Genomic DNA, 71,761 nt, shown 5'->3' with positions numbered 1-71,761 from the left:
ATTTGTACACAATGCTCTATGTGCAGTCTGATCACAATTGAAGCAACATTTCTTTTCTCTTATACTTAAACCGTCTTTCAATAAAGTCAAAAATCACATGACACCAGGTTATAGTGCAACATGTTAATTTGAAGGCACAAGCTCCAAATGTTGGAGATTGGGTTATATTGCCAAGCCAAACAGAGGACAGCCAGGAAAATCTTGGAAGCTTGGTATTCATCCACAGACTGCATCAACAAACAAATTGAATTATACCCGATATACCAACCATCACAATGCACAGCTGGAACTGGCAACTGACACAAGACAATAGTGCTTCACAGGACACTCCACAGCATTGAGGCTGTTACCTAGTAAGAGGACGAAACGTCTGCTATCAAACCTCCCAGCTTGGTGAACACACCAACATCTATTACACATGTCCCAATGTCCAAATCATTGATGAACCCCTGGAGTCCAAGTACTGATCATTAAGGTCCCCTCTGGTCTTAGCCTGTCAGCTGAGAATGATCCATTTACTTGTATTCTCTGTTTTCTTCCTGTTAGTCAACTCTATCTCCATGTTATTTTATAAACCCCAATCCATTGAACTTTAATATTATTTACTAAACATTGTATGGGTGTTTATTGAAAATCTTCTGAAAATGAAAATTAACCACATCCACTGGTTCCTCCAAATTAACTGTCAGTAATATCCTCAAACAACATTATCAGGTATGTTAATGTGACTTCCTTTTCATAAATCTATGCTGATTCTGTCCAACAAGACAACTATTTACTAAATAAACAGTAATCATGTGCTTTATAATAGATTCTAGTATTTTCCGTATCACTGGGGCGTCAGGCTAATGGGTCTGTAGTTTCAGAGATAGTGGGAACTGCAGGTGCTGGAAAATCTGAGATAACAAGGTGTGGAGCTGGATGAACACAGCAGCATCAGAGGAGCTGGAAAGCTGATGTTTCAGGCCTATCCTCCTTTCTTTAACAGTGGAGTTACACTTGAACCTTCTAACCTGCAAGCACTGTTGTAGAAATATTTAAAGTCTTCACAAGTCTTTTCCTTTTTACATACCCATAGAGGCTTGTGCAATGTGGTTTAATGTTTCCTGATATTTTATATTCATATTCTATTCTCTCTTGCATTATCAATTTCTTGGTTGTTAACCGTGAGTCATTATCTAACCAGTGCATTCTCTATCAGAATCCACTTTCTGATGAAGGGCCGAGGCCCGAAACGTCAGCTTTTGTGCTCTTAAGATACTGCTTGGCCTGCTGTGTTCATCCAGCTCCACACTTTGTTATCCCACTTTCTGGCCTGTCAGTTCTGTCTTCTCATACAGTATAAATATTGTTCCCCTTTACACTGGTGGCCTGATGAGTGTAAGTTGAAAAGCTTCAGCAAAATATGTTTTTTTTTTCATTGATGCAAGAGCAGGCAGGTGAAGTTTAATTTGTACTATATACTTGGTAGACCTCATCTGGACTATTGTGCCATATTATGGGTCACATAATCAATGCTTTAGAGAGAGAACAGAAGCAATTTACAGGAATGGTTCCAAGAATGAGATACTTGAATTATGAGGATAGATTGAAGAAGTTAACACTGTTGTCCCTAGAGAGAAGAAGACTGAGAGGAGATTTAATATAACTTTTCAAAACCATGAGCAGACTGGATGGAGTAATAGGGAGAAACTGTTTCCACTTGTAAAAGAATAAAGATTTAGTGATGTGCAAATGAAGCAAAGTTGGTGTGAGAAGAAAACATTTTCATCCAGAGAGTAGTTGGGGTCTGGAATACATTGCTTGGAAATGTGATGGAGGCAGTTCCATTGTCCACAATTCCACTGATCTTTGTGTCATCTACAAACTTATTAACCCACCCATCTACATTTGCACCCAACCCATCTCTTCCTCTGTTACGTTGATGACTATGTTGGTGCCACCTGGTGCTCCCATGAGGAGCTTGAACAGTTCATCCAATTCACCAATACCTTCCACTCCAACCTTAAGTTAACCTGGACCATATCTAATACCTATCTCTCCTTCCTGGACCTCTCTCTGTCTCCTTCTCTGGCAACCACATAGAAAGTGATATCCATTACAAGCCCACCAACTCCCACAGCTACCTGGAATGCACATCCTCCCACCCACCTTCCTGCAAAAATGCCATCTTCTATTCCCAATTCCTTTGCCTCTGCCACATCTGCTCCCAGGATGAGGCATTCCACTCCTAAACATCTCAGATGTCCTCATTTTTCAAGGACCACAACATCCCCCCACAGTGGTCGAAAACGCCCTCAACCATGTCTCCCGCATTTCCCGCAACTCATCCCTCATACCCCGTCCCCGCAATAACCGCCCCAAGAGGATCCCCCTCATTCTTACATACCACCTCGCCAACCACCAGATCCAACGCATCATCCTCCAACACTTCCACCATCTGCAATCCGACCCCACTGCCTAAGACATTTGTCCCTCCTCACCCTTGCCTGCTTTCCGGAGGCACCACTGTCTCCGTGACTCCCTTGTCTGCTACCGCCCCACCACACCCGGTACTTTCCCCTGCAATCGCAGGAAGTACTATACCTGTCCCTACACCTCACCCCTCACCCCCATCCCAGGCCCCAAGAAGACTTTCCAAATCAAGCAGATGTTCACCTGCACATCTGCCAATGTGGTATACTGCATCCACTGTACCCGTTGTGGCCTCCTCTACATTGGGGAAACCAAGTGGAGACTTGGGGACCGCTTTGCAGAACACCTACACTCGGTTCGCAATAAACAACTGCACCTCCCAGTTGCAAACCATTTTAACTCCCCCTCCCATTCCACAGACGACATGTCCATCATGGGCCTCTTGCAGTGCCACAATGATGCCACCCGAAGGTTGCAGGAACAGCAACTCATATTCCGCTTGGGAACCCTGCAGCCCAATGGTATCAATGTGGATTTCACAAGCTTCAAAATCTCTCCTCCCCCCACCGCATCCCAAAACCATCCCAGCTCGTCCCCGCCTCCCTAGCCTGTCCTTCCTCCCATTTATCGCCTCCTCCCACCTCAAGCCCCAACCCCATCTCCTACCAACCAACCTCATCCTGCCCCCCTTGACCTGCCCATCCTCCCTACACTGACCTATCTCCTCCCTACCTCCCCACCTACACTCACCTTTACTGGCTCCATCCCCGCTTCTTTGACCTGTCTGTGTCCTCTCCACCTATCTTCTCCTTTATCCATCTTCTATCTGCCTCCCCCTATCTCGCTGTTTATTTCAGAATCTCCTTCCCCTCCCACATTTCTGAAGAAGGGTCTAGGCCTGAAACATCAGCTTTCCTGCTCCTACGATTGTGCTTGGCCTGCTGTGTTCATCCAGCTCTACACCTTAAGACCATAAGACATACGAGTGGAAGTAAGGCCAATCAGCCCATCAAGTCCACTCCACCATTTAAATCATGGCTGATGGGCATTTCAACTCCACTTCCCTGCATTCTCCCCATAGCCCTTGATTCCTTGTGAGATCAAGAATTTGTCAATCTCTGGCTTGAAGGCATCCAACGTCCCGGCCTCCACTGCACTCTGCGGCAATGAATTCCACAAGCCCACCACTCTCTGGCTGAAGAAATGTCGTTTCATTTCAGTTTTAAATTTACCCCCTCTAATTTTAAGGCTGTGCCCACGGGTAATAGTGGATACTTCACTGAATATATTGAAGAAAAAAATCAATTTCTTGACACTAAAGATGTCCAGGGGATTGTGGGGAGAGGGTGGGTGTTTGAATCATAGAATCCCTAACAGTGTGAAAATAGGCTCTCTGGGCCAACAAATCCATACAGGCCCTCAGAGCATCCCACCCAGACCCATCCCTCTATAACCATAAGACAATAAGACATAGGAGTGGAAGTAAGGCCATTTGGCCCATAAACCTTGTTATCTCTATATCACAAAGGAGCCTTGGTAGCTCAGTGGGTAGAACATCAGATTTAAATCTAAATGTCCAGGGTTTGAGAAAAACTAAAAGAACTGTGGATGCTGTAAATCAGGAACAAAAACAAAAATTGCTGGAAAAGCTCAGCAGATCTGGCAGCATCTGTTAAGAAAAATTCAGAGTTAACGTTTCGGGTCTGGTGACCCTTCCTCAGAACTGATAACAGCTGGGAAAATACAAGATAACCAAGTGTGGAGCTGGATGAACACAGCAGGCCAAGCAGCATCTCAGGAGTGCATCCTGGAAGAGGCTTCGCAGTGAGGTTATCACAATATTTTAACCTCACTGCAAAGTCTCTTCCAGGATGCACTCCTGAGATACTGCTTGGCCTGCTGTGTTCATCCAGCTCCACACTTTGTTATCTTGGATTCTCCAGCATCTGCAGTTCCCATTATCTCTGGTAGTTGGGAAAACATTGGTTTATATGCAGAAAATAGAGAGGGGGATGGGAGATGGACTATTGTTCATCACTGACAGTACACATTAACAGCTACACACCCGCCCAGCCAGATCGTTATCAACACCTTTGTCTATTCAATTTCTCCTCTCTCTCTTTGAGCTCTATCCTTTATCCTATTGTTTACTCCCAAGCCCATCCCCATACCCCATCAGTTCTGAGGAAAGGTCACTGGACCTGAAACGTTATTTCTGATTTTCACTTCGCACTCGCTGCCAGACCTGCTAAGCTTTTCCAGTAATAATGGGAACTGCAGATGCTGGAGAATCCAAGATAATAAAATGTGAGGCTGGATGAACACAGCAGGCCAAGCAGCATCTCAGGAGCACAAAAGCTGACGTTTCGGGCCTAGACCCTTCATCAGAGAGGGGGACGGGGTGAGGGTTCTGGAATAAATAGGGAGAGAGGGGGAGGCGGACCGAAGATGGAGAGAACAGAAGATAGGTGGAGAGGAGAGTATAGGTGGGGAGGTAGGGAGGGGATAGGTCAGTCCAGGGAAGACGGACAGGTCAAGGAGGCGGGATGAGTTTAGAACATAGGAGATGGAGGTGCGGCTTGGGGTGGGAGGAAGGGATGGGTGAGAGGAAGAACAGGTTAGGGAGGCAGAGACAGGTTGGACTGGTTTTGGGATGCAGTGGGTGGAGGGGAAGAGCTGGGCTGGTTGTGTGTTGCAGTGGGGGGAGGGGACGAACTGGGCTGGTTTAGGGATGCGGTGGGGGAAGGGGAGATTTTGAAGCTGGGGAAGTCCACATTGATACCATTGGGCTGCAGGGCTCCCAAGCGGAATATGAGTTGCTGTTCCTGCAACCTTCGGGTGGCATCATTGTGGCACTGCAGGAGGACCATGATGGACGTGTCATCTAAAGAATAGGAGGGGGAGTGGAAATGGTTTGCGACTGGGAGGTGCAGTTGTTTGTTGCGAACCGAGCGGAGGTGTTCTGCAAAGCAGTCCCCAAGCCTCTGCTTGGTTTCCCCAATGTAGAGGAAGCCACACCGGGTACAGTGGATGCAGTATACCACATTGGCAGATGTGCAGGTGAACCTCTGCTTAATACGGAAAGTCATCTTGGGGCCTGGGATAGGGGTGAGGGAGGAGGTGTGGGGGAAAGCATAGCATTTCCTGCGGTTGCAGGGGAAGGTGCCGGGTGTGGTGGGGTTGGAGGGCAATGTGGAGTGAACAAGGGAGTCACGGAGAGAGTGGTCTCTCCGGCAAGCAGACAAGGGTGGGGATGGAAAAATGTCTTGGGTGGTGGGGTCGGATTGTAGATGGCGGAAGTGTCGGAAGATGATGTGTTGTATCCTATACTCTGATCTCCACCTATCTTCTTTTCTCTCCATCTTCGGTCCGCCTCCCCCTCTCTCCCTATTTATTCCAGAACCCTCACCCCATCCCCCTCTCTGATGAAGGGTCTAGGCCCGAAATGTCAGCTTTTGTGCTCCTGAGATGCTGCTGGGCCTGCTGTGTTCATCCAGCCTCACATTTTATTATCTTGGATTTTCCAGTAACTTCTGTTTTCATGCAGTGTTTGAATACTGTGTGTGGGAATATGGGGAAAAGGGAGGAGATTGGCACTGGGTGGCACCACTTGTGGTCACAAATGGCCTCCTACATTGCCATAACTATTCTCTGATTAGCTACAAAGCTGTTCCCTAAGACAGAAAGAGCCATGGTTCATTTCTTTCTTTGTAGTTACAGTCCTTGTTCAGTAAGCATGATGGTGAATATTTACAGTAAATATGTACAATCATCCTTGCCTATTGTGTTTGTTGTGACTGAAACCAGCAGGACTATAAACCTGGCAAACAGACTGGGACTGTAAATATTTATCCTGACAACATCTAAAGGGTGAATATTGTAAGAGACACCCTCTCCTGGTCAAAATTTTTATTGTTAATTTTGCTGGTGAAGCTTTTTTTTACACAGTATATAACACAGGACAGACACAGAGATAGTAGGAACTGCCGATGCTGGAGAATCTGAGATAACAAGGTGTAGAGCTGGATAAACACAGCAGGCCAAGCAGCATCAGAGGAGCAGGAAAGCTGACATTTCTGAAGAAGGGTCTCGGCCCGAAACGTCAGCCTTCCTGCTCCTCTGAAGCTGCTTGGCCTGCTGTGTTCATTGATCTCTGTCACTCTGTCTATAGTCTACATGACCCTCCCATTTCATCTCACATGTCAGCGTAACTTTTATTTCTTTCTCCTTCGTGGGTTTATCCACCTTCTCCTGAAATACATCCACACTAATCACCTCACCTATTCCCTGTGACAGACCATTCCACATTCACACAGCTCTCAGGATACAGAATGTTCTCCTGAATTCCGTCTAAGATTTGTAAGTGTGGTATTTATGATTCCAAATATTGGATGTCTCAATAATTTTAAATTCATTCATTGGGTGTGGGAGTTGGTTCTATTGCTCATCCCTGGTTGCCCTTGAGAAGATGGTCCTGAGCTGCTTTCTTGAGCCATTACAGCCCACATGCTGTAGGGTTTTTTTTTCCTTTACTCATAAACAGGATGGGGGTATCGCTGGCTGGGCAGCATTTGTTGCCCATTTCTAGTTGCCCAGAGGGCTGTTGAGAGTCAACCATGTTGCTATAGGTCTGGAGTCACATGTAGGCCAGACCAGGTAAGGATGGCAGTTTCCGTCCCTAAAGGGCATTAGTGAACCAGATGGGTTTTTTCCTACAATCGACGTTGAATTCATCGTCATCATTAGATTCTTAATTCCAGATGTAATTATTGAATTCAAATTCTACCATCTTACATGGCAGGATTCAAACAATATTCCCAGAACGTTTTTTTCTGAAGAAGGGTATAGGCCTGAAATGCCAGCTTTCCTGCTCCTATGGTGCTGCTTGGCCTGCTGTGTTCATCCAGCTCTACGCCTTGTTTTCCCAGAATGTTATCTGGGTCTCTGCAATAACAGTCTAACAATAATACTACCAGGCCATTGCCTAGTATTGACTCACAATGTCCTTAGGGAGGCAATTCCAGGATTTGAACTAGCAACACTGAAAGAATAGTGATATATTTCCAAGTTCGAATGATGAGAGGCTTGGGGAGGACTTGCAGGGAGTGGGGGAACTTGCATGGAGTGGTGTTCCCATGTATCTGTTGCCCCAGTCCTTCTAGATGGAGGTGGTGATTGGTTTATAAGGTACTTTCGGAGGATCTTTGGAGACTTTCTGCAGTGCATTTTGTTGATAGGACACACTGCAGCTGAGCATCACGGGTGGAGGGACAGCTTGTTTGCAGTTGTGATGTCAACTAAGTGGCTGCTTTGTCCTGGATGGTGTCAAGCTTCTTGAGTGATGTTGGGGCTGCAGTTATCCAGGCAAGTGGGGAGTATTCCATCACACTCCTGAGTTGTGCTTTGTAGATGGTGGACAGGCTTTGGGGAGTCATGAGGTGAGTCATGTGTTGCAGTATTCTTAGCCTCTGACCTGCTCTTGTAGCCGCTGTGCTTATGTGGGGAGTCCTATTGAGTTTCTGGTCAATGGTAACCTCCAGGACATTGATAGTAGGGGATTCAGTAATACTGTTGAATATCACGGGTTGATGGTGAGATTCCCTCCTGCCGGAGATGGTCATTGCCTGGCAATTGTGTGGTGCGAATGTCACTTGTCAGCCCCAGCCTAGATATTATCCAGATCTTGTTGCATGTGAACACAGACTACTTCAGTATCTGAGGAGTTGCAAATGGTGCTGAACATTGTGTAATCATTGGCGAACATCCCCACTTCCGACCTTATGATGGAGGGAAGGTCATGGATAAAGCAGCTGAGGATGGTTGGGCCTAGGACACTACCCTGAGGAACTCCTGCAGAGATGTCCTGGAGCTGAGATGACTGACCTCCCACAACCACAACCATCTTCCTATGCATCAGGTATGACCCCAACCACTGGACTGATTTTTGTCTGATTCCAGTTGTGCTAGGGTCCCTTGTTGCCACATTTGACTGATTGTGGCCCTGGTATCATGCTTACTGTTTTGTTTAGATTCTGCTGCATCATTTTTGGCAATCATTTTTTAAATTTGATGTTTTTCCCCAAACACCGTATGAGAGCTTAATAAAAGCATTTCTCAGTCATTTGTTTTGTAACCTTGTTTGCACATTAGTTACAGTGTCACTAGATGAGATGGTAGCTGTAAAGTTTTCTTCCAAGGTAATAATTAGAATCCCTACAGTGTGGAATCAGGCCATTCAGCCCATCAATTCGTATTCGATATTTTCCAATGGCTAACCCAGCCACCCTGCACATCCCTAAATGCAATGGATAATTTAACACAGCCAATCCACATAACCTGCACAAATTTGCACTGTGGGAGGAAACCCACGCAGACACAGGGAGATTGTGCAAACTCCACACAGATAAGTTCAGAAACACGACACCAGGTTATAGTACAACAGGTTTATTTGTAAACACAAGCTTTTGGAGGCTCACTCCTTCTTTGGGTCTTAGTAAGAGGGGTAGAATCAGATGGACAATATATGTAAAAGATCAAAGGGTTACACCACTGATGAGAATGTACTAAACAAACCTAAGATGCTATTAATTCTATAATCAGTTAGAAGGTTTGAATTGATTAATATGTATATGTAAATCCCTGAATTCGTTTGAAGTTACTATCCCAAGTGAGCTACAGATGTTATCAGTATAAAAAAGAGGTGACATTTTAGGTCGAAAAATGTATGTTAGGTCTGAGGCCTTGTTTTGAATCTGTTTGTGTTTTGGTTAGGAGTCAAACTGGTTTTATTTCTGAAGTAGGAATTTGTGAAACACCACATTGACTGTCTATAAACTGTGTGCTTTTTGAACAAAATAGAATGTAATACAAATTCATCCCATAGATTTACATGTGTGTGTGTGTGTGTGTGTGTGTGTGTGTGTGTGTGTGCGTGCGTGCGTGCGTGCGTGTGTGTGTGTGTGTGTGTGAGAGAGAGAAAGAGAGAGAGAGGGGCTTGAGCAGTATGCTGAAGCAGTCTACAGAATGCGTGAATGCTAGGTTCAACAGCCACGCCCACAAGGTAGCACAAAATGTTACCCAGGTACAATGTGACACTATGCATGCTCTCAAGACCAAGCGCAACAGGAGGAGCCATTGTTATACAGAATAGAACGGGCTACTGCAAGGAAGTGTCCCAACAGCTAAACAACCAGGAACACTACAGACAACTACCTGCTGATCCAACCAAAGAACACACCCATCAACTCAACAGACTGGTCAAGGCTTTTGATCTAGTCCTTCAGAGTGCCCCATGTACTCTCATCCCACATAGGGGACTTCAAATGCCTTCCAAAGCCAACACACCTGGACATCCTATCATATCAGGCAATGAGACCCTGTGTGAGGACCTCTCGGCAATGTCGAGGGCATCTTGAAACCCATTGTACAACGAATCCCCCAGTTTCTGTCGCAACGCTTACAGAAACTCAGCACCTATAGACCAGTCGAACCAGGAACATTCCCCGTCACAATGGATGTTCCAGCACCCTACACCAGCTTACTCCACGATGATGGCATCAATGTAACCGCCTCAGTACTCAATACCAATTGCTAATTTCCTTTGTCATCCTACAACTCATCTTCTTCATCCTTGACCACAATGTCTTCACCTTCAACAACCATTCCTTCATCCAGACACACGGGACAGCTATGGGGACCAGATTTGCTCCCCAGTATGCTAGCATTTTCATGCACAGAACCTCTGACCAATGCTATACATTAATGACATTTTCTTCCTTTGGACTCATGGCAAGGAATGACTGAAACAACTACACAGTGATAGCAGTGATAATGGGAACTGCAGATGCTGGAGAATCCAAGTGTGTTCATCCAGCTTCACACTTTGTTATCTTACATAATGATAGCAACAAGTTTCACCCCAACATCAGACTTACCATGGACTACTCCTTCGAATTAGTTTCATTCTTGGACACATGCGTCTTCCTCAGGAATGGACACCTCTGTACATCATTCTTCTTCTCCCCCCATAGAACCCCATACAGTGTGGAAACAGGCCCTTTAACCCAACAAATCCACAGTGACCCTCACAGCATCCTCCCAGACCTGTAACCTGTAACCCTGAACACTGCAGGCAATTTAGCATGGCCAATACACCCAACCTGCACACCTTTGGACGGTGGGAGGAAACCGGAGCACCCAGAGGAAACCCTCACAGACACGGAGAGAATGTGCAAACTCCACACAGTCAGTCGCCCGAGGCGGGAATCAAACCGAGGTCCCTGGTGCTGTGAGGCTGCAGTGCTAACCACTGAGCCACTGTGCCCCCACTACTCTACTGCAAGCCCACGGATAACCTGATGATGCTGCACTACTCTTGCTTCCACCCTAAATGTATTAAAATAGCCATTCCCTATGAACAAGCCCCATGCATACACAGAAGCAGTTTGGATGAGGAGGAACGAGACAGACACCTGAAAGTGTTGAAGGACACCCTCATAGGACCGGGATATGATGCTCAACCCATCGATCACCAGTTCCGACGTGTCACAGCGAAAAACCCTAATGATTTCCTCAGAAAACAGACACTGGATACATCCAATAGGGTACCCTTCATCATTCAGTACTTCCCGGGAGCAGAGAAACTACACCATGTTCTTCACAGCCTTCAACACACTATCAATGATAACGAGGACGTCACCATGGTTCTCCCCACACCCCTGCTCCTTGCCTTCAAACAACCACCAACCTTAACCAGACCATTGTTTGCAGCAAATTACCCAGCAGCCTTCAGGACAACATCAACCCCAACACTATACAACCCTGTCATGGTAACCTCTGTAAGACATGTCAGATCATCGACATGGACACTACCATCACACCTGGGAACACCACCCACCACGTACACGGCAGATAGTCATGTGACTCAGAAAACGTCGTGAGACCATGCAGACTCTATGACAACGGATGAATGGACCCTGCGCAATAATTGCCAAACAGGGATGTTCCCTCCCAGTTGGGAACCCTTCAGCGGTCAAGGACATTTGGCCTTGGCTCTTCGGGTAAACATCCTCCAAGGCGGACTTCGGGATACACAACAACAGAGTCACTGAGCAGAGGCTGATTGGCAAGTTTGGTCCTGACGAGGATGGCGTCAATTGGAATCTTGGGTTCCTATCGCACTACAGGTGACCTCCCACCACACTATACACTCTCACACTCATACACTTACACAAAGTACACACAGACCCTCTCTCATACACACAGATCCACACACACACACACACACACACACACACACACACACACACACACACACACACACACACACACACTCTGTCTCTTACCCCCCCCCAACACGTGTACACTCTCTCTTCCACATACACAAATGTGAATCTATGGGGTGAATTTGTATTTGCAGATACATTCTATTTTGCTCAACAAGTACACCATTTATAGACAACAGTGTGAAGCTGGATGAACACTGCAGGCCAAGCAGCATCAGAGGAGCAGGAAAGTTTGACATTTCGGGTTGAGGCCCTTCTTCAGAAGTGGGGAAGGGAAAGAAGGGTCTCGACCCGAAACATCAAACTTTCCTGGTCCTCTGATGCTGCTTGGCCTGCTGTGTTCATCCAGCTTCACAACTTGTTATCTCAGATTCTCCAGCATCTGCAGTTCCTACTATCTCTGTAACAATTTATAGACAGTCAGTTTTATAAATTCTTACTTTAGAAATAAAACTAGTCTGACTCCAAACCAAAAAACAAACAGATCCTAAACAAGGCCTCACACCTAACATACATTGTCTGACTGAAAATGTCACTTCTTTACACTGATAAAATCTTTAGTTCTCTCAGGACAGTGAGTTGAAAGAAATTTGGGGATTTACATAGAAATAATAATCAATTAAAACCTAACTTATTTAACAATTTAACAGCATCTTAGGTTTATTTCATACATCCTCATCAGTTGTGTGACCCTTCGATCATTTACGTACAAATTCTGTGGCTGACACCAGCCCTCTCACTAACACCTGAAAAACGCGGCGTTAGAAAGCTTGAGTGATAATGGGAACTGCAGATGCTGGAGAATCCAAGATAACAAAGTGTGGAGCTGGATGAACACAGCAGGCCAAGCAGCATTTTAGGAGCACAAAAGCTGATGTTTCGGGCCTAGACCCTTCATCAGAGAGGGAGATGGGGAGAGGGTTCTGGAATAAATAGGGAGCGAGGGGGACGCGGACCGAAGATGGAGAGAAAAGAAGATAGGTAGAGAATAGAGTATAGGTGAGGAGGTAGGGAGGGGATAGGTCAGTCCAGGGAAGACGGACAGGTTAAGGAGGTGGGATGAGGTGGTAGGTAGGAAATGGAGGTGCAGCTTGAGGTGGGAGGAAGGGATGGGTGAGAGGAAGAACAGGTTAAGGAAGCAGAGACAGGCTGGACTGGTTTTGGGATGCAGTGGGAGGAGGGGACGAGCTGGGCTGGTTTTGTGATGCAGTGGGGGGGAGAGGAAGAACTGGGCTGGTTTTGGGATGCGGTGGGGGAAGGGGAGATTTTGAAACTTGTGAAGTCCACATTGATACCATTGGGCTGCAGGGTTCCCAAGCGGAATATGAGTTGCTGTTCCTGCAACCTTCGGGTGGCATCATTGTGGCACTGCAGGAGGCCCATGATGGACATATCCTCTGAGGAATGGGAGGGGGAGTGGAAATGGTTCGCGACTGGGAGGTGCAGTTGTTTGTTGCGAACCGAGCAGAGGTGTTCTGCAAAGCGGTCCCCAAGCCTCCGCTTGGTTTCCCCAATGTAGAGGAAGCCACACCGGTTACAATGGATACAGTGTATCACATTGGCAGATGTGCAGGTGAACCTCTGCTTGATATGGAAGCTCATCTTGGGGCCTGGGATAGGGGTGAGGGAGGAGGTGTGGGGGCAAGTGTAGCATTTCCTGTGGTTGCAGAAGGTGCCGGGTGTGATGGGGTTGGAGGGCAGTGTGGAGCGAACAAGGCTGGCTTGAGGCGTCTGAAAAAAAGGTTCTGAAAGCTTATGTTTTCAAACAAACCTGTTGGACTACAGGCTGGGATCTGACCTTGTTCACCCCAGTCTAACACTAGCAGCTGCACGTCCCAAGAGGGGGACTGAAGCTGGGTCCTTATTACTGTAAGGCAGCAGTGCTAAGCACTGAACCACGGTATGGTTACGCCGCTGGTTGTCTTGTTGCGAATGAGTTTGAGCAGACTCTCAGCGAGCCTTCGCAATGCGTTAAAGGCCGGATGGTTTTTAAACTGTTTCCGAGTCAGAGGTGCCGGATCAGGTTCTTCCGTTGGGAACTGATGCTGTGCGTGTGTGTGTGTGTCGCTGCTGCTATGCGGCTGGTTGTACGGGGCTTTCTCCGTTTCTCTGCCCGCTGCTGTAGTCACTTTCAGCGGCTGCCGCCCAGGAGCCAGAGCAGGCGGGGATCCGCAGGTAGGAACCAGGCGCAGGAAGCCGCTACATTGTAACGCCCAGGGGATTCCCCATCAGCTACATTTACAATGCCCTGCCGTGAAGATGATGTAAGCACTCGGTAATCCCCCGCTGGAAATAATTTCAGACGCCTCATTTCGGTGCCCACATTTTGGAGTTTTTTAGGGTGAAATCGCACTGTCGATTAATTCATAACTTTTTTATTTCCTGTTTAAAATAGCGTGATACCCTCTACCATCCCATTACCCGACGCTGGGCACCTGGCTGTCCCGTTTTGTGCCCAATGCTGGGCCGTATTGCTGTATGTGTACTAACAAGGTGTAGAGCTGGATGAACACAGCGGGCCAAGCAGCATCAGAGGAACAGGGAAGCTGACGTTTCAGGCCGAGACCCTTCTTCAGAAATGGGGGAGGGGAAGGGGGTTCTGAAATAAATAGGGAGAGAGGGGAAGGTGGATCGAAGATGGATAGAGGAGAAGATAGGTGGAGAGGAGACAGACTGGTCAAAGAGGCGGGGATGGAGCCAGTAAAGGGGAGTGTAGGTGGAGAGTTAGGGAGGAGAAAGGTCAGTCCAGGGAGGACGAGCAGGTCAAGCGGGCGGGATGAGGTTCGTAGGTAGGAGATAGGGTTGGGGCTTGAGGTGGGAGGAGGGGATAGTTGAGAGGAAGAACAGGTTACGGAGGCAGGGACGAGCCAGGCTGGTTTTAGGATGCGGTGGGGAAAGGGAGATTTTGAAGCTGGTGAAATCCACATTGATATCATTGGGCTGCAGGGTTCCCAAGCGGAATATGAGTTGCTGTTCCTGCAACCTTCGGGTGGCATCATTGTGGCACTGCAGGAGGCCCAGGATGGACATGTCGTCTGAGGAATGGGAGGGGGAGTGGAAATGGTTTGCAACTGGGAGGTGCAGTTGTTTAGTGCAAGCCCAGCGGAGGTGTTCTGCAAAGCAGTCCCCAAGCCTCCGCTTGGCTTCCCCAATGTAGAGGAAGCCACAACGGGTAGAATGGATACAGTATACTACATTGGCAGATGTGCAGGTGAACATCTGCTTGATTTGGAAAGCCTTCTTGGGGCCTGGGATAGGGGTGAGGGAGGAGGTGTGGGGGCAAGTGTAGTACTTCCTGCGGTTGCAGGGGAAGGTGCCGGGTGTGGTGGGGTTGGAGGGCAGTGTGGAGCGAACAAGAGAGTCACGGAGAGAGTGGTCTCTCCGGGAGGCAGACAGGGGTGGGGATGGAAAAATGTCTTGGGTGGTGGGGTCGGATTGTAAATGGCGGAAGTGTCGGAGGATGATGCATTGTATCCGGAGGTTGGTGGGGTGGTTTGTGAGAATGAGGGGGATCCTCTTAGGGCCGTTATTGCGATTGCGGGGTGTGAGGGATGTGTTGCAGGAAATGCAGGAGACATAGTCGAGGGCGTTCTCGACCAGTGCGGGGGGAGGTTGCGGCCCTTGAAAAACGAGAACATCTGAGATGTACGGGAGTGGAATGCCTCATCCTGGGAGCAGAGGCAAAGGAATTGGGAATAGGGGATGGAATTTTTGCAGGAGGGTGGGTGGGAGGAGGTGTATTCGATGGTAGCTGTGGGAGTCGGTGGGCTTGAAATGGATATCGTTTTCTAGCTGGTTGCCTGAAATGGAGACGGAGAGCTCCAGGAAGGTGAGGAAGGTGTTAGAGATAGTCCAAGTGAACTTGAAGTTGGGGTGGAAGGTGTTGATGAAGTGGATGAACTTTTCGAGCTCCTCGTGGGAGCACGAGGCGGCGCCGATACAGTCATCAGTATAACGGAGGAAGAAGTGGGGTTTGGGGCCTGTGTAGGTACGGAAGAGGGATTGTTCCACGTAACCTACAAAGAGGCAGGCATAGCTTGGGCCCATGCTGGTGCCCATGGCCACCCCCTTTGACTGTAGGAAGTGGGAGGAATTGAAAGAGAAGTTGTTGAGGGTGAGGATGAGTTCAGCTAGGCAGATGAGGGTGTCACTGGAGGGGGACTGGTTGGGTCTGCGGGACAGGAAGAAGCGGAGGGCCTTTAGGCCATCTGTATGGGGAATGCAGGTGCATAGGGACTGGATGTCCATGGTAAAGATGAGGTGTTGGGAACCGGGGGAATTGGAAATTCTGGAGGAGGTGGAGGGTGTATGTGGTGTCACAGCCATAGTGGGGGAGTTGCTGGACCAAGGGGGAGAAAATGGAGTCAAGATAGGTGGAGGTGAGTTTGGTGGGGCAGGAGCAGGCCGAGACAATCGGCTGGACAGGACAGGCAGGTTTGTGGATTTTGGGAAGGAGATAGAAATGGATAGTGTGGGGTTGGGGAACAATGAGGGTGGAGACTGCAGGTGGAAGGTCACCTGAGGTGATGAGGTTGTGGATGGTCATGGGGGATGATGGTTTAGTCGTCGGGGATGGGGTCATGACCAAGGGGGCGGTAGGAGGAGGTTTCGGAGAGTTAGCGCCTGGCCTCAGCGATGTAGAGATCAGTGTGCCACACTACAGTTGTGCTTCCCTTGTCCAGGGGTTTTATGTTGAGGTTGGGATTGGAGCGGAAGGATTGGAGGTCTGCACGTTCTGTGGGGGAGAGGTTGGAGAGGGTGAGAGTTCTCTGATGAAGGGTCTAGGTCTGAAACGTCAGCTTTTGTGCTCCTAAGATGTTGCTTGGCCTGCTGTGTTTATCCAGCTTCTGTCTTTGTTGTCTCAGATTCTCCAGCATCTGCAGTTCCCATTATCTCTCTTCCTCTGTTGCGTTGGGTGTTTCGGTGCTGCCTTGTGCTCCCATGAGGAGCTTGAACAGTTCATCCACTTCAACACCTTCCACCCCAACTTTAAATTCACCTGGACCATCTCTAATACCTATCTCACCTTCCTGGACCTCTCTGTCTCCATCTCTGGCAGTCACCTAGAAACTGGTATCCATTTCAAGCCCACTGATTCCCACAGCTACCTGGAATACACCACCTCCCACCCACTTTACTGCAAAAATGCCATCCCCTATTCCCAATTCCTTTGCCTCTGCCACATCTGCTCCCAGGATAAGGCATTCTACTCCCGTACATCTCAGATGTCCTTGTTTTTCAAGAACTGCAACTTCCCCCCCAAAGTGGTCGAGAACACCCTCGACCGTGTCTCCCGCATTTCCCACAACTCATCCCTCACAACCCCACCCCGCAAATTCAAGCAAAACAGAATTCCCCTCATCCTCACGCAGCACCCCACCAACCTCCGGATCCAATGCATCATCCTCCGACAAAAATTCATGACTCTTAATTCCAGGTTTCTTTTTTATTGAATTCAAATTCCCTCATCTGCTATGGTGGGGTTACCCGAACATAGATTGGGTCTCAGGGTTAACAGTTCAATGATGATAACATTGGTCTGTCACTTCAACCTCATTGTTTTGTTTTTGCATTCTTTTCATAATGGCCTTCTTCGTTTTTCTAGCTCGACTGTACAGCAACAAATCCAAAGATGTTGGGAAGTTTGTGGTATGTATCACAGAATTGGCTGCCCCCTAGTGATGGATATATGTGTATTGCGTAGATGCTGACTTACTGCTCAGACGTTACATTGCAAAGTGTAATCTATTTCAGAAATCTATTTCAGACCAGCAGAAAAAAAAGCAAAATGGGCTCTGTCACAATTTTCCTGATTTGGGGTGGATGAGGGTGCATTTCAGTCGATAGAGATCATAAGAGCTGCCTATGAAAATTTCCCTTTAGCTGATCCCAATGAGTTTTACATCGTTTAAAAATCCCAAAATGGTCACGTTGATGCAAGCAATGTATTTTTCTCAAGCTATAGGACTGAATACTGTAAGACACTGTGATGTAATGTCAGAGTCCCAGAAAAACAAGATTGAGCAACAGCAAAAAATTAAGGAAAACTAAAATCCCCAACGAAGTTAATCTGAAAGCTAAGCTGAGCGAGGATTGAGTGTCACCTTGGCTCAGTTTCTCTCGCCTCTCTGCAGACAGCTGTTCTAAGTTGTACTCAAGTAAAAACTGAAAGAGCTGTAAATGGTGTAAATCAGGAGCTAAAACAGAAGTTGCTGGAAAAGCTCAGCAGGCCTGGCAGCATCTGTGAAGGAGAAAACAGAGTTAACATTTTGAGTCCGGTGACCCTTCCTCAGAACTGATGGTGGCTGGGAAAACGTCAATTTATATACAGCAGATAGGGAGGTGGGTGGTGGGTTAGGGAGTAAACGATAGGATAGAGCTCAAAGAGAGAGTGAGAGACGGTTGGATAGCCAAAGGAGTTGCTATCGATCAGGCTGGGAGGGTGAATAGTTGCTTGTGGGGACTGTTAGTGACTAACAACAGGGGGTGTGTAGAGGCAGGCTATATGGTGATAAGACCTGGTATGTGGGGTAGGAGGCTGGGACATGGGAGAGCCTAATAAGGGTGTTTCTTCTGTCCTGTTTAAAAATATAATCTTTAGAGGTCCTTCTATTTTGTGTTGTGAGTGTGTTTGTGTTGGGATTAAAATTGCGCTGACCTTTAAAGTTTTAGCAAAGATTTACAGTTGGGTTGTGGGTGTGGTTGTTGACTTGCTCACTGAGCTGGCTCGTTCTTGCTCAGATTCACCATGCGAGGTAACGTCATCATGAAACGATGTTATTTTACTCCGCTTGAAATTTAGGTCTGTTATGGTGAGTAGTGTCATTTCCAGTTTTGTTCTGTGTGGGCTTGTATATGGGGTCCAATTCCATATGTGTGTTGATTGCCTTATGGATTGAGAACCATGCCTCTGGGAATTTCTGGATGTTAGAGTTGAACGTATAACCCATGGAGAGTTCTAAACCTCAGTAAACAGGAAAGCAACCCTCGCTGACCAAATCCTCAACCCCCACAGCAACCAGCCCAATGCCCACAAACAAAGCTGTGTTAGGACACTATTTAATTGGGCCACCAAAAACTGCAACAACGCCAGAACTACGCAGGAAAGAGGAAGAGCACCTATATAAAATTTTCACTATGAATGGATATCCCCGTAACTTCATCCACAGGTGCATACTAAACAGACAACAGGAAGACACAGTACACCCTAACACACTGGCCACACTATCCTACATCAAGAACGCATCAGAACTGCCAACAAGACTCCCAAGACCTCCAGGAATCACAGTGGCACACAAGCTCACAGCCATGCGCCAACAAACACTCACAAGGTTTAAAGACGCCATCCCCACAGAATGCAGAACCAACATGGTTTACAAAATGCCATGCAACAGCGGCCACAAACATTACATCGGACAGACAGGAAGGAAACTAGCCGTCAGAATACATGAACAACAGCTAGCAGCAAAACGGCGCGACAAACTCTCCTTAATATCAGTACGCTCAGGCAATGAAGGCCATCAGTTTAACTGGGATAAGGTAACCATAGTAGCCTGAGCCAACCATTGACATGCACGGGACTTCCTAGAGGCATGGTTCTTAACTCATAAGGCAATTAACAAACATATACAAATGGACTCCCTGTACAAACCTATACAGAACAAAACCAGAAATGACACGACTCACTGTAATAGACCATATAAATACCAAGCAGAGCAGAACAATGTTGCTTCATCAGAGTCCTCACTGATGATAGCATGGTGACAAAACATCTGAACGAGAACAAGTCAGCTAGGCGAGCAAGTCAACAACCTCATTGCTCAGACCATCAAGCGTAGAAGTTGGGACATAATGTTGAAGTTGTGTAGGACATTGGTGATGCCGCTTTTGGAGTACTGTGTACGGTTCTAATTACCCTGTTAGAAGGAGGGGTATTATTAAATTGGAAAGGGTTCAGGAAAGAATTACCAGAAGTCATTTTTATTCTGCGTGCCATTACACAAGAGAAACAATTATCCGTTTAACTGATTGATTCAAAGCATTTATACCAAGGGTGGTGGGTGTGCGTTGCCAGCAGTGGTGGTAGAGGTGGGCACGATAGTGTCATTTAAGATGTATCTGGACAGATACATGAATGGGCAGGGAGCAGAGGGATACAGATTCATGGAAAATAGGTGACAGGTTTAGATAGAGGATCTGGATCGGTGCAGGCTTGGAGGGCCGAAGGGCCTGTTCCTGAGCTGTAATATTCTTTGTTCTTTTCTCGATGGTACAGTAAAACAAAGTTTCAATCTGTTTCCTGACACTAACATTTTACAGATACTCAACAGTTTCATAATTCCTTTCAAAGGCTGTTGGCATGAAGCCTACACAGTTCTGATGGCTAAAGCCTTTCATTTCTAACAACATGCTCTTCTGGCTTAGAAGCTCCACAAACTCAAACGCTTTGTCTGTGGTAACTAGTTTCCTGAACTAAAAGCTTGATTCTTCTGCTGGAAGAATCTTTTCTCACTTCTGAACTGAACTGAAATCTAAATGTATTGGCATTATGGTGTGTTGTGAACTCAACAGTATAAACATTCCATCCACTAACACTTAAGGGGTATTGCCAGGCACTTGAATGAAGTCACATATTTTTTTGGATTTGATACACTCAGGTCACTGTTCTAAACAACTTTCTGACCTTTTACTTTTAATACCTTCACAGAACTGACCTACATCCATCTGCCTCTATTTTGAAATTGAAATCTCACAAGATAATATATATTCTACTCTTTGCATCAGAACTCCTCCAAAGAGAAAAGGAAACACATCATTAAAATCCATTTTCAGTTTCTCTTGTTTTTTTTATTATTATTTTTATGTTGTGTAAACAGCAATACAGTTACACAAAAACACTGATTTCTATAACAGCCGTATTTTCTCTGCAAATCCAGTTTGATCCCTGGTTTGGTTTCATTCGGTTTCAGTTGTTGTTGACAAAGCAGCTGTTGTAATGTTGTCCTTGCCAGTTACAAGAATGATTCCATATTGTATGATTGTAACATTAACCCCCAATGAAACAGGCTTAAATTCTTGCTGCAAAATCACTACAAAAACGCTTAGCAGATTGTGATTTGTATACATCACAACCTTTTAACTTTGGTCTGTGTGCAAATTAATGTAGAGCCTCAGTGCCTCTTCTCTATCATTCAATATTTCTGGTGGCAAACATTTAGTATTTGTGAAAAATATAACTGGCTGTTTGATGCCTTATATTTTATTATATATTTTACTCACAGGTAGTTCTCCTATAATGTGATAGTTGTGTTCTTGTGTGACCTCGTGCTACAGAAAATCGCCGTACAAAACCATGGGGAAATTGCTGTATCTGTACAGCAGAAAGTTTGCGTTATCTAAACAGTGCCCACTAATCATCAATTATGTTACAGCCAATTTGCGTTAATGAAACACACCTACTAGCAGAACTGCCTGTCTAGTAAAACAGCATGCTTACCGATGTCTCCAGCATCAATAGCCAGTTTGAATGGCTTCCCATTATTCAGTGTGACTAAACCCAGTGCAGTTGTTAGCATAGCTTTGAAGTTGTCAAAGCCTCATTGCCCTTCTTTTGTCCATTCAATTCCTTTGACAAATTTGTCAGAGGAACCAGTTCAGCACTAAAATCCAGAATGGACTCCCTGATAAAATCCACTCATGACATTCACATTTTGTCTTGGGCAGGGGCAATTCACCATAGCCCTTAATTCCACTCCTCTGTGCACTCAGTGACCTTATCTTAGAGGGTGGCCAAAATAAATTGCTTTGCTTTGACAAATTCACTTTTCGTCAGATTTGTGATCAACTCGGTTCTTCATAGTCAGTCAAATAGTGCGTTCAAATGGTGTAGCTGTTTTTGCCAGGTTTGGCTGAACACAGCCAAGTTATCAAAGTAAACAATGCTGTTACATCATCTCCTGATAAATTTGGTTAATTGCGGAAATTTGCTGGTCATTTTTCATTCCAAATTGCATGACTTTACATTGGTAAGGCTCATATCTTTTGTTACAAAAGCTGATATTTCTTTGATTTATCAGTAATTGTAACAGGCCAATATCACTTTAACAAATCAATTCGACCTGTTGTGCACATGTGCATGTCTGATTCTTTCAATACACTCGTCTAGTCATGGAATCTGATATGAATTTGCATTTGTTAACATGTTGGCTTTGTGAATATAAGTACAAAATCTCTGTGGCCCATCCAAATTCAACACCATCACAATAGGTGAGCTGTAGTTACTGTGAATGTTCAGCAATATCAATATCCATAGTTAATTTAATCTCTTCCCACACTTGAGCTAACTTCTCTGGATTGGGTCACTAAGGATGTTATTTTATGGATAACACAAACATTAACCTGACGTGCTTCAAAGATTTTTTTAATGGCCTTTTCATTGATTCATGAGTCTATAATAGCTTTGTGAGTCACTTTGATTAGTTTTCTGACTGTTTGAGCACCTCCAAATTATTCAGTCTGATTATGGGAGGATCAATTTTTTGAATTTTCAATTTCTGATTTCCTTTTTCATTGTTCTGGTTTTTACTTACCTCCTTCTTGTCACTACTGCAAATAGACTTTTCTCCTGATTATCCTCCCTGCTATAATATCTCCTTCACATATTAACACAACACACTCATTCACTTGATTTTGGTTGATTTGATTTTTTTTGTCACATGTACTGAGGAACAGTGAAAAGTATTGTTTTGCGTGCTATTCGGACAAATCATACCTTAAATCAGGATATTAGAACAGAATTCAGAATGTAGTGTTATAGCTATGGAGAAGGTGCAGAGAAAGATCAGCTGTAATATACGAGAGGTCCATTCATAAGTCTGATAACAGCACGGAAGAAGCTGTTCTTGAATCTGTTGGTACATGTTTTCAAATTTCTGTGTCTTCTGTCTGATGGAAGAGGGTGAAAGAGAGTATAACCAGGGTGGGAGGGGGTTCTTTGATTATGTTGGCTGCTTTCCTGAGATTTCTCTTCCTGTCTGGAGTACTTTCTGCATAAACCGTATCATTGAGGTTCTTTTGCTGTGATGCAGCCTGGTGAGCTTTGAGACAGGTAACAATATCAGCACAAAATAAGAAAACAATGCCAACGCTGTGCCCTCAGCAACAAAATTTTGCATATTACCTGTTTTATTTGCTCCAGTTTTCATTGTTGAAAGGGTTGGCTTATGAGAAGAGATTGGGGTAGACTGGGGTTATGTTCATTGGAATTTAGAAGACAAATCTTAAAGAAGTATGTGAAATGATGAAGGGAATATATAAGATAGAAGCAGGGAGGTTGTTTCCAGTGGTGGGTGAAACCAGAACTGGGGACATAGCCTCAACTTAAGGGGGAATAGATTTAGGACTGAGGTAAGTAGAAATATCTTCACTCAAAGGGCTGTGAATCTGTGGAATTCTCCACCCAGTGAAGCAGTTGGATCGACCTTGTTGAACGTTTTGAAGGCAAAAATAGAAAGGTGTTTGAACAGTGAAGGAATTATGGGTTGTGGTGAGTGGGCAGGTAAGTGGAGCTGAGTCCGTGAGAAGCTCAGCTACGATCTTATTGAATGGAAGAGCAGGCTGGATGGGCCAGATGACCTTCTCCTGGTTTTTATGTAGTTATTATAGTTACTGTTCAAATGCTTTTTTGGTTAACCCTTAAAATTTGGTTAGTTTCTTTCCGAAACTCAAATAATAAATTGAAAGTGTAGACTCCAGGGTTTGGTTTATAAGTTTCCATTTAACCAATTTGGGACATTTCCTCCCCTGATAGGGGCCCGTGTAGGAGTTCGAAAGGACTGAATACTGTGGACTCATTAGGTAACTTGGGAATCCCATTATCTCAATTACTAATGATGTTCCTGATAATAAGGGTCAACTGGGAAAAGGCAGGAAAGTGGACGCGAGGAATATCTGATCAGCCATCTTCCTATTGAATGGCAGAGCAGGCTTGAAGGGCTGAAAGGCCTACTCCAGTTCCTATTTCTTATGCTCTTATAAATAAACTCTAGTCATGATATTTAAAAGTTGACTCCATCTTTCCAATATTCTGGATTGTGGTGGTAAGCTGAAGATGTAAATTGTTTTACTCCCAAATTATTCATTATTTCTTTGCCGATTTGTGACATAAAATCAGATCAGCTTTAATATTTTTTATTTATTTGGGTGAACCGTATTTTGAGAAGATGAAATATCATTCCCACTACCATTTTGTCTGTAACTTTTGCCTAGGGCACTGCCTTAGGAAATTTTGTTGAAACATGCATAATTCTAAGAGGCCATATATAAACTATTAAGACCTGCTGAACAGTTCTTTGAAAGCAGGCATTGGAATGAAAGACACAGGTTTAAGTGATGTTTGGTGTTGCCCTACTGCTTTTCATATTTGCAAAATTTTATCATATTGTCATGTAATCCTGACCAATAATGTTATTTTAATATTTTAGCCCCTGTTTCTAGAATAACTAAGGGACCTGTGATTGTAATTTTGTGAGCTACATGCAAAGTTTCATTACAATTCAGATGCATGATAATCCATTGTAAACTCAGCAGTGTAAACACTCCAAAAACTAACATTGCAGGAGTCCTGCAAGCATTTGGATACAGTCACATGCTTTCCTTTGTGCTTGGTCACTGTTCCAAATGACTTTCTAATCTGCTTAAAATAGTTTCCTTCACAGAACTGACCTAAAACTATCTACTGCCATCCCAAATTAATACTTATTGTGTAAATCTTTCATCCCCCTGAGCACAGAATGTTTTTAGCATGGAAATAAAGCCTTTGGCATGCCTGTCTGCCGTGACCTCTGTAGAATTTACCAGTGCCGCTCCCTATCTTCTCCCCACCTCCCTGCATTTTCTTTCCTTTGCAAATGATGATCCAATTACCTTATTACAAAGTGCAATTACTTCCGCCACATGCTCAGACATCACATTTCGGGATGTAACCGCTGTCTGCATGGGAGTGCTTTTGTTTTACATCCTGTTGCCTTCGCTTCTTTTGCCAATTGCCTTCAAACTGTGCCATCTGGTTTTTGAATCTTTCACTAATGGGAACAGAATTTCCCTAATCGCTGTGTCCAGATACCTCCTGAACATATTGTTATCAGATCTCCTCCCAACCTGCTATTGTTCGAAGATAAAAGACACAAATCGTTAATCCATGTACAGAACTGAATTAGTATTGCCAAAGCAGATGTTGTGCAATCCTAATAGACCACAGTCATTCCCATTTACTCCTCCTATTTTATAGGATGTCAATGGATAAAATTAGCTATCTCTTCATGTCTCACATTGCTGCTGATTATGCAAGTTCACTGTATTCAAATTGGTTGCTTCATTTCTGAGGAACACATTGGGAAGCAGATTGTGGAAAGGTGCAGAAGTAATAGGGCTATTGTCATGGGCGATTTCAACTTCTCTAATATAGACATGAACCTCCTAAGTGCAAATAGTTTGGATGGAGGAGGTTTTATCAGGTGTGTCCAGGAAGGATCTTTGACTTAATATATAGACAGGCCGACTAGAGGGGAGGCCATATTGGATTTGGTGCTTGGCAACGAACCAGGTCAGGTGTCAGATCTCTCAGTGGAAGAGTATTTCGGTGATAGTGATCACAACTCCCTGACCTTTACTATAGTCAGGGAGAGGGATAAGAGCAGACGGTATGGGAAAGTATTCAATGGGGGGGGAGGGGGAATTACAATGCTATTAGGCAGGAACTATGGAGCACCAATTGGCATCAGATGTTCTCAAGGAAATGCATGGCAGAAACGTGGAGGTTGTTTAGGGAGCAGTTGCTACAGATACTGACAGGTTTGTCCCACTGAGGCAAGGAAAGGATGGTAAGGTGAAGGAACCTTGGATGACAAGACATGTGGAACATCTAGTCAAGAGGAAGAAGGAAGCTTACTTAAGGTTGAGGAAGCAAGGATCAGACGGGGCTCTGCAGCTGTACAAAGTAGCCAGGAAGGAACTGAAGAATGGACTTAGGAGAGCTAGAAAGGGGAAATGAAAAGACCGTGGCAGGTCGGATCAAGGAAAACCCTAAGGTGTTCTATGCTTACGTGAGGAACAACAGGATGGCCAGAGTGAGGGCAGGGGCAATCAGGGACAGTGGAGGGAGCTTGTGTGTGGAGTCAGAGGAGGTACGGGAGGTCCTTAATGAATACTGAGCTTCAGTATTTACCTGTGAGAGGGACCTTGATATTTGTGAGGACAGCATGAAACAGGCAGATGTGCATGAACATGTTGATGTTAGGAAGGAGGATGTGCTAGAAATTTCGAAGAAGGTGAGGACAGATAAGTCCCCTGGGCCAGATGGGATATACTCAAGGTTACTATGGGAATCAGAGGAAGAGACTGCTGCCGCTTTGGTGATGATCTTTGCATTCTCACTGTCCACTGGAGTAGTACCAGATGATTGGAGGGTGGCAAATGTCATTCCCTTGTTCAAGAAAGGGAATAGAGATAATCCTGAGAATTACAGACTGCTCAGTCTTACTTCTGTAGTGGGCAAATTATTGGAGAGGATTCTGAGAAATAGGGTTTTTGATTGTTTGGAAAAGTACAGTTTGATTAGAAATACACAGTATGGCTTTATAAGGGGCAGGTCAGGCCTCACAAACTTTATTGAATTATTTGAGGATGTGACAAAACACATCGATGAAGGCAGAGCAGTGGATGTGGTGTATATGGATTTTAGCAAGGCTTTTGATAAGGTTCCACATGGTAGGCTCATTCAGACAGTAAGGAGACATGGAACTCGGGGAAATTTGGCTGTCTGGATACAAAACTGGATGTCCAGTAGAAGACAGGGGGTGGTAGTAGATGGAAAGTATTCAGCCTGGAGCTCAGTGACCAGTGGTGTTCCACAGAGATCTGTTCTGTAACCTCTGCTCTTTGTGATCTTTATAAATGACTTGGATGAGGAAGTGGAAGGGTGGGTTAGTAAGTTTGCCGATGACACGAAGGTTGGTGGAGTTGTGGATAGTTTGGAGAGCTGTGGTAGGTTGCAACAAGACATTGACAGGATGCAGAGCTGGGAAAGAAGTGGCAGATGGAATTCAACCCAGAAAAGCGTGAAGTGATGCATTTTGGAAGGTTGAATTTGAATGCCGAATGCAGGGTTAATGGCAGGATTCTTGGCAGCGTGGAGGAACAGAGGGATCTTGGGGTCCACGTCCATAGATCCCTCAAAGTTGCTACCCACGTTGATAAGGTTGTAAAGATGATGTGTGGTGTGTTGACTTTAATTGGCAGGGGAATTGAGTTTAAGAGCCGTGAGGTTATGCTGCAGCTCTATAAAACCCTAGTTAGACCACATTTGGAATATTGTGTTCAGTTCTGGTCACCTCATTACAGGAAAGATGTGGAAGCTTTAAAACAGGTGCAGAAGAGATTTAGCAGGATGCTGCCTGGGCTGGAGGGCAGATCTTATGTGGAAAAGTTGAGGGAGCTAGGGCTTTTCTCATTGGAGCGAAGAAGAATGAGAAGTGACTTGATAGAGGTGTACCACATGATGAGAGACAGAGATAAAGTGGATAGTCAGAGATTTTTTCCCAGGGCAGAACTGGAATTACAAGGGGGCATAATTTTAAAGTGATTGGAGGAAAGTATAGGGGAGATGTCTGAGGTAGGTTCTTCACACAGAGAGTGGTGGGCATGTGGAATGCGCTGCTGGCAGTGGTAGTGGAGTAAGAAACTTTAGAGACATTTAAGTGACTCTTGGATAGATACGTGGAGGACAGTAAAATGTAGGGGATGCAGGGCAGATTGATCTTAGTAGGATAATATGTTGGCACAACATCGTGGGCCAGATGGTCTGTACTATGCTACACTGTTCTATGTTCATTTCTGACATTAGAATACAGCTATGCTTCAAATAGTATACAACACATCTTGCAGATGTGCTTTTTGTGTTTGAATTTTGTATTACCCTACGTTTTTAAGGGTCACTCCAGTTGGGGGGAGGGGTCTGTACAAGACTGAGCAGAAGCTGTGTTCAAGAGTCGAGTTCAATGCTTCTGAAGTATCATTGACAACCTCGGCATCATTCCAGCCCATGAATCTGGAGAGAAACAAAAGATGAACTGTTTCAGCATGATTTTTTGTAAGATGTAAATAAATAGAACATAGAACATAGAACATAGAATGTAGAACAACACAGCGCAGAACAGGCCCTTTGGCCCTCGATGTTGCGTCGTCCTGTGAACTAATCTAAGCCCATCCCCCTATACTATCCCATCATCATCCAAGGACTGTTTAAATGCCCCTAATGTGGCCGAGTTAACTACATTGGCAGGCAGGGCATTCCACGCCCTTACCACTTTCTGAGGAAAGAACCTGCCTCTGACATCTGTCTTAGATCTATCACCCCTCAATTTGTAGCTCTGCCCCCTTGTACAGGCTGAAGTCATCATCCTTGGAAAAATACTCTCACTGTCCACCCTATCTAATCCTCTAATCATCTTGTAAATCTCTATTAAATCCCCTCTTAGCCTCCTTCTCTCCAATGAGAACAGTCCCAAGTCCCTCAGCCTTTTTTCATAGGGCCTGTGCTCCAGACCAGGCAACATCCTGGTAAATCTCCTCTGCAGCTTTTCCAATGCTTCCACATCCTTCCTGTAAGGGGGCGACCAGGACTGCATACAGTATTCCAAATGAGGCCGCACTAGCATTTTGTACAATTGCAGCATGACAACATTCAGCATCTCAAGGGAAAAACCGGCAGATCTGACGCTTTTCACACTTGCTGTTGTGTGGAACCTGCCATGTTTATGTTAGTTGATGGAATTTCTTATTGTTACAACAGTAACTACACCTCAAAAAGTGCTCCATTGTTTGGCAAGTGTTTTGTAGAGTCCAGTGCCTATGTAAAATGCTGTTTGCTAAATGTGATGCTTTTCAACTGCACCGCTTCCCAAAACAGCAACAAATGAATGCTAAGACCAGGACAGGATCGGTACAGTTTCCAAAACTCACTGCTGATAAGGTAATGGAGCTCTTCAAAGTGAGGCCAGGTTCAAGATGGTATTCTTGAACTTTATTCCTAGTTGGCCACTTCTGATATAATTCCACTTTGTGAGCTGAAAGGGAGATTGAGATCTATGACACATATTTGTAAGTTTTCCACATTCCTCTTAGATTTGAATCTTAAGTTGAGAATGATTGACTGACTTTTGTGGAAGACAGCAGAGTTTCATCTGCTTTTGTGTTTTCAGATTTCTGTTGAAGGGAATATTGCGAGTGGAAAGACAACATGCCTGGAGTACTTTGCAAACGTGTATAACATTGAGGTAAATGGAGGACTATGCAATACCTTTTTTAAATTCATTATGGAATCTGGGCATTGCTGGTACTTTTCGTCCAGGCCACATTGCCGAGAGAAGGCAATACCAGGAATAGTTAAAACAGTTTAGTCCCTGTAATTATTCTTGTGATGCTTTGAGGCAGCTGGGTGGTTTGCTAGGCTAATGGCCCTTGTGAAATCTTTTTAATGGACCAGACTGTCGACCTCACTTCCACTGTGTCTGATCCCAATCGAATGCCTTCCTGCTCACTCCCATACTACCCCAATCCCAACCAAACTCCTTCCTGCTCACCCCCATTCTACCCAATCCCAACCAAACTCCTTCCTGCTCAGTCCCATTCTACCCAATCCCAACCAAACTCCTTCCTGCTCACTCCCATTCTACCCAATCCCAATCAAACTCCTTCCTGCTCACTCCCATTCTACCCAATCCCAATCAAACTCCTTCCTGCTCACTCTCTTTCTACCCAATCCCAACCAAACTCCTTCCAGCTCACTCCCATTCTACCCAATCCCAATTAAATGTAATCCTCCTGTTTATTAATGCTGTATGGAACTTGGGGAAAGAAATTTCTTCTGAATTTCCAGTTGGATCTGTTGATGAATTTCTTGTAGTTACAGCCTCTGGGTTTGATCTTCCTGCTGTGGAAACATCACCTAGCCTATGTCACCCCTTCACAATTGTAAAGATCTGCTTCTGTCTGAGAAACTGACTGTGTTTCCACCAGCTCTCAGCTGCTAGGACAAGTCGGCATTGTTAGTTTTGGAGCAGTGTAATGCCAGGAGCGTCCATGTGTGGTTTCTGTCTGAATTCTGGGTGCGGAGTATATGTGGAGGTGGGGTGGGGACCGGTGGCTAGGAGAAATAAGTTTTGTTGAAGTGCCTTTCCATTTTATTGGAACAAAGGATTTGATTGAACAGCACTCGTTATAACTGAATGAGCCTGATTTAAATCTAACAAACCCACTATACAAGAGTTCCACTGTTGAAAATAACTGCTTGACAAATTTACTGAGGCTGATGCTCAGTTTATTTGTTTTTTTTCCACATAAGAGGGAATTCTTTCCTCTGGAATTCAGGAAATGCTGTCTGGAATGTGGGCCTTTTCTATACCAATACCTCCCTGCCGTCTGCACCATTTCTTATAACACCCCTTAAAAAACAAAGGTCGGTCATGTTCATTTTTGAAATTTACAACTGAGCCCGACTGCCAAAATTTTTTTGGAGAGTGTGTTTCCAGTCTCCACTGCCCTTTGAATGAGGAACTCTTCCTGACCTCCCCTGCTAGCTCCAGTTTGAAGGTTACAGCCAGAACTCTTCACCCCAAACAAAATAGCTTCTCTCCACAGTAACTATTCTTTCAACTCCTTCTCTTCATCCTTAATGACCTCCTGTAGATGGCCCTTTAATATACTGTACTCAATGGATGACAAAGTTAATCTATATAATTTGTCTTTGTATAGTTAACCTGACAGCCCAGGTATCTTCTGGGTAAATCCACACTGCACTTACTCCGAGGCCACTACATCACAAATACATTTGTGTTGGTGGTGATTATGGGACTGTCATTCTTTACAGTAAACATAGATGATTGGTAAAGGAGATATCATCCCATGGGGAGATCCTGCAGATTCAGCCAGCTATAGTCAGGTTCTCTGGTGTCCCATATTGAGGTTCTACACTGTCTCTCCTTTCTAAATATCTTCTCTGTCTCTTGCAGGCCCTGAAGGAGCCTGTGCCAAAGTGGAGGAACATTTGGAACCACAACCTGCTGGTAAGAACAAGGACTTTCACCTCCAACGTGTACCTAGGAGGATCTGTTTGTGAGGCTTTGGGGAGAGAGGATCGGGGCTTTCAGAGATGGGTAAGGTTACAGATACACCATTACTTTCTGAGGACATCCAGACCCTGGGCCCATTCCTGTTCTCCAGCATCAATGAGTCACTTAAAAAGAAGACCAGTCTCTTCCACAAGGGCAGAAAAGGCTGAGCGATGTCAGCCACCTAATAATGGTCACTTTTACTTAGGGGGTGGGGTGCGTGGTGTGGCTAATGCACTGACCTTTCTCCTTGTGCTCAGCTTCAAACCAAGAGCCCTGAGGCATATTACAGCCACAACAGGGAGGTTGAGATAACAAAGTGTGGCCTAGAAGGCCCCAGGCCCGAAACGTCAGCTTTTGTGCTCCTTAGATGCTGCTTGGCCTGCTGTGTTCATCCAGCCCCACACTTTGTTATCTCAGATTCTCCAGCATCTGCAGTTCCCATTATCTCTGATACAACAGAGAGGTTAAGTCTTTCAAAGACAGTGAAGCTGAGCAGTGATAATTAATTGCATCTGGCAGCATGTGTGGAGGAGAAAACAGAGTTAACATTTCGGGTCCAGTGACCCTTCCTCAGAACAGTTCTTTTAGCCCTGTTTTCTCCTCCACAGATGCTGCCAGACCTGCTGAGTTTTTCCAGTGACTTGGTTTTTGTTCCTGATTTACAGCATTCGCAGTTCTTTTGGATTTTAATTAGTGATAATTCATTGCCTAGGTGGGCCATTGGGATAGTTGGACTTCCAGGGTTTATTCATACTTAAATAATTTTGTCGGCAGGCACTGATGTATGAAGATCCTTCGCGTTGGGCAATTACTCTCCAGAGCTATGTCCAGCTCACAATGTTACAACAACACATTCTGCCTCAGGTACATGCACTGAACAGAAATGGAAGTGTCAAAATGTTAAAGAAGAAAAGTAATTATCTGAACTGAGAATTTACACATTTAATTTTGTACTGGATCGTGTTTAGAGTGTGCTTGGACTACTGTGCTGAGTTTTTGATCTGCATATTAGAAAAAGGAGACTGTAAACAAAAGAATTGAATTGCAGGACAATTGAGAGATTGTGACTGCTAGAAGGACTGAATAGACTGAAGGTCTTTTCCCCAGGAAATAAAGGACAGAGGGAAGATTTATGATTTGATAGTGCTCTTTAAGGTGTTATGAAGGAGTTTGAGATAGCTGACAGGGAAATATGTTTCCCTTGTTAGGAAATGGTGCAAAATTTAAGAGAGTCTCTTCTTTTTCTTTGTTCTTTTAGGTGACAGGTTTAGATAGAGGATCTGGATTGGTTCAGGCTTGGAGGGCTGAAGGGCCTGTTCCTGTGCTGTAATTTTCTTTGTTAAAGAAAAAAAAAACCAATAGGGAATTCAGGAGAATTTTCCTTATCTGGAGGGCAGGGAGAATGTGGAACTCGCTCCTACAAATAGGATAAAAATATTCAAGTGACCTTAAGTAAACATATGCATGAATTACAAAAAGCGAGCTTTCTAAATTCAATGGTTAATAGGGAAGTGAAATGGAATGTTGACCTTAATTTCAAAGGAAATTGTGCTAACATTATACAAGGCACTAGTGGGATCACAGCTGGCATATTATGAACAGATTTGGCACCTTTTCTAAGGAAGACTATTCTGACATCAGATGCATTCCAGAGAAGGTTCACTAGGATGTTATCGAGTGTGGAAGGACAGTCGTATGAGGAGAGGCTGAGTAGATTGGGCCTAAACTCATTGGGGTTTAGGAGAATGAGAGGCAACCTTATTTAAACATACAAGATTTCTCAGTGACTGTGTAGATGCGGAGAGGTTGTTCTTCCCCTGTTGGAGAGTCTCAGACCGAAGGATATAAATTCAGAATAAAGGCTGCCCATTTTAAGGCAGAGGTGAGGAAGGATTTCTTCCTTGAGGGTAGTGAATGTGTGGAATTTTTTTTATCACAAAAGGCATGCTGAGGCTGGGTCATAAAGTATATTCAAAGCTAAGATAGTTTTTTTAATGATTAAGGGTCATGGGGAAAAGGCAAGAAAGTGGAGTTGAGGATAACCAGATCAGTCATGATCTCAGTGAATGGCGGACCAGACTTGATGGGCTGAATGGCATACTCCAGCTCTGAGTTTCTGAGGTAGAAAGGTGCAGAAAGTTACTTTAATGGGGTTAGCTGATGGGGGGAGGATGCTAACACTGACATATTGCTGTGGTGTCGAATCCCTCTTACTGAGCTGTAAATTCTCTGTTACGTTTTGCCTGTTGAAGACGGTGCCAATCCGAATGATCGAGAGGTCTATTTTCAGCGCAAAGTACATCTTTGTGGAGAACCATCACCGAAGGTGAGCACTGCTGGCCACGGCCAAAAAAATCAACTCTTGTTTCAACTTAAAGAATCTACCTCCTATAATCCGAGAAAGATGACCATGTTTATTCTTTAATTTCCTGGAGTATGGACATTCAAGTGGGCAAAGACTGGGAAAGAGCTAAGAGGGGAGGTGAATACACTTTGGATGAATCAACATTGATCTCGTTAACGTGTACAATACAAATCCAATAAGGTCCACCCCGAACCCTCTTTGTCCCCATTATCTCCTTCAAAGCTCCCAAACTCTGCATTCCTCCAACTTCGGCCCCTTGTGTATTGCTCATTATCCCTGATAGTACTTCAGAGTGCTATGTTGATTTGTAAAGCATTTTGCAACGTGCTAAGGATGTGGAAGGTGCAATATAAATGCACGTGTTTTCTTTTGCACTCCTTCATTAGTGGCCATAACTTCAGTTACCTAGGCAATCCCTTAATCTCTTTGCCTTCCCAAACACCCTCCCCCGACCCCGCAACTCTCGTGCTTTTTAAAATGTACATTTTTACTAAGCCTAATTTGCCCTGTTCTCACGTGCCTCAAGTGGCGATAAATCTAGGTTACTCACAACGCCAAAGAGTTCTGAAAGCAGGCCGGAAATTACAGTTTTCATCAGTAATTTTTCAAAAGGCATTAACTGCTTTAGAAAACGACCATTCCATCATGTTGTGAGGGAGGGGGCTAAACTGTTCACTGCATGGGGAGGAAAACAGCAGCAGTGATTCAACGGGCTGAGTGGTCTGCTTCCAACTCTTGACATGATTATGCAGGTTATCAATTCGCCCTGAAATTATAGGTGACCGTCGCTGCCCTCTGATGGCGTAGTGGTAGTATCCACCTCTGGACAAGGAGGCACAGGTTCAAGTCCCACCTGCCCCAGCGCTGTATGATAACATCTCTGAATGGGTTGATTGGAAAAGTAATTAAATAATTTTCTTTCTAATTTAGTTGACAGTTGCCTCCCCTCCTCCCCCACTTTGGTGACTTACATTGTTCTTACTGGGCTTTGTATATTAATTAATCAATTGGACAACGTGGTGATTTACTGGTGATGGTTAATAGATTAGAACAACACGGGCGATTTGGTGATGCTGGGGTGAATAAAAAATGTTCAGCTATTGGCATGTCCGGATATATGAAGAAAAGTAGGTGACGGTTGTGTGGTGCAGTGATAAGGGCCATATTTCTGGACCTGGAGGCCTGGGTTCAAGTCCCACCTGCTCCAGAGGTGTGTAATAACATCCCTGAACAGTTGGATTCAAAACAACGAAAGCGAGGTTCTGAGATCGAGAGTGGAAGCTGCAGTGTTTGGTTTCAGCGTGGCGAGGATGTGGGACTCAGAGGGTTCACGGGTTGGTTTGAAGTCTGACAGGCTGCAACATTACGAATCCTTTTGTGACCAAGTGCCTCTACCTGGGTTTCATGGCGGCGCTTGGTCCCCGGCAGCAGGAAGGTTGAAAGTGAACCCACAGCCCACCTGATACCAGCCACCACCGACCTGAGCAATCCACTGGACACCAGCCTGGAATTCTGAGACGGAGCTCCAGTTGCCACTTGCCTGAGCTATCTGGATTGAGACTGGGATGCTGAATCCTTTGGCTGGAATGGGAATGCTGAGAATGGGATCATTGCAGGGAGGAGTTCAAAGAATCATAGAATCCCTACAGTGTGGAAGCAGGCCATTTGGCCCAGTAAGCCCATATTAACCCTCAGAAGAGCACCCCTCCCAGACCCACCCATCCCTGTAATCCTGCATTTCCCATGACCAGTATCCACCTAAACTGCACATCCCTGGACACTGTGGGCAATTTATCCTGCGTGACTTTGGACTGTGGGAGGAAACTGGAGCACCTGGAGGAAACCCACGCAAGATGCGGGGGACAATGTGCAAACTCCACGCAGTCTTCCGAAGGTGGAATCGAACCCAGATCCCTGCCCTTGTGCTGGGTGGTGGCTAACTTGGGGTCACATAGAGGGCATTCAGTCAGTTCTGCCATTCAATCAGCTCATGTCTGATCAGCTCCTCCAGTCCACTTAGCCGACAGCGCTCCAGATTCCCTCAATAATATTATCCAACTGGAACCTATCACATTTCCTTCCTTTTCTAGGTGGACCCTAGCATCCTCAGCTTTTTCTTGGGGAAGGAGATCTAGATTTCCAGTAGCTGTAGCTTTTCTGGACAACACCTTTCCCACCCAACTCCGGAGGAATAGTGAGTAACATTTCTCTCTTCGCTACCCAGCTTCGCCATGCCAGATGTGGATTACGCCGTGCTTACCGAGTGGTTTACTTGGATTGTGACGAACGTCAATATTCCCATCGATTTGATTGGTAAGAGCTGCTAATTGACATGGGCGAGGGCCTTAATGAAATGGCAAGGTACTGGGAGGTCAGGGTCATTCTGACAGACAGAGTGGACTTGTTCTGCAAAGCAGCTGTTTGGTCTCACTAATGTAAGGGAGACTGTGCCTTAAGCATTGAATGAAGTAGACTGAGCAGCAAATAGAATAGACTGGATCGAAAGACGCAAGTGTGAAATTCTGCTTCAGCTGGAAAGTATGTGGGAGGGAGGAGGTAATTGGCCGAGGGATTCACCGAATGCAGTTGCATGGGAATGTGCCGTTGGAGAGTGGGGTAGTTTAATGAGCGATAGAGGAGTGGACCAGAGTGTTCTGGAGGGAATGGTCCCTGTGGAATGATGACCCAACTGGGAGGGAGGATGTGTTTGGTGGTGGAGACCGACGAGGTTGTTGACTTGCTCGCTGAGCTGGCTCGTTTTTGTTCAGACGTTTTGACACCATGGAGAGATGGTGGAGAATGATGTCGAGACTGGTGGGGTGGAAAGTGAGGACAACTGTTGTGGTTCTGGAAAGGAAAGGAAAGGAAAGGATTGGGGCAGAAGTGCAGGCAACGGATTGGACGTGGCTGAGGGCTGTGCCAGTCACAGAGCGGTGGGTGGGGGACATGTTCTCGGTTGAAGCAAAAGGAGGACATGCCAGAGGCAACCTGGTTGAAGGTGGCATCATCAGCACAGATACGGTAGACATGGAGAAGCTTGGAAAATGGAATGGAGTCCTAGCAGAGAGCAGGTAACCTCGGGGTTCAGTAGGTTTGTAATGGATGTTGGTGGACAACCTAGCTCCAGAAATGGAAATAATGAACTGAAGGAAGGGAAGGAGAGAGTCCGAGATGGACCAGGTGAATATGAGAGAAGGATGGAAATAAAAGCAAAATTGATGACTTCGTTGATGATTTGATGAACTGCCTTCTTGAACCGATGCAGTCCATCTGCTGTGGGTTGATCCACAATGCCATTAGGGAAGGAATTCCAGGATTTTGACCCAGTGACAGTGAAGGAATAGTGACATATTTCCAGGTCAGGAAGGTGAGTGGCTCGGAGGGGAACTTGCAGGGGTTGGTGTTCTCATACATGTGCTGCCCTTGTCCTGCTAGATGGAAGGGGTTGTGGGTTGGGAAGGTGCTGTCTGAGGATCTTTGGTGAATTTCTGCAGGGCATCTTGTAGCTGGTACACACTGTCATTAAGTATTGTTGGCAGAGGGCGTGGATGCTGGTGGATGTGGTGCCAGTCAAGTGGGTTGCTTTGTCCTGGATGGCATCAAGCCTCTTGTATTTTTGGAGCTGCCTTCATTCAGGAAAACCGTGGATATTCCATCACATTGCTGACTTGTGCCTTGTAGATAGTGGATGGGCTTTGGGGAATCAGGAGCTGAGTTACTCACTGACGTATTACTAGCTTCTGACCTGCTTTCTTAGCCACCATGTTTATATGGCGAGTCCTGTTCAGTCAAGGGTTACAGGGTTGGCAGACAGGGTCTTGGATTGAGACCATAATCAGGTCAACAGTGACCTTATTGAATGGTGGATTGAGTTCTTAAAACTACATGGCCACTTCCTGTTCTCATGACCTACTTCTCTATTGCTGGAAAAGGGACGTCCATTAGGGCAGGATCGAGCACAATTGTGATGCCCCCTGTGGTGGAATTTCCCACTCTCTTTCGGTGAAGAGCATTGGGTGCGGATATCAAGTGTCCTTGGTACCTTTGTGAGTGTACACTTGCTGGAGGTCTGCCTGCGGTTCGGGACTGCAGTAGGAAGGGTCTAGCTGTGGTGGGGAGCTGGGGGTGGGGGGTGGCGTTGGTGGGAGTGAGCTTGACAGTTAAAAGAAGAAGGGACCTGTTTTGTAGAATCCTAACACCTCAACTCCTCCATCTCACTCTTCCTCAGTGTATCTTCAAACTGCTCCTGAGACTTGTCACGAGAGACTGAAAATCCGGTGTCGGAATGAGGAACAAGTTATTCCCTTGGTGAGTATGCAAATGCACAAGGGTTTGGGTCAGGCTGAGGTGAAGGGCATTTGCTTTGTTTAGAGACTTCCTGACAACAGATCATCCTCATTCATTCATTTATCTTCATCATTTGTACCGATTGTCATTGACCCAACATTGGGGAGGTGGTTGCAGAGTGATATTGTTACTGCATTAGTTGTAATCCAGATGTCACACGAATGCTTGGGGTCACAGGTAGCTGATGATAGAATTTAAATTCATAGAATTTAATAAGTTGAAAGCTGTCCTCGATTATAGTGTCCATGAACTCATTACAAGAAGGACGTGAATGCATTAGAGAGACTGCAGAAGTGGGCCAAACTCTGGCAGTGGAACTAGTTTAGATTGGGAACATGGTCAGCACGGACTGGTTAGACCAAAGGATCTGTCTCTGTGCTGCATGACTCTGTAAATGATTTACAGGAATGGATCCAGGATTGAGAAACTTCAGTGATGAGGTAAGGTACCAGAAAACAATTGATGTTGGGAGTTTAGCCGATGAAGGTCTTGCTGCCCTACTGGAGAGGAATGGGATAGAGAGAGTTGGAGGAGAGGGACTTGACTGGAAACTGGAGAGGAAAATTGCTTCCACTTTTTTGCAATCCTCTCACTGTTGACTGTGTCCAATTTTATCAGGAATATTTAAAAGCTCTTCATCAGCTTTATGAAGACTGGCTGATCAGACAGACCTCCTTCAAAGTCCCTGCCCCTGTGTTGGTGAGTAATTTAAGTGGAAATGATATGACTGACTCAGAGTTGCAAGAAGTGTAGTTGGATCTGGTGTGATAAAGGGTGGAGGTGCGGTAGAGATGGTCATAGTGGCTGGTGTGCTAGTGAGGGGTGCGGTAGAGATGGTCATAGTGGCCGGTGTGGTGGTGAGGGGTGGGGTAGAGATGTGACAGTGGTGGGTGTGGTGGTGAGGGGTGGGGGAGAGATGGTCATAGGGGCTGGTGTGGTGGTGAGGGGTGGGGTAGAGATGGTCACAGGGGCCGGTGTGGTGGTGAGGGGTGGGCGAGAGATGGTCATAGTGGCCGCTGTGGTGGTGAGGGGTGGGGTAGAGATGGTCATAGTGGCCGGTGTGGTGGTGAGGGGTGGGGTAGAGATGTGACAGTGGTGGGTGTGGTGGTGAGGGGTGGGGGAGAGATGGTCATAGGGGCTGGTGTGGTGGTGAGGGGTGGGGTAGAGATGGTCACAGGGGCCGGTGTGGTGGTGAGGGGTGGGGTAGAGATGGTCACAGGGGCCGGTGTGGTAGTGAGGGGTGGGCGAGAGATGATTGTAATGGTGTTGTAATAAGGGGAAGAGCAGATAGGGTCATTATGGTTGCTGTTATAATGAAGGGAGGAGTAGGGATAACTCCTGTTATCATGCAGGTTAGAGATTATTCCAATAGCTGTTATTGTAATGTGGGGTGGAGATGGTTGCGAGAGCAGGTATTATAATGTGGAGATAGTGGGAACTGCAGATGCTGGAGAATTCCAAGATAATAAAATGTGAGGCTGGATGAACACAGCAGGCCAAGCAGCATCTCAGGAGCACAAAAGCTGACGTTTCGGGCCTAGACCCTTCATCAGAGAGGGGGATGGGGAGAGGGAACTGGAATAAATAGGGAGAGAGGGGGAGGCGGACCGAAGATGGAGAGTAAAGAAGATAGGTGGAGAGAGTATAGGTGGGGAGGTAGGGAGGGGATAGGTCAGTCCAGGGAAGACGGACAGGTCAAGGAGGTGGGATGAGGTTAGTAGGTAGCTGGGGGTGCGGCTTGGGGTGGGAGGAAGGGATGGGTGAGAGGAAGAACCGGTTAGGGAGGCAGAGACAGGTTGGACTGGTTTTGGGATGCAGTGGGTGGGGGGGAAGAGCTGGGCTGGTTGTGTGGTGCAGTGGGGGGAGGGGACGAACTGGTCTGGTTTAGGGATGCAGTAGGGGAAGGGGAGATTTTGAAACTGGTGAAGTCCACATTGATACCATATGGCTGCAGGGTTCCCAGGCGGAATATGAGTTGCTGTTCCTGCAACCTTCGGGTGGCATCATTGTGGCAGTGCAGGAGGCCCATCTTGGACATGTCATCTAGAGAATGGGAGGGGGAGTGGAAATGGTTTGCGACTGGGAGGTGCAGTTGTTTGTTGCGAACTGAGCGGAGGTATTCTGCAAAGCGGTCCCCAAGCCTCCGCTTGGTTTCCCCAATGTAGAGGAAGCCGCACCGGGTACAGTGGATGCAGTATACCACATTGGCAGATGTGCAAGTGAATCTCTGCTTAATGTGGAATGTCATCTTGGGGCCTGGGATGGGGGTGAGGGAGGAGGTGTGGCGACAAGTGTAGCATTTCCTGCGGTTGCAGGGGAAGGTGCCGGGTGTGGTGGGGTTGGAGGGCAGTGTGGAGCGAACAAGGGAGTCACGGAGAGAGTGGTCTCTCCGGAAAGCTGACAGGGGAGGGGATGGAAAAATGTCTTGGGTGGTGGGGTCGGATTGTAAATGGCGGAAGTGTCGGAGGATGATGCGTTGTATCCGGAGGTTGGTAGGGTGGTGTGTGAGAACGAGTGGGATCCTCTTGGGGCGGTTGTGGCGGGGGCGGGGTGTGAGGGATGTGTTGCGGGAAATACGGGAGATGCGGTCAAGGGCGTTCTCGATCACTGTGGGGGGAAAGTTGCGGTCCTTGAAGAACTTGGACATCTGGGATGTGCGGGAGTGGAATGTCTTATCGTGGGAGCAGATGCGGCGGAGGCGGAGGAATTGGGAATAGGGGATGGAATTTTTGCAGGAGGGTGGGTGGGAGGAGGTGTATTCTAGGTAGCTGTGGGAGTCGGTGGGCTAGAACTCATATTCCGCCTGGGAACCCTGCAGCCATATGGTATCAATGTGGACTTCACCAGTTTCAAAATCTCCCCTTCCCCTACTGCATCCCTAAACCAGCCCAGTTCGTCCCCTCCCCCCACTGCACCACACAACCAGCCCAGCTCTTCCCCCCGACCCACTGCATCCCAAAACCAGTCCAACCTGTCTCTGCCTCCCTAACCGGTTCTTCCTCTCACCCATCCCTTCCTCCCACCCCAAGCCGCACCCCCAGCTACCTACTAACCTCATCCCACCTCCTTGACCTGTCCGTCTTCCCTGGACTGACCTATCCCCTCCCTACGTCCCCACCTACACTCTCTCCACCTATCTTCTTTACTCTCCATCTTCGGTCCGCCTCCCCCTCTCTCCCTATTTATTCCAGTTCCCTCTCCCCATCCCCCTCTCTGATGAAGGGTCTAGGCCCGAAACGTCAGCTTTTGTGCTCCTGAGATGCTGCTTGGCCTGCTGTGTTCATCCAGCCTCACATTTTATTATATTATAATGTGGGATCGGTTAGAGATAATACCGAGAGCTGGTATTGTAATGTGGGGTGGAGATGGTTGCGAGAGCAGGTATTATAATGTGGGGTCGGTTAGAGATAATACCGAGAGCTGGTATTGTAATGTGGGGTGGAGATGGTTGCGAGAGCTGGTATTGTAATGTGGGGTCGGTTAGAGATAATACCGAGAGCTGGTATTGTAATATGGGGTAGAGATTGTTGCAAGAGCTGGTATTGTAATGTGGTGTAGAGATGGTTGCACGAGCTGGTGTTGTAACGTGGGGTGGAGATGGTTGTGAGAGCTGGTATTGTAATGTGGGGTAGAGATGGTTGCGCGAGCTGGTGTTGTAATGTGGGGTGGAGATGGTTGCGAGAGATGGTATTGTAATGTGGGGTCGGTTAGAGATAATTGCGAGAACTGGTATTGTAATGTGGGGTGGAGATGGTTGCGAGAGCTGGTGTTGTAATGTGGGGTGGAGAAGGTTGCGAGAGCTGGTATTGTAATGTGGGGTGGAGATGGTTGCGAGAGCTGGTGTTGTAATATGGGGTGGAGATGGTTGCGAGAGCTGGTATTGTAATGTGGGGTCGGTTAGAGATAATACCGAGAGCTGGTATTGTAATATGTGGTAGAGATTGTTGCGAGAGCTGGTATTGTAATGTGGTGTAGAGATGGTTGCGCGAGCTGGTGTTGTAATGTGGGGTGGAGATGGTTGCGAGAGCTGGTATTGTAATGTGGGGTGGAGATGGTTGCGAGAGCTGGTATTGTAATGTTGGGTAGAGATGGTTGCGCGAGCTGGTGTTGTAATGTGGGGTGGAGATGGTTGCGAGAGATGGTATTGTAATGTGGGGTCGGTTAGAGATAATACCGAGAGCTGGCATTATAATGTGGGGTCGGTTAGAGATAATACCGAGAGCAGGCATTATAATGTGGCGTCGGTTAGAGATAATACTGAGAGCAGGCATTATAATGTGGGGTCGGTTAGAGATAATACCGAAAGCTGGCATTATAATGTGGGGTCGGTTAGAGATAATACCAAGAGCTGGTATTGTAATGTGGGGTCGAGATTGTTGCGAGAGCTGGTATTGTAATGTGCGGTCAGTTAGAGATAATACCAAGAGCTGGTATTGTAATGTGGGTTCGAGATTGTTGCGAGAGCTGGTATTGTAATGTGCGGTCAGTTAGAGATAATTGTGAGAGCTGGTATTGTAATGTGGGGTCGAGATTGTTGCGAGAGCTGGTATTGTAATGTGCGGTCAGTTAGAGATAATTGTGAGAGCTGGTATTGTAATGTGGGGTGGAGATGGTTGCGAGAGCTGGTATTGTAATGTGGGGTCAGTTAGAGATAATTGCGAGAGCTGGTATTGTAATGTGGGGTAGAGATGGTTGCGAGAGCTGGCATTGTAATGTGGGGTTGGTTAGAGATAATTGCGAGACCTGGTATTGTAAGGTGGGGTAAAGATGGTTGCGAGAGCTGTTATTGTAATGTGGATAGAGATTGTTGCGAGAGCTGGTATTGTAATGTGGGGTAGAGGTGGCATTGAATGGGTAGTATCAGACTTTATCCTCTGATTGTGCAGTGTATCCTTTTCTCATTGTATGAACTGTCTGTTGTAGGTAATCCCTGCAGATCATGATGTTCAGATGATGCTGAAACAGTACGAGGACCACAAGGAGAAGATTCTGCATCCTGCTTGCAAAAGATCTGCTCCATGAAAGCCACATGTAACTGGATGATCGATAAACCTTTCTCTTTACGTTGAATGCTGTACAACCAAAACTGACACAATGTTTCTAGGTTTGTTTTGCCATGAGCTCCCACTCAGGGCATTATGGACCAGTTGGAATGAATCCCAGCTGATTTGATGATAGTTTAGTTGTCATGTTATTGGAGGCTTAATTATAAAGCCTTGCCTTGTTGGCACTGCTATTGAATGACTTCATGCTTGGACTTGGACGTGTACTGGCTGGTACTCATCATCAGAGCCAGTTGTCTGTCTGTTACTATTCCCTGGCCTTTGGAAATGTTACATTCCACACTTTATTTTATGATTGGACAAGAGGAGGGGTCTATATGATTAATGCATTCTTCAAGTAATGTTGTTAGGGTCAAGCAGCAAGCATTATGTTTATCAAGTTTCTTAAAATAAGTTCAACATCTATTGAAAGTGCAATGCAGAATTTACAGAAATCAGCCATTTGGCCCAACTAGTTACTGTTTAATGCATATGAACTTTGTCTCACTTTGTCCGTCTCCCCTGTGTGCAGGATAAAGCATGAATGAGCTGCAGAGTTTACAAAAATCAGACAGTTAGGTGAAACCTGGATATATTATGTGTTGAGTTTTATTTTTACTTTGCATTTTAGTTGTGGTTTTGGAAAGAGTGCAGAAGCAATAAGGATTCAAATGGCTGAATCCTCCTTACTTGTGCATCTGAATAGCCGCCTGTAACATTCTGTGCTTTTCTGTAAACTTCTTTCCTTGGGAAGATCCCGGAGATGGTGCGGTTACAGATACATGGATTGGCTGAGATGCTGGGGATTATTCAGAGAGGAGGAATCTTAAAGGAAGATTAAACGGAGGTGGTTGAAATCATAGACCGCTACAATGGAGCATTTAGTGCAGCAGTATCTTCAGTGAAGGCTGGGTAATGGCCAGGGCAGCGGGGACTTGGATTCAGGTTACTGGGAAAAGAGGAGAAGTTTTTTAATGCGCAGACTGGTTAGGATTTGGAAAACACTGCTTGACTGTAAGTGCTTATGGATATAGCAGCAACTTTGGAAAGAGAATTGGATTAAAATGTGAAGGCTGTGGGTACATTGGGAAAGTAAGTGAAATGGATGCACTGGATTCCTTTAAAAAGAGCCAAATGCACACCAGGGTTTGGACTAACAAGGGAGGCTGAGGTTATCAGGACATGAACAGCCTCCTCCTGCTTCATGTGTGCACATGTGTGCATGCTTGATACAGAACGTAGAACATAGAACAATACAGGCCCTTCAGCCCATTATGTTGTGCTGGCCTATTGTCCTTCTCTAAGATCAATCTACCCTCCATATCCTTCATTTTACTATGTGCCTATCCAAGAGTCGCTTAAATGTTTCTAAAGTATCTGACTCCACAACCTCTGCCAGAAGCTCATTCCACACACCTGCCACTCTCTGTGTGAAGAACCTACCTCAGATATCTCCCATATACCTCCCTGCAATCACTTTAAAATTATGCCCCTCGTAATAGCCATTTCCGCCCTGGGAAAAAGTCTCTGACTATCCACTCTATCTATGCCTGTCATCACCTTGTGCACCTCTATCAAGTCACCTCTCATCCTTCTTCGCTCCAATGAAAAAAGCCCAAGCTCCATCAACCTTTCCTCATAAGACCTGCCCTTCAGACCAAGCAGCATCCCGGTAAATCTGCTCTGCACCCTCTCTAAAGCTCTCACAATGAGGCAGCCAGAGCAGAACACAGTATTTCCAGTGTGGTCTGACCAGGGCCTAGCATTCCCTTGGGATTGAAGATGTCTCACTCCCTCTCTGCTCCAGTGGCCTCTGAGGTGGCCGATAGCCCAGTGTAGACTCTGCCACATGTTTGGGGGGTGGGGGGGGCGGCGTGTGGTGCCTGGAGGGTTGGGAGATGGATTATTTGTGTGTTCTCTCCGACACCTCAACTTCACCTCCTGTATGTTCCCAAAAATATCTCCTCAACGTACTTGACTCCTTCCTGAACGAACCATTTTCCGCTTTACTTGTTACAAGCCAAGGCCTCCCATGAGTTGGCAGGGGGATGTGTGAGCCACATCTGCGAGGCTTTGAGGACAGCCCTAAGGAGAAGGGGAGCAGAATGGAAAGGGAGAATGTAACCCTGGCATGGATGTGTAATGTCAGTTTCAACATGACCCTTCATCATTTAATTGTATTTACCATGTTTTAGTGTTGGATATATGTTTACATGATTTATTATTACATTTAAAGGAAAATTGGTTACATGAGCCTCTGTTTTTTGGGGACAAAAATCTCAATTCTCTCGTGCTAACATATGAAATCATTGTATTTATCCTCACTGACCAGGAGGTAGAGTTTTGATTCCCGCTCTGGGGTATTTTAGTTGGAGGAGAGAGTGTGAGAGGCAATAGTGTTACATGTACAGCAGAATTAGTGAGACCAATTGGAACACCTGGTGGAAGTGGCTTCAGGGGAGGAAGGGAAGTGATCTTTGTGTGGGAGGGTTGAGGGCCAGTGGCTGTTTGCGACCACAGATTTGTTCGAGCATGTCAAGTATTGTTGCGCAGACCTCCAATTAGACCTGCAGCATGCCAGGCCAGGGTGTTCCACTGGCATAGATGGGGAAAGTTCTTCCCCCAACTCCTTCACCTGACAGTTGAGCTTGACAAATACTCTCTGGTCCAGGAGCACCGACGATTATGCTCCTTTTTGGTAGGAGATTTGACCCTGTGGTCAGTGTCCTTCCGGCAGGTGTACCGGAGGATTAGATAGGAAGGAGACTTGAGCCTGTGCTGGCTATTTTTATGGATATGATTGGGTTTAAGGCCAGCACTACCACTCGATGGAGCACCATGGGAACGTGGCGTTTCATGTGTAAATACGGCTTTGGAACCTTGGCAGCCAAGGGGTCTTCGTCTGAGTGAACTGATTGGAATTGGTCAGAAGTCATGCAACACCAGGTAACAGTTTATTGAAATCACAAGCTTTCGAAGCGCTGCCCCGATGTCGGATGAAGGTCATCTGCTGTCATGTGACTTCTGACCTTGTCCACCCCAGTCCAACACTGGCATTTCCACATCATGGTTGGAATTGATGATGCACAATAGTCCACAGATTTGTTGAATTGTGCACATTGAGGTGGCCCATGATCAGTACAGTCACATTGTGACTCATGATCACCTTGCTGGGCTGCAGTAATCAGCCAGTCGGCTTCGGAGTTCCAAGCATCCACAAGAGTATAGAAAGCAGAGTTGGGGGAAGGTTTGCAAGACCCCTTTGAATTATTGCTGGAGTGTTATCACTCCAACAGGGACACACTGACAACTTCACACATCTCCTGATGGATGTCTTTAACTGCACCGTATGTTGGGACCACACTGTATTTTAGTAAACATTCCTTTTTTTATTGATGTGTCAAAATGATAGAAAATTATTATCTGAGCCTATGTTTTTTGCTGTATTCCATTTCTCATCATCTCTTCCATGACTCTTTGATATTTTAAGCTGAAAATAAAGCAATTCAGTAAATTCATTTGGTGACAATTAGTTCTGATTTATTTGGTGATGAAGAATTAAACTTGGTTAAAAAATAGATTGGGCTGCAAATCCACTCTAACACTCACACTTCCTCCTGCAAAAATATTCCTGAAGTGAGTTTGCAAACAAGTTAAATTTAACACGGAGCCCTGAAGGAGATATTATTAGAAAGTTGGTCGAATGTTGAATTTTAAAGAGTTTTAAAGATCTCCCTTAGCTTATAGGATGTACAGAAGGTGCAGCAACTGGGAACAGACCATGTGGGGAATGAGTGGGCTGTGCACATATAATGATTGCCTTCAGGATGAGTATTTGTGGAGAAGTGTAGTAACATAGAATGGATCACTCACTGCGACATGCTAGCTAAACAAACCTCAAAGTTATAGAGTCACAGAGTCACACAGCATGGGAACAGACCCTTCAGTCTAACTGATCCACGCTGACCGTGTTCCCAAACTAAACTTGCTCCACTTGCCCTGTGTTGGCCCATATCCCTCCAAACCTTTCCTACTCATGAACTGTGCTCGCATTCATTTGCCGGTTCTTCTGGCAGTTCATTCCACAAACTAACCACTCTCTGTGTCAATACATTGCCCCTCATGTCCTTTTAAAATCCTTCTCTCCTCCCTTTAAAAATATACTCCCTACTAGCAAGTTTTGAGAAGATTTGTAGCTCAGGTTGAGGTTCTGGATGTGAGTTTGCTCGCTGAGCTGGAACACATTGATTTGGAGCCAATCTACCATCCCCTGAGAAAAAGAACAGGAAATGACATCACCAATGCAGGAAATGACATCACCAACCCAAGGAAACCTAACCAGATAAATAGAAAGCGGGACGTAACACCAGCGCTTCGTCAGAGGCTCACTGATGATGTTACCTAGTGTGGTGATGAAACATCTGGGAACAAACCGGCGAGCTCAGTGAACTAGCTTACATCTGGAACACAATAAAGACCCACTCTCTTGTGGACCGAGAGGAGGAGAGTGCTGTCTTGGAGGTGAAAGGAGGACGTCGGGTTGGCTGTGCACCCTTGCGACCAGTGGATCTTAATGCTGGCTTCGGCCTAACGCTGGTTCAGGGGAGCAGCCAACCTGCAACGATGGCCGCGGCAAGTGCTCGTGCCCCAGGTCAGGGGGTCCGGAACACCATCCGTGTTTCTGTAAAGAAGGTGGATGAAGGCGCACCTGTGGACCGCACCTTCTTCGTGAAGAGGGTCCTGTTGGACTGTTGTGGGTTCGCTGCTGCAGACATTTACTGCCTGCAGGATTTCCCCGGAGGAGGTTTTTACGACATGACCTTCAGGAGTGTCAAGCTTTGCGAGCGCTTCCTGGAGGTTTTCAAGGAGAAAGGAGGTGAGGGCCCCCTCTCTGTATTGACAGCTGTTTGTGATGCCAGCACAGAGGAGCTGTATGGTCACTGTACACATGTACAACCCACATGTGCCAGCAGTTGATGTCCTGACCTTCCTCGGAAGGTACGTGAAGGTGGAAGGGGACCTAACTGACATCATGGACCCCTTTGGCATCTGGACCAGTAAGAGGCAGGTCAAGGTGACGCTGAGGATGGGCGCGGACAGGAATGTCGTACACCCACCGTCCAGCTTCGCGATCAGCGGGAGCAAGGGCTACCTAACCTATGCAGAGCAACCTAAAGTCTGCCATGCCTGTGGTAGGTCAGGTCACGTGGCGGCCGACTGCAAAGCCACCATCTGCAGGAACTGCAGGGAGGAGGGACACCTTGCAAAAGATTGCCCACAAGAGAAAAGCTGCAAGCTTTGCGGGGAAGCGGGCCACCTCTATAGGGCATGCCTGCAGCGGGGGACCACCTACGCCCAGGTCGCCGGCAGGGGCAATGTGGGGCCAGCCCCCCCGGAGGAGAGGAAGGCACCAGGGCCCAGCAAGGACCCCACTAATGTGCAGGAGGGCCAGGTCGTGCAGGAGGGCCCAGCCCCGCAGGATGGGCCCAAGGCCAGCAAAGCACCCCTGCAGGCTCCGCTCCCCCCCGACAACCCGGAGTCGATGGAGGCGGTGACAGGCGACCCGGGGGAGTGGACAACAGTCCGGAAAGCGAGGAGGAAGGTGCGTCGACGGGCCCAGGAACCGCAACCATCAGGCGGGAAGAGGCAGCTACAGGGGGGCTATAAGAGCTCCTCTGACGAGGGGGATTCGGAGAGGGCCCACCCGAAGCAGAGGTTGAAGATCTCGAGGGAGAAGGAAAGCAGCACCCCACTTCCAGGTGACGGGAGGCGTCCTGAGGCTCCCTCCGACACCCAGTCAAATGCCGCTGGGGCACTGGAGGGCCCCCCGGAACTTCCAGGTGGGAAGGAGGAAACAGCGCATCCCCAGCCTGACCCGGAGCCGGACCCTCCTGCCTCCGCACCCCTGACGGGGGCATGCCACCCGGAAGGCAGCACGGACGGTTTCCTGAGCCCGGAGAGCGTCCGGCAGTTAGCCCGGGCAATGGGCACGAAGGGACAGATGGAGGGGCTGGACCTTGGACTTGGGAAGGGTACTGCGGTCACTGCCCACAATGGGGGTACGAGTTGCGAGCATTAATGTGCGCAGTGTCAGGTCCACCGCAAGATGTGTATCCACATTGGCCTACCTGACCACCATCGAGGCGGACCTCCTGTTTCTGCAGGAGTGCGGGATACCGCACCTTGGCAGGTACGGGAAATGGTCCAGCGCCTGGACCTGTGGGCCTTCGATCTGGTCGGGGGGTAACGATTGTCGCTCCTCGGGCCTGGCTATTCTGCTGCGGGGGCGCAACTTCACCATCTGTCAAGTTCAGGAGGTGGTGGGGGGGCGCCTCCTAGTGGCTGACATCACCTACAGGAACGCTCCCCTGAGGCTGATCAACGTGTACGCCCCAGCGGTACGGAGTGAGCAGTTGGCCATCCTGCAGCGGCTTCCACCCCTGCTGGCTACATCCAGGCCGGTCATCCTAGGCGGAGACTTCAACTGCATCATCGATGCAGATGGAAGATCCGGCGTGGGGACAGCGGGTGGGGGGAGTCAACTGGACGTCACGTCCAGATTCCTGATGGGCACGGTGAAGGACGCCAAGCTGCTCGACGTCTTCAGCACCCCTGCAGAAGGAGCGCAGCGGAGATACACCTGGTTGCGGCCAGACGGGTCTATCCGCTCAAGGATAGACTTCCTGTTTGTGTCATGGGCATTCTCGGTCAGGTCCACCGGCGTCGAGCCGGTGTTCTTCTCTGACCACTGCCTCCTGCTGGCCGACTGTCATTTACAGGACGACCAGCCGGCCGGCAAGGGGACGTGGAAGCTCAACACGACTCTGTTGACCCCAGAGAACGTTGAGGAGCTTAAGAGGGAGTACGCTGTTTGGAGAACTGTGAAACCCCTCTTTGAGTCTCCAGGCGACTGGTGGGAGACGGTGAAGGAGAACATCAAGAGGTTCTTTGTCCTCAAGGGTGTTCAGAAGGCAAGAGAGAGGCGGGGAAAGCTGTCGCGACTCCAGAAAAGGGTACAGAACCTGCTCCTTCTGCAGTTGATGGGGGTCGATGTCACGGAGGACCTCCGCGAGGTGAGGGGCCAGCAAGCCTCGCTGTTCACCGCGGAGGCCTCCCGGATAATCTTCTGGTCCAGGGTCCGCTCCGTGGAGCAGGACGAGACGTGCTCGCGTTTCTCCTTTCAGAAGGTGCACAAAGAGAGCTCTGTGCTTAGCCGGCTGAAGGAGGACGACAGCTCGGTGACGTCGTCTCGGCCCGACATTTTGAGGATCAGCAGATCCTTCTATGCCGGACTGTACGACACAAAGCCCACGGACAGCACGGCCTCTGAGTCGTTCCTGTCGTCTACCACGGAGGTCTTAGACGACGGCACGAGGGAGTGGCTGGATCGGCCGATATCCCTGGACGAGCTGACCAGACCCCTCAAGTCCTTGGAGAGGAATAAGACTCCCGGGAGCGACGGCTTACCAGTCGAGCTATATTCTGCTCTGTGGGGCCTGGTCGACCAGGACCTGCTGGAGGTGTACGATAGTGCGCTTCGGGCAGGGGAAATGTGCAAGTCCATGGGGAAGGGCATCATCACCCTCATTTACAAGAGGAAGGGGGAGAGGGAAGAAATTAAGAATTGGCGTCCCATTTCACTTTTGAACATGGACTACAAAATCCTGGCCAAGGTCATAGCCAACCGGGTCAGGTCTGTCCTGGAGTCGGTGATTCACCCTGACCAAACCTGTGCTGTGCCGGGCAGGAAGATCGCTGAGAGCCTCGCGCTCATCAGGGATACGATCGCCTACGTACAGGGCAGACGGGTGGACACCTGCCTCGTCAGCCTGGACCAGGAGAAGGCCTTCAACAGGGTCTCTCATGCTTACATGAGGGACGTCCTCTCCAAATTGGGGTTCGGGGAGGGCATCCGCAATTGGATCCGGCTGCTCTACGCCAACATCGTTAGCGCAGTCTCGATCAACGGGTGGGAATCAGACAGTTTTCCTGTTAGATCTGGAGTCAGGCAGGGCTGCCTGCTCTCTCCTGCCTTGTTCATGTGCTGTGAGGAGACCTTCGCCGCATCCATCAGGAAAGTCGTGAGCCTGAAGGGCGTGACTATCCCAGGCAGCGGAGGCCTTCAGCTCAAGACCGCCCTGTACATGGATGACGTCGCCGTCTTCTGCACCGATCGTCGGTCGGTGAGTAGACTGTTGGACATCTGCGGCCAATTTGAACTGGCCTCGGGTGCCAAAGTCAATAGGGGTAAGAGCGAGGTCATGTTCTTCAGGAACTGGGACGACCGCTCCTTCATCCCCTTCACCGTCAGGACAGACTACCTGAAGGTGCTGGGTGTTTGGTGGAGCTGGGGCATGCACTATGACTTGGGAGGAGCGTATCACCAAATTGAAGCAGAAGCTGGGCAGGTGGACGCTCCGGTCCCTCTCCATCGTGGGTAAGAGCCTGTTGTCAGGTGCGAGGGGCTTTCGGTACTGTTGTATGTGGCGCAGGCCTGGCCTATTCCCTGGACCTGTGCTGCTGCGGTCACCCAGGCCATCTTCCACTTGATTTGGGGGTCGAGGATGGACCAGGTCCGCAGGGACACTATGTACAAAGACCTGGAAAATGGGGGAAAGGGCGTACCGAACGCCACCCTCGCCCTGACGGCTACCTTTGTGTGTGGCTGCATCAAGCTGTGCGTAGATTCTCAGTACGCAAACACCAAGTGTCACTACTTACTGAGGTTCTACCTGTCCCCGGTGTTGCGAAGGATGGGCCTGGCCTCGTTGCCGCGGAACGCTCCGAGTAGTTGGACCGTCCCGTACCACCTGTCCTTCGTGGAGAAATTTTTGAAAGGAAACTGACCACAAGGCTGTCAGGCAGTGGTCAGCACATAGTATCCTCGGGACCCTTCGGGAAAAGGAGAGGGTGGATCCCGTCGTGTGGTTCCCCACGCAGACTGCCAAAGTCGTTTGGCAGAATGCCTCATCGCCAGAACTTTCAAACAAGCACAAGGACATTGCTTGGCTGGCGGTGAGAGGGGCTCTGCCAGTGAGATCCTTTATGCATGCCTGGAATCTCTGTGCCACCCCACGCTGCCCTCGAGGTGGCTGCGGGGGGGACGAGACTGTCGGTCACCTCCTTCTGGAGTGTGCCTATGCGCAGGAGGTCTTGAGGGGATGCAGTGGTATTTGTCGAGGTTCGTCCCGAGCAGCTCCGTGACGCGGGACTCCGTGCTCTACGGGCTGTTTCCCGGGACGCACACTGAGACCAACGTCAACTGCGCCTGGAGGACCATCAATGCGGTGAAAGACGCTCTTTGGTCTGCCCGCAACTTGCTGGTCTGTCAGCTGAAAGAACTGACCCCGACCGAGTGTTGCAGACTGGCGCACTCCAAGGTCCAGGACTACGTGCTGAGGGACGCGCTAAAGCTTGGGGCAGCCGCCGCCAAGGCGCGGTGGGGAAAGAGCACCGTATGAAACCCCTCGTCCAGAATAGGAAAAAAGAACCCTATCTGGTAACTGGGCCCAGCTGGCGCCTTCCCCAACTGGTCAACGGGGACTGTGCGGGGTGACGACTGCTGGGGTGTTTTCTTTGCTTTGTTTTTTTCCTTGTTTTTTTTTCCTTTAGTTGGTGTATGTACCCCCTGGGTAATCCGGAGCGGCTTGCATGACTGGGTAGGTGTGTAAATATGTTTTATTTTTTGTACATCTTACGAATAAAGTATATTTTTTCAAATAAAAAAAAGGTGACGAAGCATCTGAAAACAAACCTTCCAGCTCAGCGAGCAAACTCACATCCAGATACTCGCTACTTTTGAACTCCCCTGCCCTGGGCAAAAGACCCTAACTATTCACTTTATCTATGGCCCACATGATTTTAAAAACCTCTATAAGGTCACCCCGCAACCCTATGCTCCAGCGGAAAAAAAAAAATCCCAGCCTATTTTTATAACACAAACTCTCTGCTCCCGGCAAAACCCTTGTAAATCTTCTCTGAACTCTCCGATTTAATAATATAGTTCCTGCAGCAGAGGCAACCAGAACTTGCACACAGCACTCCAGAAGAGGCCTCACCGACGTACCTTATGACCTTGTACTCAAAGGTCTGAGCAATGAAGGCAAGTGCGTTAAACATCTTAACCACCCTGTCTACCTGTGATGCAAAGTTTGAAGAATTATGTCCCTCAACCCCGAGGTCTCTCTCTTCTATAACACTACCCAGGACCCTACCATTAATATGGAACATAGAACATTACATCACAGTCCAGGCCCTTCGGCCCTCGATGTTGTGCCGACCTGAAGCCCATTAATTGTGTAAGTCTTGCCTTTGTTTGTTCTACAAAAATGCAACACCTCATATTTATCCAAATTAAAATTCATCTGTCACCCATCAGTCCATTCAGCCAAACGATCAAGATCTCCTGTAATGTTAGACAACCCTCTTCTCTGTCCATTAAACCACCGATTTTGCAAACTTACTAACTCGGGCTCGTGTATTCTCAGCCAAATTGTTCAAATAAATAATAAACAAGAGAGAACCCAATACTGATCCCCATGGGACACCGGTGATCACAGGACTCCAGTCGGAAAAGCAACGCTCCAATCTTTTAAACAAAAGGTAAAGCCACCCGCTCTTGACTCCAACTCCATCAGACACTCCTGGGATAAGGTTAGCACATGGTAAGCCCAGAGCAAAGCTCACTCTATCCTTTTAAAACAGCAAAATAAAAGACTTTTGAACCAAAATGAAACTCCAGTGACCCTATAAAAAGAAAAACAACAAACAAACAAAAAACAAATGGCTTTTCTTGGCTGCCCCTAAAAAAACCACTCTTGGCATAGGGGCAACAGGGGGTCAAAATGTGCAATTAATGCCTCTTGATAAAATAATGAGCTCTCGTGACTCATCCGGGCGGGTCAAAAATTGAAACAAAAGGAAAATAAGACAGGGTAAAAATCAGAAGAACATCGGATGCTGTTAATCGGAAACAAAAGCAGAAATTTTTGGAAAAGCTCAGCAGATCTGGCAGCATCTGTGGAGAGAAATCAGAGTTAACCTTTCAGGTTGAGTTCTGAGGAAGGGTCACTTGACCTGAAACATTAACTCTGATTTCTCTGCATAGAAGTGCCGTAGCTGCTGAGCTTTATTTCTGTTTTTGATTCGGAAAATAAGACAGCCTTCCTACTGGGGCACCGATCCAAAAACAAACACATCTCGAGAGACAAAATCGAAATTTATACTATGGAAACAAAAATATTTACAAAAATCATGATCATGAACTTATTCCAGATTATATTGAATTCAAATCTCACTGTCTTGCCATTGTGGGATTTAACCTGTCAACATCAGTACTTTGGAGCCTGGACTGTTAGTCTCGTGACAATAGCATGATATCACCATCTCCCCAGTAAAACAACCCTCCACCAGTGTCCTCCTCCCTGCCCAGTGAAGCAGTTGGGAGGTTACATTGTTGAATGATTTTAAGGCTAAGAGAGACTTTTGAACAGTAAAGGAATTAAGAGTTACAGTAAGAGGGTGGGTAAATGAAGCTGAATCCACAAAAAAAATCGGCCATGATATTATCGAATGGCAGAGCAGGCTCAAGAAGCCAGATGGCCTACTCCTGCTCTTATTTCTTGAGGCCTTATGTGCTGTCTCCTCTGTCATGCCAATCTTGTATCCAGTTGGCAAGCTCTCCCGAATCCCATGTGATCTAACATTATTAATTAGTCCACCATGCAGAACCTTGTCAAAGGCTTCAATAAAGGTCAGGACAATGTTTGTCGTAAAGGCTGAGAGGGTGAGGGAGGGAATTTGTAAGTTTAGGGCCCAGGCAGCCGGTGCTGCAGACAGAGACCGCAATTTGTGCCGGAATTGCAGACCATAAGATATAGAAGCAGATTAGGCCATTCGGCCTATTGAATCTGCTCCATCATTTGATCATGGCTGATATATTTCTCAATTCCGTAGTGGTTCACCACCTTCTCCAGGCTAATTAAGGATGGCCAATAAATTCTGGCTGAAGCAGACACACCCATAGCTCATAAATAAAACCACATGCTCCTTTTGAGAGAGGTGGGCATCACGGGATCTGGGGGAATGGTACTGTATTTACCCAGCCCCACCCCAACTCCATTTGTGATTTCATCTTCCCCCCGTCCCTAACTTTTGTTTTCATCGCACTGCGTCTTATGGGCTTTGCATTCAGTCAGTAATTAGAAACATGGGGGATTGAGTGGTTGAGGATGTAGGAGGGCTAAGTAAAACGGATGAATCTGGAGTAGAAAAGATCACTTGGCTGGCACCGAAAAACATCTCTGAGTATATCAAAAGAAGCTGGCCTTGCAGCATTCACCTCCCGGACAAAAAAATGACATTTGCATTTTTTTTTGTTCTTTATGTCTCTTGCTGCCCTCTGGATGCTGTAACTGGTTGTACTTCATACCAGTCCCTCCACTTTACTACATCAAACAGCTGGACGTGAATCAATGTGATGGTGTGTCCCTGATAGAGTGGGTCACAGCTGAGCTGGTTCCTTCCCTTAACACCCACTCAGCCTCGTGTGGGTTTTCCAGCCAGGAACCAGCCCAGTTCGTCCCCTCCCCCCACTGCATCCCAAAACCAGCCCAGCCTGTCTCTGCCTCCCTAACCTGTTCTTCCTCTCACCCATCCCTTCCTCCCACCCCAAGCCGCACTTCCATCTCCTACCTACTAACCTCATCCCACCTCCTTGACCTGTCCGTCTTCCCTGGACTGACCTATCCCCTCCCTACCTCCTCACCTATACTCTCCTCTCCACCTATCTTCTTTTCTCTCCATCTTCGGACCACCTCCCCCCTCTCTCCCTATTTATTCCAGTTCCCTCTCCCCATCCCCCTCTCTGTTGAAGGGTCTAGGCCCGAAACGTCAGCTTTTGTGCTCCTGAGATGCTGCATGGCCTGCTGTGTTCATCCAGCCTCACATTTTATTACATACTTTTCTGGTCAATGAGCAGGAGCTGGTTTCTCCTTCCTACCTATCAGCTCCCTTCAAGCAAAGTTCCAACAAGTCACCACTTCCCACAGCAGAGCGAGTTTTCATTCCAGTTTCAAACCTGTGGTGTTTCTTGAGTGTTGTGCCTTCATTTCAGGTTCCCTCATATTCACTGGAATACAGTGAATGGTTTGCTCCTGTCTAATACTGTACAGAGGTCTGTGAAAGAATCATACAGTGTAGGAACAGACCATTTGGCCCAACAGGTCCACACGTCCCCTCCAAAAAGCATCCCAGCACGATGGCTCAGTGGCTAGCACTGCTGCCTCACAGCGCCAGGGTCCTGGGTTCAATTTCACTTCCTCAGGTGACTGTCTGTGTTTAATTTGCACATTCTCCCCACGTCTCCATGGGTGTGCTCCAGTTTCCCCCCACAGTCCAAAGATGGATTGGATGTGCTAAATTGCCCATAGTGCCCAGGGATGTTTAGGTTAGGTGGGTTAGACATGGAAAATGCAGAGGTAGGGGAATGGGTCTGGGTGGGATGTTCTTTGGAGGGGCTGTGGGGACTTCTTGGGCAGAATGGCCTGTTTCCACATTGTGGGGACTACAATCCTGTAACAGACCTCTGTACAGTATTAGACAGGAGCAAACTATTGTCTTGTTCACTGTGTATTGCACAGGAGACGACACTGAGACACTGGAACATTGACACTGTTCACGTACCCTGCCTGAACTGTGTTATTTACGGTATGTACAATAAAGACCACGCACAATGAACAATGTGGCCTTCCGGGCTGCAAACATTCAATAGAAGGGAGTGTCAGAAAATCAACTCCCACTCTGCCCCAGAGTTTGTGAAAAGAAATCTCATCAAACGCAAGAATCACATTCTAGTTTTTATTAAGCTTCACACTGAAAAGAAAAACTGAAATCATACAGAGCACTTTAGCAGCTTTGAAATCTCTTGGATTGGCTTGTGCGCACACACACACACACACACACACACACACACACATTCACACTTTTTTTCACATTTCCACCACCAGGAAAAACATCCATGTGGCCAGGGAACCATTGACCAGCAAAGCCAGATGAAGATAATGCTTATGTGGAAAACAAATGTGAAAGGCAAGGGTATGGACTAAATTAAAAGGTGGACACACTGTTCAGCGTGTGTATATCTATCCCTTAGCTCCCGCTAACAAAACTGCCTCAAATTGGCTCCTGGATGGACTCAACTGGGCAGCAAACCAAAAAACAACAATAAATTACAAGATGAGACAAATGAAGTTCAGTCCACAGAAATTAGATACGCCCAACAGAATGCTGGGCTTCACAGAGTTTGTGCCGGTGAACTTGTTTAATCAAATGGCCTCCAGAGCTCGATGGGTCTCTATGCCACATTAAAAGTGGTTAAAAGTTTCCCCAGAAGCAGCGTGGTGGCTGGGGTTTGGGGGTGGAGGGGTGGTGTGTGTGTGTGGGAGCGGACCAGAATATAATTCCTGACCCTTGTTCACAGTGAGGCACAGGCAGTGAGCTGTATGAAGTGGGAGGAGGGGTATAGGCTCTCACCTACATGGTGACTCCTCCCTGCCTCGCAACTAGAGGCTTCAGTTTGGTCAAGGAAACAAGGGCTTGCATTTAGGTAGAGCAGTTTGCAATGTCAGTGCATCCCAGAATGCCTCATCACCAAGAAAACACTTAAGGAGATGTAATCACTGTTGTATTGCAGGAAGCAGTTAATATTTGTGCACAGCAACATCCATTGTCATAACAACCAGGTCATCTGACCCTTCATGATGTCAGTACAAGGTTAGGAGGCAGGATTCTGGGGAGCAGAGACCTGATTGTCTATGAAAGAGCGTTACACCCACCCTCCCCATCCAGACAAACAGATGAAGCCTTCTCTGAATGATCAGGAGAGGAGTTACAAGTGGAGGGTAGGAGGAAGGGGTCTGACACCATCGTAAAAACTAAGGGAGGGAGCTAAAGAAACGTACAGCTGGCTGGAGCTGGACAAGGTCGTGTAGAACAATCCTGGTGCTGAAGAGTTCAAGTCCAAAGGGCCCCTCAGTATGTAACACTCATTGGACCAGCCCTCAATTTATCTGTGCACCACATCCTGTAATATCCAATATTATTAATGATGATGGGTCACCAGATTAATCCCAACAATGAGGGGCTTTAGTTACACCAACACTCAGCGAATGGGGAGTAATGACAATTAAATGGAGATTTACTCCAATCCTAAACTGTTCCTCCTGAATTGGCAGTTTCTGTTAGCAACAGGGTCAGTTAGCAGGGGACAGAGATTGAAGGTGAATGGCCAATACACTAGGACATTAGCTCTTTTTGGAGTGAATTGTAATGATCTGGAATGCACTGCTTGGAAAGGGTGACAGAGGTAGATTCAACAGGAACTTTCCAGAGGGAGTTAGATCAATTAATTGAAAAGTAACAAGAGCTGTTCAAAAACAGGAGGGCATTGAGTTTCATTGATTAGCTGGTGCCAAAGATCTGCTACAGATGAAGTGAATGGATGCTTTCCCTGCTGCAAGATTCAGCATCTCTTTGACTGTCTGCATGAGAAATTGTTGAGTAAAATGTCAAAGATTTACAGTAGGATCTTGCAAGGAGTGGGTGAGGCAAGGTAGCCAAAGACTGCCCCCTTCCCCTGGAAAGGGCAATTGGTATTTCCAGGAGTGCTGAGCCCAGAGAAAACCTATCAGTTAAAAAGCAATGTGCGGAGTAAATAAATATCAAGAACAAACATTGCACTCTGCCCACTGGGGAAATGGGAACGGGGCTGGGAACAGCTGGGGTGACATTTTGTGAACTGTATTTGGAGCTCAGGAAACCAACAGGGTCCTCTCTGGGAAGTTTATATAAAGGTTTTAACCTGCAGTTAGGTTTAAGGCAGGGATGGAGCTGGTCACTGCTGGCCCTTGGGACATGGCTTAGAAATTAAGATCAACGATGACATTCAAAGAGTGACGAAGTTGAGAGAAGAGGCTCTGCCACCAGTAGACAATCTCATAGGCCCCTAGCAATATGAACACAGAAGAGTTCGGTGAAAAGGGAGAAGTAAGGGGAGAAGGCAGGAGAACAGGGTTGAGAAACACATCTGCCACGACTGAGTATCAGAGCAGACTTGATGGGCCGAATGGCCCAATTCTGCTCCTCTATCTTATGGTCGAAGTAATGAGTGCTCATCAGGAAGGCATGGTGATAACCCTGGGATATTTTCGTCCATATATTGGCCGGAAATGTCAGATGGGCAAATGTAGCCTTGGTGAGGTTGTCACTGCTGCTTTCAGATACTTTCTTAGGACGTTAGTGAGGCTTCTTCTGGAATATTGTGTCCCGTTCTAGTGGTCCAGTTATAGGAAGGACATTATCAAGGTGGAGAGGGCTCAGAAGAAATTTACCAGGTAGAGAAGGTTTGAGTCGTAAGGAGGGGCTGGATACACTGGGACTTTTTCCACTGGAGTGTAGGAGGTTGAGAGGTGACCTTATAGAAGTTTATAAAATTAGGAGGGGTATATAGGTAGAGTTAATGGTAGTTGTCGTTTGCCCTAGGATGTGGGATTTCAAGACTAGAAGGCACATTTTTAAGGTGAGGAGAGTGAAATTTATAAAACACATGAGGGCGCAAGTATTTTTTTTACACAGAAGGTGGTTTGTGTGTGGAATGAACTTCCTGAGGAAATGGTAGATGTGGGCACAATTACAGTATTTAAAAGACATTTGGATAAGTACATGAACAGGAAAGGTTTTACAGGCATACGGGCCAGGAGCAAGCAGGATGGGACTAGCTTAGTTTGGGATTACATTCGGCATGGACTGGTTGGATCGAAGATTCTGTGCTATATGACTTTATGACGTTCTGGAGCAGACCAGGGAGTAGGCCTCTCCAGATAATGTAATGAGATAGGATCTCATAGAGGAGACACCCCTAGGTAGTAACAACCATAACATATTTGAATTTTGAATTCATCTGGAGGGAGAGAAGAGTGAGTCTGAGACTATTTTTAACATTTAAATAAGGGAAATTATGAAAGAATGAAAGCTGAGCTGGTGAAAGTCAATTGGCAAATGAGGTTAAAGAACCAGTCAACACAAATTCAGTGACCAATATTTCAGGGATTTATCAGAATATTTCAGACATATTCAGAAAACTGAATACGTACATTTGAAACAGATAGACCCACCATCCATAGTTAACGGGAAATGTTAAAAATAGTACCAGACTTCAAAGAAGAGCATATAGTGGTACAGTCGTTGTGAAGATGGGTGGCAGGTCAGAAGATTGGATAGAATATTAATTTTAAAAAAAAGGTAAAGAATGAGTAAAATGTGAATAAAGAGGGAAATAAATAGAGTGTGAGGGATAGCTAGTCATAAATAATAAAAACAGATGGTAAGAGAAGAGAATTAACCAAGTGAACGCTGGTCCTGGAGAAAGTCAGACTGGAGAACTAATAAAAAAAAATGAAAACGGTAGGTTAACTGAACAGATATTTTGTATCAGTCTTCACAACACAACATACATATAACAACTCAGAAGCAGCAATAAATGAAGATATGGAAGGAAGTCAGGAACTAAGGACTGTGGGGTGGCACGGTGGCTCTGTGATTAGCACTGCAGTTTCACAGCACCAGGGACCCAGGTTCGATTCCAGCCTTGGGCGACTGTGTGGAGTTTGCACATTCTCCCCTTGTCTGCGTGGGTTTCCTCCCACAGTCCAAAGACGTACAGGTTAGGTGGATTGGCCATGCTAAATTGCCCACAGTGTTCAGGGGTGTGTGGGTTATAGGGGGATGGGTCTGGGTGGGATTCTCCAAGGGGCGGTATGGACTTGTTGGGCCAAAGGGCCTGTTTCCACACCGCAGGGAATCTAATCTAATCTAATCTAAGGAAAATTACAATCACCAGAGAAATGGTGCTGAGTAAACTGCTGGAGCTGGAGTTTGACAAGTCCCTAGATCCTGACAGACGACATTCTAGGCTTCTGGAGAAAGTGTCTGGTCAGAAAAAAGTTTCAATTTTTCCAAATGTTTCTTGATTCAGGGACGGTCCCATTGCATTGGAAAATAGTGAATATAACTTGTTTCTTCAAAAAGAGAGACAGAAAGCAGGAAGCAACAGATTTACAAGGTGTAGAGCTGGATGAACACAAGAGGCTAAGCAGCATCAGAGGAGCAGGAAAGCTGACGTTTCGGGCCTAGATCCTTCTTCAGAAACAGGTTAGTTCGCTTAACATTGGTCATAAGAAAAATATTAGAAGCTTTTAATTAATGAAGTTACACCTGGGCACTTGGATAATTTTGAGGTGATCAGGCACAGTCAACATGGTTTTGTGAAAGGGAAATCATGTTTAATTGATATACTGGAATTATTTGAGGGGTCACATGTGATGTTGATAAAGGGAAACAGCAGATGTACTGTACTTAGACTTCCACAAAGCGTTTGATAAGGTGCAAAGTTATTGAGGAAAGTAAAAGGTCATGGCATTGGGGGGGTAACAAATTGCCACGGATAGATTTGTATCGGAGATAATAGGAACTGCAGATGCTGGAGAATCCGAGATGACAAGGTGTAGAGCTGGATGAACACAGCAGGCCAAGCAGCATCTTAGGAGCAGGAAAGCTGATGAACTTTCCTGGTCCTAAGATGCTGCTTGGCCTGCTGTGTTCATCCAGCTCCACTCCTTGCCATGGGCAGAAGATTGGCTTGCTAACAGAGTACAGAGTAGGAATAAATGGGTCTTTTCAGGTTGGCAAATTTTAATGTGCCATAGGGGATGCTGCTGGGATCTCAATGGTTTACTATGAACAAAATTGGCTCAGATGAAGGGATGTAAGGTATGGTTGGCAAATTTGATAATGACACAAAGCCAGGAAGGAAAGTAAATTGTGAAAAGGGCACAAGGTTACAAAAATATGTAAAGGTTAAGTAAATGGGGAAAGATGTACCAAAATGAGTATAATGTGTGAGGACGTGAAATCATCTGCTTTGGCAGGAAGGTAAAAACAAACGCACATTATATTGATGGTGAGAGATTACAGAGCTCAGAGATTTGGAAGTTTCCACGTATGAACTGCAAAAGGTGAGCGTGCAAGAACAGCAACTATTCAGGAAAGTTAATTGAATTCTATCATTTCTTATTAGAAGAATTCAATATCAGAGTAGGAAGGTTATACTTCAATTATAGAGGGCACTGGTGAGACCATATCAGGACTATTGTGTACAGTACAAGCTTTCTTAAAATAAGGAGACCAGTAAATGTATTGGAGGTGGTTTAGATAAGGCTAACCAGGCCGATAGCTGGAATGGGTGGGTTGTTGTCTGAAGAAAGTTTGGACGGGCTGAGTTTGTACCCATTGGGTTTAGAACAGTAAGAGGTTTCTTGATTGAGAGCTGGGTTGAGAGGTGGTAAATGGAGTTTAATGCAGACAAGTGTGAGGCGATGCGCTTTGGTAGGAGTAACCGGAAGGCAAAGTACAGGGCTAATGGTAAGATTCTTGGTAGTGTAGATGAGCAGAGAGATCTCGGTGGCCATGTCCACAGATCCTTGAAAGTTGCCACCCAGGTTGACAGGGCTGTTAAGAAGGCATACAGTGTTTTAGCTTTTATTAATAGAGGGATCGAGTTCCGGAACCAAGAGGTTATGCTGCAGCTGTACAAAACTCTGGTGCGACCGGACTTGGAGTATTGCGTACAGTTCTGGTCACCGCATTATAAGAAGGATGTGGAAGTTTTGGAAAGGGTGCAGAGGAGATTTACTAGGATGTTGCCTGGTATGGAGGGAAGGCCTTACGAGGAAAAGCTGATGGATTTGAGGCTGTTTTCGTTACAGAGATGGTTGAGAGGTGACTTAATTGAAACATATAAAATAATCAGAGGGTTAGATAGGGTGGATAGGGAGAGCCTTTTTCCTAGGATGCTGACGTCGAGCATGAGGGGGCATAGCTTTAAATTGAGGCGTGAAAGATATAGGACAGATGTCAGAGGTGGTTTCTTTACTCAGAGAGTAGTCAGGGAATGGAACGCTTTGCCTGCAACGGTCGTAGATTCGCCAACTTTAGGTACATTTAAGTCGTCATTGGATAAGCATATGGATGTACATGGAATAGTGTAGGTTAGATGGGCTTGAGATCGATATGACAGGTCGGCACAGCATCGAGGGCAGAAGGGCCTGTACTGTGCTGTAATGCTCTATGAAAACAACAAGATTCTGAGGGGTCTTGGACATTGAGAGGATGTTTCCTCCCTTGGGGGGGATATCCAGAACGGGGGAGGGACTGTTTAAAAATCAGGGGGTCACACCTTTAAAACAGACAGCAAGCAACTCTTTTCTCCCCCAGGAAAGATGTGGGAGGTTTTGGAGCGCTCTTCCTGAAAAGGCAGTGGAAGCAGAGTCCTTGAATATTTTTAAGGCAGAGTGGGGAGATTCCTGATAAGGAAGTGGTTGAAAGTTCGTCGGGGCAGGTGGGAATATGGATTTGAGGTTGCAATCAGATTAGCCACAAGATTACTGAATGGCGAAGCAAGCTTGAGGGGCTGAATGGCCTACTCCTAATGCATATCTTTATGTGTTGATCAGACAGTAACATGGATCATGGAAATAGCCCTGCAGGATTATGGTCAACCCTGACCAACATGCCAGTCGTTTGGGGCAACATGATAGCAGCTCAATGATAGTCAGCTTCATGTTAGTTCTTGTCTATCCCTCCCTCAAACCCCTCGCAATTCTTGGCTAGAAAAAAAGGGGTATTTTTTAATTCATTACAGGATATGGGCACCACTAGATGGCCCAGCATTTATTGCCCACCTCTAGCTGTCCTTTGAGAAGGTGGTGGTGAGCTGCCATCTTGAACCGCTGCAGTCCATGTGCTGTTAGTTGACCCACAATGCCTTTAGAAAAGAAACTTCAGGATTGTGACCCAGGGACACTGAAGGAATGGCAACATATTTTCAAGTCTGGGTGCATGTAGATTCGATGGGGGCGTTTAATGGCGGTGTTCCGATGGATTTGTATTGAGGTTGCAGACGTTATGGATTTTGAAGGTGCTGTCAAGGGAGGCTTGGTGAGCAGTGCATATCACAGATGATCCACAGTGCTGCCAGAGTAGATTCGTGGTGAAGGCACTGGATGATGAAGGTGGTGGATGGGATGCCAATCAAGTGGCAGTGAGCTTCGCGTGTTATTGGAGTTGCACCCATCCAGGTAACTGGGGAGTATTGCATCACGCTCCTGACTTGTGCCTCGGAGGTGGTGGGCAGGCTTTGAGGAGTCAAGAGGTGAGTTATGCACTAAGATTCCTAGCCTTTGGCGTATTCTTGTAGCTGCTATATTTAAATGGCTGGTCCAGTTCAGTTTCTTGTCACTGTAACCAATGAAGGCAAGGTCATTAATGAAGCAGCTGGAGATGGTTGGGCCTAGGACACTACCCTGAGGAACTCCTGCAGAGATGTCCTGGAGCTGAGATGATTGACCTCCAACACACATCAGTGTCTTCCTTTGTGCTAGGTACGGCTCTAACCTTTCAGTTCTGATCAGTTCTGAAGAAAGGTTGCTGGACCTGAAATGTTAACACTGCTTTCTCTCCACGGATGCTGCCAGGCCTGTTGAGTTTCTCCAGCAATTTCCATTTGTGTTTCAGATTTCAAGAGTCCGCAATTCTTTGTTTTATTATGTGACTCTAATCCTGTTGTCCGCAGGGACCCATTGCCCATTTCCAGAGGCCGAGAGGTCTTGTTCATGACTTGTAACCTACAGAGTGAGAGCTGGAATATTCTTTGCTAAGTTGAAAAGTTTAATTGAGCACTTCAATAACTGTCCAGGAATAAAGAGTAGGTTTCAGCTAAAGCAGCTGTAAAGTTGTTGTTTTGTTGAAGAGACCTGTTGGGTTCCTTATGTGTTGTTCAAAAGGCGGAAACCTGCTGTGTTTACCCATTCCGTACCTACAGGTGACTCCAGTCCCATTTCAATATGGCTGAGGCCTAACTGTCATCTGAAACAGCTGAGACAGGACTCTCTTCACTGGGAGAAAAGAGTGTATTTCACTGTCAATCCTTCTCAGGGGTATCCAGGGTATAAAAGCTAGACTTTTCAGTGACACCCAACTCTCAAGAACCAGTTAAAAATGGAACGTTTAGGCTCATCACTGAATGGATTGTCCTTTGTGCTCCCTCCAAGGTAGACGCAGCATTCACTTTGGGTTTCTGGTAAAAAAAAAAGGAAGGTGGTCTTGCCACCACAAACCAATCCCAGGGATCACTGGGGCAAACGGCTTCTTGGCAGAAATCGTCCAAACGGCAAGGTATACCGGCTGCAATAGGAGGTAGCAATTGGTTTTCACATCTGGATGTGCTGGTTGTCACTGTTCAGTCCCCATTGCTCCTGATGGTGTTGAACCTGCAGGGGCTTTGCAAACACTCTTTGGGCTTCACTCAAGTGGTCACTCCTCTGGGAAAAGACCAGCAGGCAACTAGCCTTTTGGCAGCTCCAGTAAATAACCACATTTAGGCACTCGGCCACTTTGCTGGGAAAGGCAGCCCTGGCTGATTTTCCCCTCCCTGCCCTGGGGACTGACGCAGAGGCAGCAATGAGAGCATCTTGGCAATTAAGCAGACTATGATTAGCTGGCTCAGGACACTCCGAGACATGGCTGGACAGTTCGGCTCAGTTGTCAGCTCAAGCACTGAGCATGGCCCCCACTGAAAGCCAACACTTAAAGGCCTTCCTCACCTCTGCAGTGACTGCACCTCGCTGTCCTGTCATGATCACTGCCCTCTGGCAACTTGCTCACGCAGACATAAGGGTCAGGGCTTTCTCCAATCAACAGCTCCTGGATTTCAAGGCAATCCTTGGAGACAGCTTGGCGCTGATTTGCAGACAGCTCCGAGCTGCAGTGAGGGCACCTCCGAGACCCGGAGATATCACAGGATATGGCTGTGGGTGGTCCAGCCTCCAGGCTGTCAGGTGGAATGTAGAAAGACTGGGGGGGCTCTCGAACAATTTGGCCCCCTCCATCCTGCAGCATGTTGCCCATGAGCTCGGAGGGGTCTGCCAGCTGACATCTGGGAATGTCCAGAGGGGAGCACACACAGCACCTGGTAATGCTGGGAACCCGACAGGCTGCAAGCTGGTCGGCTGCATGAGTCTGTCGAAGATGCTGCCCTCCTATTGGATCGGCCTGGCTCAAACCCACACACTGGGCCTCCGAGGCTCGGGGAGGTCTCGTGGGGTGAAAGTGGGCAGGCCCAGAAGTCTCAGCTGTCGGGTAGGGCAGTTTCTCCTTATCTATGTGCTTCAGCTCAATCTCCACAGGGGGGTCACTTTCCTTTTTCCGGCTGGTGGAATTCCCATTCAGGAACTTGCCATATTTCACGGATGAGGCGCCGTCTAATTTCTGATAGTTTTTCTCTGATGGTTTGCCCTCAGGATACAGCTGGCTGGTGGCATCCAGTACACCACCATGTTTCAAAGAGGCTTTTGGGTCTCCTGTACCGAAATCTGCCCTGTCTCTAATCTTCAGGTTCTTACTATCTGACAGAGACGCAATCAGGGTTGATTTGGGGATAAAGCTCAAGGACTGGGGTCCGGTTTGACCTGGGGACAACTTGATGTGAGATTCCGATAGTGCCCTTTGCACCATGGACTGGTCCAGGACCAGCAGAGAGTCACACTGCCCCGTCTCCCCGCTGGGATTGGCAGTGTTGAGCTGCATCTGAGAGTGTGTGTAGCCCAAGTTGCCGGTGATGTCAATATCGGTGTAGTCACGGTACAGGTCAATGCTGTCTGGTGGAAACATCATGGAGATGGACAATGGATCGTTGGCAGTGTCCATCTCTCTATCCTCGAGTGCTCCCTCCTGCAGCCTGAGGGTTCCCTGGTTGTTGGTAGAGTGTGGCAAGGGTGAGCTGGGCAGCTCAGACTCATCAAGGCCTCCCTCACAACTCAGGGCTGACTTTGTGGGCCCCTCACTCGCTGGAGCGGACCATTCACTGAGATTTCTAGATCCAGTTTTCATTGCGAACAAGTGTTTGATGCAGTCGGCCTGATTGAGAGACATGCAAGATCTCATCTGCACGACATCCTGACAGCTACTGTGCATGGCTTGCTCCAGAGTCTCCTGCATCAGCTCACACTCAGCCCTGGCTAAGAAACATTCAAACCCAAGTTGGCCAATATCTTCCTTGCTGACCTGCTTGGAGATCACATATTCACTGGTTCCTTTCTGAGTGTATCCCAAATTCACCAAGACCCCTTGAAGGACCTCAGGAGGAAAAACCGGCTCAATGAAGTAGACAAAGGCTCCTGTGAAAGTCTGAAATAAATAAGATGAAATTAGCTTTTCAAGGAAAAATACTCAAAAGTTTTACCTCCAATAACCTCCCTTCCACTCCCAAGGGACCCCTCCTGCCTCTCCCAATTCTATCTGAAGAATATCAGCAAAAAATTATCCAGCCTCTTGAATCTGCTAGACCATTTAGTAAGGTAATCCTTTGGGGAAGGAAACTGCCATCCTTACCTGGTCTGGCCTATATGTGACTCCAGACCCAGAGCAATGTGGCTGACTCTTAACTGCCCTCTGTGCAATTAGGGATGGGCATTAAATGCTGGCTACAGCTTATGATCAAATTTAATACAAAACGTTCTCCACAGCGAAAGCTTCCTATGGTATCAAAGAACACAATCTCATCATGTCAGTCCGAAACGGTCAACCCTTTAACCTCAGATTTTCTAGTCAGGGCAAAAACATTCTCAGCATCTCAGCTTGGAACTTCAAGCAATGAATATTAATAAAAGAAAAAATGCTGGAGTAATTAGTGGGATCAAACTCTCAAATTTCCTGGATCTAATGGTCTGTGCTTCAAGTTCTAAAAGAGTTGGCTGCAGAGATAGTGGATGGGCAGCTTATGATCTTCCAAAATTCCCTAAATTCCAGAATCTTCAAAATTTCAATGAGATTGCCTCTCAGTATTTGGAATTCCACAGACTAGAAGACTGCACTACTATAGCCATTTCTTATGGCAAACCTTCTTACCACAGGAACCAGTCAAGTGAACCTCCGCTGAAATCCCTCTGCAGCAAATAAAGCTATAAGACATTGGATGAGAAATAATGGGAACTGCAGATGCTGGAGAATCCAAGATAACAAAGTGTGGAGCTGGATGAACACAGCAGGCCAAGCAGCCTCTCAGGAGCACAAAAGCTGACGTTTCGGGCCTCGGCCCTTCATCAGAAGGTGTACCCTTTTTTTCTGATGAAGGGTCTAGGCCCGAAACGTCAGCTTTTGTGCTCCTGAGATGCTGCTTGGCCTGCTGTGTTCATCCAGCTCCACACTTTGTTATCTATAAGACATTGGATGCCAGCTTTTTGCAACTTCTACACACAGGCTCCCAAATCCCTCTGTGCTGCAGCTTCCTGCAGTCTTTCTCCGCAGCTTAACATTCAGCTTCTCTGCTCTTCCTGCCAAAGTGGATAACCTCACAATTTCCTATATTGTATTCCATTTTGCTTAATCTGTCCATATCCGTCTGCAGATGTGTGTCACTCTCACTATTTGTCTTCCCACCTACTTTCATATCACCTTGGTTTTGGAACATTAGCTTTCCTCAAAATTAATAACATAAATTGTAAATAATTGTGATCCCAGCACTGATCCCTGTGGCATTCTAGTAGTTACATTGTACATCCTTCTTAAGTACAGAGACTAAAACTGTATACATTGTTTTCAGTGAGGTCTCACCACAGCTCTGCAAATTGAACAAGACTTCCAGACTCCTTTCAATCCTCTTACAATAAAAGCCAACATCTAATTCACTTCCCTTGTTGGGGAAGTACTTGTGGGTTACTTTATGTTGTTTGTACAAGGACTCCCAGAGCCTTCTGAATAACAACTGTTAATAGTTTCTCACAGTCTAAAAAACAGTCTTTGTACTTTCCTGAGCTAAGTGAGTAAGGTTATATTTCCACACATGATACTCCAACTACCATCTTCTTATCCTCTCAGGGAACTGACCCATAACTCATTACAAACTTACTGTAGCCTCCTCACAACTCACATTCAAAATTAGCCTTGTGTTATTAACAACCCTGGATATAATACACTTGTTCTCTTTACCTAAGTCATGTCTATAGATTGTAATTAGTAAGACCCCTGCATGCTTTCTTGCTGCATCCCAGTATTCACACTGTGCCAACTCTAAAATGATCTATTTAATTGTGCTCTCTGTCTGGTTACCAAACCCCGTTCTACGCACCACGTTATTCCCAACTCCATGAATCCTTATCCATCTGCAATGATCTCCCATGTGGCACCTGATCAAATATCAAATCCAAATGTACTACATCCCCTGGTTTCCCTTATCTACCCTGCCAGTTATTTCCTTAAAAACACAAATGGTTTCAAATCGTTTCCATTTGATAAAATCTCATTGATTCTGCTTAATCCTATAATCTTTTCTAAGTGTCTTTTTACCACTTCCTTAATAGCAAGTATTTTTGTCCAATGATCGGTGGCGTTATGGCCTGTAGTAGTCCAACATTTTTTAAGACTGCAAGACCATAAGACATAGGGGCAGATGTAGGCCATTCAGCCCATTAAGTGTGCTCACCTACAGCATGGCTGATATGATACTCAGCAACACCACTTTCCTGCCTTAACCCCATAACCCTTGATTCCCTTCCCAGTTTCAAGTTTGAGATAGATTGTATGTAAGATTTTGGAGTTGATCTGTAGCTCAGGCTGTGGGTGTTGAGATTGGTTGCCTCGCCGAGCTGGTTTGTTGTTCTGCAGACGTTTCGTTACCCTGCCGGATAACATCCTCAGTGCAGCCTCCGATGAAGCGTCGATGTGTTTTCCTGCCTGGTTTTTAAACTCTGGGGACCATTGCGAGGGATTGCCTCACTTCCGGGTTTCCTCCGTAGTGGAATGTATATGGGGTCGAGTTCAATGTGTTTACTAACAACATGCTTCGTGGCGTGCCATGCTTCCAGGAATTCTCGTGTTTGTCTCTGCCTAGCCTGTTGCAGGATCTTGGTGTTGTCCCAGTTGAATTGGTGGTTCTCCTTGTCCATGTGGATTGAGATGCGTGAGTACTGGTCGTGTCTTTTTGTAGTCAGTTGGTGTTCATGTACGCTTATTGTTAGTTTCCTTCCTGTTTGTCCTACATTGGACAAACCAGCTTGGCGAGCCAACTAACCTCGTCAGATTGTATGTAATTAATGACCCAACCGTTACAGCCCTCTGTGGCTAAGAATTCCACAGATTTACTGCTCTCTGAGTAAAGAAATTCCTCTTCAGCTGTGTTAAGTATATGACCCTTATTCTGAGCTTATGTCCTCTGGACCTAGTCTTTCTCACAAGGAGAAACCACCTCTCTGCAACTACCCTGTCAACTCCTTAAGAATCTTTCATGTCTCAATAAGGTCACCTCTCATTATTCTAAGCTCCAATGAATACAGGCCTAACCTACTCAAGCTCTCCTCATAAGATAGTCTGTCCCTGCCAGGAATCAACCTTTTATTTTCCTCTTTACTAACAGTAATTATTTTAATTTCTTCTTTTCCAGTGGACTTTTGGTTCGCTGCTATTTCTGATTTGTTTTCTTTTGCAAAGGCAGACAAAAAGTGTCTCTGCCACTTCCTTATTCCCCATTATAATTTCAGCCCTCTCTAAGGGGCTTTTGAAGACTTTTATTACTCCCTTCCTTGTTTACATATTTGTAGAAATAAAGTGTCCACAATAGGGTCCCGCTCCAGGAATGCATTGACTTTGATACTTGTTTTCAAATCTCTTCAAGATTTGTTCCTGTTCTTATCTCTTAAGCATCCTCCAGTCCGAAAGCCCACTGTGATGTTTGTGTGTTTCCCCTTCAGACTTCACGTGCATGCACTGCATTAATTGTTCCACTGTTGAGAAGCCCGTTCCTTGTTCTGGTTGAGCTTTCAGTAAAGTAATTCTAAACCAGAATGTGTCAACTAGAATCACACACAGAGGACGAAACAGAGAGGGAAAGAAAAATGGGATTAAAAAAAAAGTGAAAGGAGACAAACAATAAAATTCTGGTGTCCCCTCTACAGGGAAGATGTTAAACTTTAAAAGGTGCAGAAAAGATTTACCAGGATGTTACCAGGGTTGGAGGGTTTGAGCTACAGGGAGAGGCCGAATAGGCTGGGGGGCTATTTTCCTGGGAGCGTCGGAAGCTGAGGGGTGACCTTATAGAGGTTTATTAAATCATGAGGGGCATGGATAGGGTGAATAGCCAAGGCCTTTCCCCCGGGTAGGGGGGTCCAGAACTTGAGGGCATAGGTTTAAGGTGAGAGGGGCAAGATTTAGAAGGGGCAACTTTTTCACACAGAGGGTGGTGCATGTCTGGAATGAGCTGCCAGAGGAAGTGGTGGAGGCTGGTACAGTTACAGCATTTAAAAGGCATCTGGATGGGTACATGAATACGAAGGATTTAGCGGGCTATGGGCCAAATGCTGGCAAATGGATTAATAGATTAAGTTGCGATATCTGGTCAGCATGGACAAGTTGGACTGAAAGGTCCTTTTCTGTGCCGTACAATGTTATGACTCTATTTTTTTAAGTCTTCCAGAAATAATTAATTTCTTGAGTTACAAGGCACTAAACAATTCAGAAGTGGCTCTGGCTCTGTTCTTGAGGTTCATGCAATTATAGTATCCCTTGCAAGTGGAATCAGGCCCTTTGGCCCAACAAGTCCACAATGACACGCAGAACATCCCACCCAGACCCATTCCCCTAATCTACACATTCCCAAACACTCTGGGCAATTTAGCATGGCCAGTCCACCCAACCTGCACATCTTTGGATTGTGGGAGGAAGCCCATGCAGACACAGGGAGAATGTGCAAACAACACACAGACAGTCGCCCGAGGGTGGAATTGAACCTGGTCCCTGGTGCTGTGAGGCAGCAGTGCTAACCATCGAGCCGCCATGCTGCCGAGCTGTTGGGCAGTAACTAACTATGCTATTAAAAACTCACTGACACTGAAATCGATCTCACATAAAAGCAGAACACTGTGGATACTGGGAATTCTGAAATGAAAACAAGAAGTGCTGGAAAAACTCAGCAGGTCTGACAGCATCGGTGTAGAGGAAAACAGAATTCATGTTGTGTGCCTGGAGTAACTATTCTTC

General features: G+C 46.6%; 2 protein-coding genes across 4 annotated transcripts in view; one reads left to right on the top strand and one right to left on the bottom strand.

The window, feature by feature from the left end:
- The first annotated feature begins 13,154 nt into the window (after positions 1-13,154).
- On the top strand, positions 13,155-46,140 carry tk2 (thymidine kinase 2). 3 transcript variants are annotated; one of them, XM_059651781.1, is made up of 10 exons: positions 13,155-13,272; positions 17,305-17,348; positions 28,958-29,032; positions 30,767-30,820; positions 31,643-31,732; positions 33,121-33,194; positions 35,458-35,546; positions 37,462-37,541; positions 38,199-38,279; positions 42,504-46,140. In XM_059651781.1, the coding sequence occupies exons 1-10, from the start codon at positions 13,239-13,241 to the stop codon at positions 42,600-42,602; spliced, it is 720 nt and encodes a 239-aa protein (XP_059507764.1). In that variant the 5' UTR covers positions 13,155-13,238; the 3' UTR covers positions 42,603-46,140. The 3 variants fall into 3 exon arrangements, with proteins under 3 accessions (XP_059507764.1, XP_048403187.1, XP_048403188.1); XM_048547230.2 differs by lacking the exon at positions 13,155-13,272 and adding an exon at positions 13,645-13,874; XM_048547231.2 differs by lacking the exon at positions 13,155-13,272 and adding an exon at positions 13,904-13,963.
- Positions 46,141-61,254: 15,114 nt separating this feature from the next.
- The window catches only part of si:ch211-189a15.5 (uncharacterized), an 18,880-nt gene continuing 8,373 nt past the window's right edge, over positions 61,255-71,761 (bottom strand). The window contains exon 2 of the mRNA XM_048546798.2: positions 61,255-66,919. Coding sequence (XP_048402755.1) covers positions 65,321-66,919 — 1,599 coding nt within the window. The 3' untranslated portion in view covers positions 61,255-65,320. The remainder of the gene's footprint in view (positions 66,920-71,761) is intronic.

The sequence above is a fragment of the Stegostoma tigrinum genome, chromosome 16 (genome assembly GCF_030684315.1).
Source record: "Stegostoma tigrinum isolate sSteTig4 chromosome 16, sSteTig4.hap1, whole genome shotgun sequence".
Taxonomy (NCBI): domain Eukaryota; kingdom Metazoa; phylum Chordata; class Chondrichthyes; order Orectolobiformes; family Stegostomatidae; genus Stegostoma; species Stegostoma tigrinum.
The sequence above is the reverse complement of the archived record's forward strand: the minus strand, read 5'-3'. Positions and strand labels throughout refer to the sequence as shown.

Excerpts from the sequence above, each read along its gene's own strand:
- tk2 (XM_048547230.2), top strand. The coding sequence starts at position 13,682 with ATGGTTTTTAAACTGTTTCCGAGTCAGAGGTGCCGGATCAGGTTCTTC. Across the intron at positions 29,033-30,766 it reads CAAACGTGTATAACATTGAG|GCCCTGAAGGAGCCTGTGCC; the intron begins GTAAATGGAGGA and ends TGTCTCTTGCAG. Across the intron at positions 30,821-31,642 it reads TTTGGAACCACAACCTGCTG|GCACTGATGTATGAAGATCC; the intron begins GTAAGAACAAGG and ends TTTTGTCGGCAG.